Here is a 72,089-nt window from a genome sequence, read left to right as displayed (position 1 = left end):
AGTTTGCCTTCTAAAACAGGCTCCCAGTCTTAAAACATTTCAAACATCATTTCTCTTTTGTTACAGGAGCTATAAACAGGTCAAGTTTACAGGGACAGTTCTGAAATCTAAGAACCAACATCAAGTTTCATTAAAAACAAATTCACTTTGTAAGCAATTAGGATGCCTAAGACTCTAGCAAAGATTCATATGTATTTATTCACCCATGACTTCCATACAATTGGAGAAGTCATATAAACACACACACACACACACACACCCCACTATACAAGATATTACCAACAAATGAGATAGGTTCAAGGTAAACATAGTAAATTTAAGACTGAGCACACGCATGCAAAGTACATTATTATGTTGTTATGCTGGGGCTAGAACTCAGGGCTCTATGCATGTTGGGTAAATATTCTCACACTAAGCTATCCCTAAGCTGTAGGCCTCATTCCTGAACTAAAATGAAGGCAATCATGGGACAAATGGAGTTATAATGAAAGGGGAAATCTCTAGTCAGTGATCTCTTATAACTGGGACTTTTCCATAAGTGGGTACGTTTGTCATGACATGAGCCTACCTGCCTACCCTGTCGTACGTACATGGGCTCTGACACTTGGAGCGACTCCATTTCTCTGGGCCCTCACTCGCAAAGCAAGAATTCGAAACCCACTTCAGCCCGTGCTTTGGTTGCTGTGCCCTTTAGTCAGTGTTTGTTTCTCATGCTGGTGGTGGAGCCTTGGGCAAACAACTTCAACAGAGCTACACTTTCAACTCCTGTGCCACAGTCTTACGTGTATACTCTCATTTAAGGTTAGCACAGGGATATAAGGGGCCAAGATGGAGGAAATGAAAGCTTGCGGATGGAAAGACCCTCACCTGAGACCCTGCAGCTAGTGAACAGTAAGGAGTTGGGCATGGGGAACCCAGAAAACTGCTGCTTCTAGGTGGCTCTGTCTCTGGAAGGTCAGATGCCCCTTGTGGTGAGACATCCTTGAAGCTGTAGGTGGGGTTCCTGCTCCATTAGAAACTCAGCCACCAAGGCCCTTTCCCACTTTCCATGCATGCTCAACAAAGACCCTAGATCATCCTGGCCTCCTTCAGAAGACCCTAGCTTAATTCTTAATTATAGCAGTTCTTGCAAAGCAATTCTGACACCCTCTCTTAGCCCTATGGATTTGTCTAAAGCAGTTCTTCACCTGTGGGTTGTGACCTCTTTAGGGTGTGGTGTCACAGGACACTTCTATAGGGGACACATATCAGATACCTTGGATATCAGATATTTACATTGCAATTCACAACAGTAGCAAAATTACAGTTATGAAGTAGCAGCAAAATAATTTTATGGTTCTAGGCCACCACAACATGAAGAACTGTATTAAAGGGTCACAGGCTTACAAAGGGTGAGCGCCTGTGGTCCAGGGTATCATGAGAAGAAATACCCTAAAAGGGAAATCATCAGTCCACTGTGATTTTGGAGGGGCTGCCTTACCCCATAAATACCTTTGAATCTCAAGAATAGTTGTAGAAATTTCTCTAAATTCACAGTGCAGAGCTGAGTGAATGTCTGTCTGCTTGGAGTCATGACATTTTGCTCTCCTTGGAGCGTTTGTGTTACTTGGCTTTGCTAAACATACATCTGCTTAAACTGTCTGTATTTCCCCACTGTGTTCTTTCTTTCAAGACGATAAGAACTCATAGGTTCCTATAACAGCAAGGCAGCCTCACTGGCATGGCCATCTTCAAGCCAGTGAGCACGCACACTCAACCTCTAACCAGGAGTGTGAACGTTTAAATGACTGGCAGCCTTCACAGAAGCCAACAGGGAGGTGACAATGCCTGCCTCCATGCATTATCTTTCAGGGACTTCACATTCTCTCAGGAATAAAAAGTTCCCTCTCCAGTCTTATGTGTTATAATAAAAGCTGTCCATTTTGACCCAGTGAGAAATGTTTACTTTTAACTGTATTGATAATATATTTCTTCTGGTAGAATTTTTTTAGACACTAATATTGATATTGCCAATACTTATCTGATCCCAATCTGGGTGTCTAATACGACTTGACATAGGCTAGGGTCATCTGAGGAGGAGCTAAGGTGAGGAATTAGTTCTATCAGATTGGTGTTAGGCCAGTCTTTGGGGGCGTTTCCTTTACTGATAATTGATGGGGAGGGCTTAGACCATTTTGTGTGATGCCACCCCTGGGCAGTGGGCCTAAGTTCTTTAAGAATGCAATCCAGAGCAAGCCATGAGGGGTAAACTAGTGAGCAGTGTCCTCCACAGCCTCTGCTTCAGCTCCTGCCCCCAGGTTCCTGCTGTGAGTTCCTTCTGTGACTTTCCTCAGTGATGGAGTATATATAACCTGAGTATTTTAAGCTGAAATAAATCCATTCTTCACCAAATCCCTTTTGGTCATGGTGTTTTATCATAGCAACAGGAAGCACACTAAGATGACTACCCATCACCAAGTACTGACAGCATCAGACAGACTTTGAAACAAGGTTGTGTATTTGCATCTCATTTATATCCATCCATTTGTCATATGTCTAATTGTGGTTCTCTCTCCCATGGAGGTGGAATGCATTAAAAATGTCACTAAATGTTGCCTACCTGAAAAGGTCCTGGACATTTCTTCTTCTTCTCTCCTTTGAATCATTTTAGTATCACAAGTAAATGGAATTGGTTGCTTCCCCTCTCTCCTGGAGGGGAGGTGAATGTTTCTTCTTCATAACACCACTAGCTTTGTCCAGTGTGTTAATTTTATTTTTGTTGCGGAGATAAAATATCCTAGCAAGAAGCAACCCAGAGAAGAGAAGGAAAGGTTTATTTGGCTCACAGTTCCAAATGGTTGGATCAAAGGATGCAGAGCCCAGGGATATGGAGGACCAACTGTATTGGCTCCAGACAACTCCAACAACAAACAGCCCTTGGAAGGTGAGTTTGGACTTTTATATGTAGGGAGTGTGGGTGGATTTGAGCAAAGGCAGGCATTTTCCTCCTCTTTTGATTCCACTGAGAAAAGCTGCAAGCGTGGGCCTGTCTGGCTGTGTGGATACTCCCGTGGGTTTATCACCACTGTTAACATTCTGCTTTGTTTGATGAGGCGTCCATGTTTGAACGATGGTTACCCAAGATTACCCTGGTCACTCCCATGAGCTTTGTGGCGACCTCAGTGGATTGTTAAACCAGCCTCAAGGCCAGCAGCCCTCATCCAGCACCTTCTCAGTTTCTGCTCAAGTTAGAAGACTCCCCTGAGACATAACCCACAAGCCCTTGGAGGTGACTTTGGCAGTGTTCTTATATAAACAGATGACGGCAGCTGGTAACATTAGCGACTTCGCTTGTCATCTCCTTTTTCTGGGGCGGTTGCTTCCCTGAGAATTATTTGTGTTTGCCATGTTCATCCATGGCAACCATACAACACATGTATCCAGTGCCCCTCCCCACACCAGCAGTTGCTTAGTCTCTTTTTCACGGTTCTATTTTGGGAGTGATGTGGACTTTCAACCATGCTAGGTTGAGTTCTTGCCCCCACCAAGTCACCAATGGTACCTTGTAAAAGAGTCTTCTATTTGGTCTGCACTTTAAGAGAAGGAAAAAAAAAAAGTCAAATTTTCTCATTTGTCCCAAAGATGTTACTATCCACGTTTCAATTTTAAAGGATTAAAAATAGACAATGTTTTCTTCCTGGATAGAGGAAGGGGCTGGCTGGATAGTTCGGTGGGTAAACGTGCTTATTGTACAAGCCTGCCAACCCCTGGAGTCCACAGCTAAGAAAAATGGCACCTGAAATTTGTCCTTGGACCTAGCACATGCCCTTGGCATATGCAAACCACATTTACATGTATACAGGCATTAAACTCTTATGAGCACTAAAAAAAATAGAGATGAATAGTAGAGCACAGCAAGGCATGCACTGATAAGCAAAATCAACAAATACAGAACACCAGAAATGTTCAAAAGCAGCCGTCTGCCTTTCATACTCCCTCTGTCCCAGAGCTCATAGGAGGTCCTGAGAGGAGACCTCTTAGGGGCTGAAGGATGGCTCCGCTGGTAAAGTGCCTATTGTCCAAGTAGAAGAACCTTAGTTTCAGCCCTAGAATTCACCCAAAAAGCCGGGCATCATGGCACATCCCAGCACTTCCCAGCACTTCGAAGTTGGAGACAGGAGGATCCTTAGGGCCTGCAGACCAGCGATTTGTCCTTCTTGGTGAGTTCTAGTGGATGAGGGGGTGAGGGTGTAAGGGAAGTGGGAGGTGGGGGTTAGGAGTGGGGGATTTGAAAGTCCTGTGATGAGGACACTGACTCTGGGACTAGGTGTGGAGAGACAGATCAACTTCACTTGGGGTGATTCAAAGATTATATAGTTTTTGGGACAGGGGTAAAAATATCCAGAATGGGCAAATGTCATTGGCTGACGGCATAAAGTACTAAGACACCTTGTGGGCATGAAGAAGCATTTCAGGAGGCTCAGGTGTTAGCCGAACAGGTTTGGTTTTTTATTTTATTTTATTTTATTTTTATTTTATTTATTTATTTATTTATTTATTTATTTGCTTGATCAATCTGTTTATTGTCTTTATGAAAAAAATCTTCATAGAAAATTGCTTTAGCTTTCAGCAGCCCGTTCCTGAGCTCTGAGGAAGCTTGTCTTCTTTTGAGCAACCCGGTCTTTCTTCTGGGCAAGAGACATTTTGGGACGATTCCACCTCTTCTTCTTCTTCACTTCGCTCTTGGGCTTCTTCTCATAGACTGGACTCTCTCGGATAGCAGTGTGAGCTTTCTCATACATCTCCTCCATCATGTCTGGAGTGACGTTGTTCTTGATGTACTGCGAGAACTGTTTCTTATACGCATCTTCGTCTTCCTCCATTAGGTAGCCCATGTAGTTGGCCACATTCTGACCCATGATGTGCTTCCGATGTACCTCTGCATGGAACTCCTTGCTTTCAGAGTCATAACCAGGGAATCGTTTGGTACTATGAGGGATAGACAAGCCTCCGTCCACTGCTCCCTTCAGGGCCCCCAAAACTTTATTGCCAGTTGTAGTTCAGGCAAGACCTGCATCCAAATAGCAAGTGAAGGCACCAGGCTGACCATCAATGCTCTCCACGTTGTATTCATTTCCATTCACCTCCACTTGGCCTTCATAGATCTTGTCCATGCCAAACCTATTCAGAAGCCTGCGAGCCAACAGCAGGCCAGTGCAATAGGCTGCAGCATAATTTGTCGGGCCAACTTTCACACCGTATTTTGGAAGTTCATGTGCATATGTTGCACAGACGATCATATCCCCTTCTATGCGGGCATATGCAATCTGGCAGATGATATCTCTTTAGTTACACGAACTATCATCCTATATTTGGGTGTGTTGTGCTTATTCCTGTCCTGGATCACCAATCGTTTCCATGCATAGTAGTCAGTTTTACCCTCTTGTCGCCTTCTAAATCTCACTTGGTATCTTTTAAAGTAGGCCTTATTCTTGACAACTTTCACGAACCCCATCCTGCAGAACAGAGACCCACAACCTAGCCGAACAGGTTCTTATTGGGAGAAAGTAAGCCGGACCTGCAATCTTAACCAAGGCTAGGTGACATTCTGCAGGTATAGGGTATGGGGTCTGAAATCCCCCAGGATGAGAAGAGGACTCACTGACAAAGGGAGTCCACCATTTGGCACCAAGCCCAGAAGGCTATCCTGACAATGGTAGAGTTCAACCTTAACTAGCAGGGCAACATTTATCTATGTATACTATTCACTAAATGTGTGGTGATGCTTAGTAAATTTAGAGTTGAGCAAGCATCTGCACAGTCTAATTCTAGAACATTCCTATTACCTTATAAGCCCCATCCCATGGTAGTTACCCCACATCTTCACTCTTGGCCACAGGAAATCCTGGATTTATTTGAGTATCTCTTTATTTGCCTGCCTGGATATTGCATAGATACAGAAGTGACCAGCCAATTTAAGGAGCTAATTGCTGCCCTTCTGGCATTGGCCTCCCTCTCCCTCTCCAATGGAAACCTCCTCCCCACTTTCCCCATCAACTCTTGATAACTTTTGACTACCTTGCCTCTCCATCTAAACCGTCCTCTCCATCCTCTCTCACTTACCACCACCATCCACTCAATAGACTTCATTTCATATTGATCAAAGCCAACATTTTTTGTTCTGAGATTTTGTTAGTTTGTTTTGTGAATCAGTTTTGCTATGTAGCTCAGGCTGTCCTTGAACTCACTATGCAGCCCAGACTAGCATCAAACATATGATTTTCCAGTGTGTTGGGACTGTAGGCATGCTACACTATGCCTGGCTAAGGCTGATAATATTTTACCTTTTACTATGCAACTGTGCTTAAGGCTTGCATGCTTGTGGCTTGATTCTAAAAGTAGGAAGCTCTAGCAGTCCGGATGTGTTTCTGAGTATTATTGATAGCAGAGCAGGGTCAGGAGCCAAGGGCCATCTCTTTCTCTTCATGTCCAGTGAAGGTGCAGTCACATTCTAAGGGCCATATGCCCACCTCAGGGTTCAGTGGGTCCTCCTGATGTGTCTTTCATGGGATCTCTAGTCTTCCCACAGTGCAGGAGTGCCACAGGCTAGTCATTCCTTTCCAGCATCCTTTTATCCTCCTGCCTCCCCACCTGCCCTCCCCAGTTCCTAATGGCCCTTCTAATAGAAAAGAACAACATAGTTTTCCTGTGTCCTGACATTTATCCCCCCTTAAAAATGTATTTCATTTATTTATTTGGTTGGAAGACATACACCACAACACACTGGCAGATGTCAGAGGACAATGTGTGGAAGTTAGTTCCCTGTTCCATTGTCCCAGGACTTGAGCTCAAGTCATTAGACTGGACAGCAAGTGCCTTTACTACAGAGCTGTCTCACCGGGGGACCACCATTTATCTCTTAATCACATCATTTGTGTGAAGTCCCTCTTTCCCCCCAAGTCCTCAAATGTTTTAGTTTTAAGTGAGATTTTTCTGGACTAAACGTTGGAGTCATTAACCCAGCATTCTGTGTTCTGGATTCTGGGACCCATGCTACATTCTCTAATGTCCCTCTGATGGGATCAGACTTTCTTTAATGGACTATGTTATAAATGACTGGTAAGGAGGTATCTTAGTCAGGGTTTGTATTCCTGTACATCATGACCAAGAAGCAAGTTGGGGAGGACAGGATTTATTCATCTTACACTTCCACATTGCTGTTCTTCACCAAAGGAAGTCAGGACTGGATCTCAAGCAGGTCAGGAAGCAGGAGCTGATGCAGAGGTCATGGAGGGATGTTACTTACTTGCTTGTTTCTGCTGGATTGCTCAACTTGCTTTCTTATAGAACCCAGGACTACAAGCCCAGGGATGGCACCACCCACAAGGGGCCCTCCCACTCTTGATCACTAATTGAGAAAATACCTTACAGCTGGATCTCATGGAGGCATTTCCTCAAGGGAGGCTCCTTTCTCTGTGATAACTCCAGCTTGTGTCAAGTTGACAGACAAAACCAGTCAGTACAAGGGGTGTGGAGACGTAGACGCCCAATGGCACATGAATTGTTTGTTTATATAGTTTATAGTTATCTGGAGCTAGAATTGAAGTTTCAAATTAGTTTTTCATCTCCCACCAGTTGGAATGGGCACCAATAAAAGAGAAAAATAAGGTCAAATGCGGGCAGTAATTTAGGAATGATAGCCTTATCTGTTCCCATTCTAGATCCAAAATAATTGACACAAACACCTGTTAAGTCTAATAACAAGCTTTAAGCACTATGGCTGGGCAGATACACATCTGTTCTAACTCTCTAAGCTTCTATTTCCCAGCCACAGGCCCTCTGTTACTTGCAGTTTGAGTCTTGCCCTGGCTTGCTCTGCTCCATTTGTGTCCTCATGGCGAATCCCTTGGCAACTTGCTCACCATGACTCCTCCTGGACCTCCTGCCTCAGGGTCACCCCTTCTCTTCCCCACTCCTCCCCTTTGGGACTTGCCTGGGATCAGAAGTCCTGTCCTCTCTGCCCAGTCACAGGCTAATCAGCTCTTTATTAACCAGAGATAATTGGAAAACATTCTTTACACAATATTAATACAGGAAATGGTTGAATAATCAAGATAATGTTAGTGTCTGGCGTGTAACCAGATCTGTAGGCACTTAGATCAGCATCTGATTGATTACACATTCCCCCAAACCATCCCCCAACAGTCAAATGCTGGGAAGGCTATAGAGAGAAGGAGAGTCTTATACATATAAACAAGTACAGTGATTCTGGTGTACAGTAGGTTGCTCCTGAAGAAACTAAAGTCTATGCTGTGATCCAGCTACACTACTTCCAGGTGCATTGTCGAAGGAAACTAAATTGTTTTCCCCCATATCTAAGACACATCTACAACTCAAATGCTTATTACAGCACTTTTCACAATGGCCAAGCTATGTAGGCAGCTAAGGTATCTATCAGCAGACAAATGGAGAGAGAAAGCATGGTATATATTGTTGGGCTTCAGACCCCAGACAAGGGGCTGAGGTTTGTATTTTACATACCAAAGCAGACCTGGCCTCCAGATTCTCCCAGCATTCCTCAGTCCCTACTTGGCACAGCCTACCCTCAACCTTGAACTTTCCAGCCTAGGAACTGGGCTGCCCTTTCCTCAGAGGCTCTTCCATATATAATCCAGACATTTTGATCTCTCTCTCTCTCTCTCTCTCTCTCTCTCTCTCTCTCTCTCTCTCTCTCTCTGTCTCTCTCTCCCTTCCTCCCTCCCTCCCTCCTTTCCTCTCCCTCCCTCCCTCCCTCCCTCCTTTCCTCTCCCTCCCCCTCTTTTTCTCCCTCCCTCCCCCTCTCTGCATGTGCACTCTTTTTCTCTCTTCCTCTTTCTCTTCTCCCTCTCCACCCCCATCTCCCTCCCCATGGTGGTGACTTCTCTGGCCTCCTTCCTTGGGACCAGTGAATTCATCCAAGAGCTGCTTCTCAATAAACCCTTCTTTCTATGTTTTAATCTGGGTTGAATTGGCTCATTACTGGAGGAGAAATAACTTATCACATACTTCATGGAACATGTTCAGCTCTCAGAAGATGAAAGCCTGTTATTTGCTGCAAAATGAGACTGGGTGCCTTAGATGAAAATGCCAGGCATGCTAAGGCTGGTCTGTGTTCTGTTCTTGTTTTCATATTTCAAATGAAAAATATGCCTTTTCTTGTTATCTCCTGTGAGCTTTGTTTTAAATCTGAAGTGGACGTTTCTGGTTGTATCATGGGATGCAGACTCATGTGATGTTTTGCTGAGGTAAGACCTGTGGACATGATGTTTTGAGGGAGTATAAAAGGACTCAACAGACAGTGATGCTTTGTTGGTCTGGTGTCTTTGCTGATCTTCACTTAGTTGAAAGAGGCACAGCGATAAACTTCTCCTGACTTCCCAGCTGGTTCTGGTCTCTTCCACTAACTTGTGTGGATTTGGAGAGGGCTGACCGTTTCTTCTGGATCGTGCTGCCGCTGCTGATTGTGTTTGGTATCCTGACACTACTGAACTGGACTGTTGGTATCCTGACAACGGAGACCGGAATTGTCCCAAAAAACTACTTCTAAGCAGGTTCTCATCCCTTTGACCCATTTACCATCTTTTCTCCCCTACCTTTGGATGGTGGGCTAGGATGGGGGTGCAAAGCATTTGAGAACCCTTATTAAAGTAAGTTTAAAAAAAACTAAGCCTACTGAGTTTTTTCTGTCTTCTTATTTTTTCTTCTTTTTGCTTTGTTTTTACTCTTCAAAGTCATTTTCTTTGTTTACTGCCTTTGGCTGTTTTATGTTTTCACTTTCCTTCTATGTCAGCTTGCCTTATATGGATGAACAGATGGGTAAAGACAGTAGTTATTTTGAAGCATTAGTGCAATCCCCTGGCTATTGCTTATCTCATTCTAGGTCTGTCCACCTGTCCCTTAACTGTAGGTCCTGTGTGTGACAGGACCTACTCAGGGACACCCTAATCAACATGACCTGTGTGACAAGCCTGGCCTGGTTTGTAGACTACTTGTTCCTGGTCTTCAGTGAGATGGTACAGATGTTTAGAATGTTCTGATAGGTATTTATGTAACAAGTTAGCACATGCCTGAGGATCTGCAAGTGCATGTGGTTTTACACTCAGTTTTGTGTAGGAATACAGTCGGCTAGCTCTGCTGCTCAGTGGAGCCCATCTCACCATTATCAAGAAGATAGTGAGAGTTTGTAGACCAGTGTGCTATTTGCTTTATGAAGTAATACTTTCTTAAAAATCAGTTCAACAAACTGTACCTCATACCTAGTAAACAATTTGTAATTGTAATTAGATTACTACAATTTGTAATTGTAATTAGATTACTACAATTTGTAATTGTAATTAGATTAATACTCTAAACTTAAAATTTTCTGTTCACGATATGAAAATTTTGTTATTAATCAATACTAATGTTTGTTGAGGTGTTATGGTCAAAGGTAAAGTTATGTTAAAAATACTTGCAATGAAAATGACTCCTTGTTTCTGCGGGATAAAAAAACTGTTGTACTGACTTTTAAGAGATACATATAGACAATCAGTATCATGAACTTTTTTAGTAGCTTCAATAATTTAAAAAGGATCACCATGTGCCTAAGCAAAGAAGGCAAGCAGTCCACTGTCCAGTGCCCAAGGCAAAAGAAAGCACATTCTTGGGAAATAGAGTTCCTGTAGATTTTGGAGGATACTCCATAAGTTCCTGATGACAGAGCTCATGGTCATGTGGTACACCTGTTAGGACTCACCACCAAGCACCCAAACATGAAAAAGGATGGTGGATTGTGTTGATCAAAAGAAAACTACACAGAGAGAATCATTGATCTAGAATCTATTTCTTTTATCAAGAATTAGTTTAGAATTTGGAGAGGTGCTTTAGTGGTTAAGATCACTGTCGCTGTTGTAGAGTACTCAGGTTCAGTTCTGAGCACCCATGTGGTAGCTGAAAACCATCTATAATTCCAGTTCCAGGGGATCTGATGATGCTCCCTCTGGTCTTCATGGGAACAAGGCATGCATATAATGCATGGACACACACGCAGACAAAATGTGCATATCTACTAAATACATAAACATGTGAATAAATAAATGTAAAACAAGGTTTTAAAAAGATAATTCAAGTCAACTGTAATTTAAGAATAGTTTATTGGCTATTGATTCTGGCTGGCTATTAATGAAAGGTTGCTGAGATCTGTGTTCTGCCTTAAGTGACTCCATATTGTATGAAACAGTGGCTTTCAGGTTGTGCCTTGCTCCATTTTACAACAGAATTTGGCTCCATGCAGATGGAAAGTGACCCAGATGAACATGTGGTTCTCATTAAAACTGTTTCATCAAAATCAGGCCTGAGACTTAATCACACCAGACTAATGAAGGATATACAACACCTTCACCAGAGCCCCATACAGAGAACACCTAAGGCTGTAAGGGATGGCCCCACCAACCTGTCTGAGAGATTGGAACTTATATCTCCAGGGCTCAGCTCAGCTCTGTCCTCACTTTTGGTGGTCTATTAAGATTGCCATCTGTCTATATGTTTCTCCAATCAGACCTGGCCAAGCATTTCACCTGCATGGCTATGTGATCCCATACCTAATCTCTAAGTCCTGGGTCCTTTATCTTGCTTCAATCCTGAGGCCTGGCTCAAGCATGTGACCCTGCAAATCAGCTACCCTCCCTTCCATTCATTCACTCTACCTACTGCAGTGACCCTGCCTCTGCCTCCAAGTAGAGTCTCTCTCTGAACTCTGCTGCAGCCTCTTTACCCTTTTGTAGCCATTGTATAACACAACACACACACACACACACACACACACCCCAAAAACCTACCACCTCTGAAGAGAAATTGGGACTATTTGGCAAATTTCAGCCAATGAAACCAACGTAGCTTGTTAATTGGTTGTTATTTAATAGATTGTGAATAGATTGTAAGCTTTCGGACAGACGTGTACATGCCCAGCTATGTTTCTACCACAGCATGTTTGTGACAGTAGTAAAATGACGTTGGAGAGTCAGCATCCTCTACTGGGTTCTTGATGCACGTTAAACACAAGCATCCTGACCTTTCTGAAGTGTCTCCATAATCTCTCTGCATCTTCAGAATCTCTCTGTAGAGATCCGTTGTGCATTCCAAGAGCTACGAAACAAAACACAGAAAGAGCAACGTCAGTGAGCACAGCAGGGTGGAGTGTGGAGATCTAATACCAGCTTTCTTATCAATCAGTGAAGCTGAGCACAGAAGCTCACACTTGCAATCCAGCACAAGAAAATCAAAATCACAAGTTCCAGCCCCACCTGGCCTGCATAGGGAGACACCATCTTTTAAAGAAAAACAGTGTTAGGCTGGAGAGATGGCTCAGTGGTTAAGAGCACTGACCGCCCTTCCAGAAGTCCTGAGTCCAATTCTCAGCACCCACATGGTGGCTCACTACCATCTATAATGGAATCTGATGCCCTTGGAAGGCAGAGGAGAAAGGCAGATCTTTTTGAGTTCAAGACACCAGAGCCACACAGTGGGGCATGGGGTGGGGGTTGTTGAAATAATTAAAAGATGTTTAGTAAGTTTTTGTGAAATTGCTTTCAGGCAACAAGGAAACCTTTTTCGTAGCATTTTATTTTACTTTAGCTCAATCTCCCACTGTCTGGTGCACCCACAGCCTAGAAATATTAGAGTTGTAGCCCAGGGACCTAAAAGTGGACAGTGCTGACTGCACTAGGAACTCTCCAGAAGATGGGTGGTGTCAAGGTCACAGCTGCCAACCAAAACTTCTGTGTCTACCACATCTATCCTTCAAATCGAAAGGGACATTAACTAGACAATTTCTAGAGGAATAAAAGCCAGAAGAATTAGGGACACAGTTCAGTGGTAGAGTACTTCTTGTGATGTAGCAGGCTTGGGTTTGGTCCCCAGCATTGCAAAGAAAGTTAAACAAAACCAATCAAGCGTGCAAATGAACAAAAAAGAAAAGAATCCACAAAATACCGATTACAGCTAAATAGTAATTGTTTTTAGCATGTATGAAGAATATAAGACCAATACATAAAAATCAGTTGAAATTACACTATCAATGAAAATTTTCTGAAATGAAATTTAAAAAGACTATTTTATTTAAAAATATAATAAAAGAGATTAAATATTTAGAAATAAACTTAACAGAAGTAATATAAAACTTATACGGACTACAAACTACAAAACATGGCTGGAAAGAATTAAAGACCTAAAGAAACCCTAATGCCTCATGCTCACAGGTAAGAGGGGTTAATATGGTAAGGGGAATTTGCCCATCTGACAAATCTAGACTGTCCCATGACAAGTATGGATACTCTGCAAGCTGCCAATAATGCTTGAGATATCACACTTTTCAGTTCAAATTTTACTGAAAAGTTGTAGTCATCAAGACAGTGTGGTACAGTGATGATGAGAGACATCCAAACAGTGGGCCACAGTGCATAGTCACAGTCCATAGACAAGTGACTGACAGAAACACCATGTTCACTAAGTGGGGCAATGTCATCTTCCTGTCAGTTAGCTGGAGAATTGAACATCCAAAGGCAGAGAATGAGCTTGGGCACCTACCCCACATCATTTTAAAAATACCAATTCAAAATGGATAAGACCTACATACAGTTAAGAAATCCATGTACAAGATTTCTAAGAGAAATCACACACAGGTATTTATTATTTAGTTACTGTTTCTTCAATATGATCTGAAATAAGTACCATAACCAAAATTGTCAACTTGGGCTTTGTCAACATCAGACATCTTTTTGTGGAGAAGGACACTATGAAGAGAGCAGGCTCTGGGGAAAAAAGACCACAAGATGAAACAAATATGTGCAAACCAACCATCTGATGGGCATCTGTTATCCAGAACATGTGAAGATCTCTCACAGTCCACAATGCAAAAGGATTCACATAAATCCCTCTACTTGTATGACTTCTACCTGTCTTCTTCCTCCACAATGGGCAAATGATGCATTGACATTTCTCAAAAGGACATATATGAGTGGTTAAAAAGCACATAAAAAGATGGCGGTTGCTAGTCACTAGGGAAATGCAAGTAACAGCAACAACGAGGTCCTTTCCATGTGCTTAACATACACTGGAGTGACTATAATAAGTATTTTAAAAGGGGGAATAAATGTTGGCAAGGATATTGAGAAGTGGAAACATTCCCAATTTACTAATGGACCTTAAAATGATGTCTTTAGTGCAGAGAACAGCTTGTTATGTTCACGAACGAGTTCAACATAAAGTTACCACATTGCTTGGTAGTCTCATGCTTAAGAATATGACCAAGAAAACAGAATTTGTATGCTCACACAAACACTTGTATATGCATGTTCGTAGCAGTATTGTTCATAATGGCAAAAACTTGGAAGTAAATTGTCTGTAAACAAATGGGTAGTGGAACAAACTGTAGCATATCTATGTACAGGGATATCATCAATGCCATGTCCCCCCAAAAGGAACGAGTAACCAGCACATACTACATCATGCATGAAGCTTGAAAATGCTTTGCTAGCTTTACAAAAGGAGCTAAGCATAAAAGACTGCTGTGTATTACTTCCTTTTATAGGACATGTTATATGCAAAAACATGAAGATAGAGAATAAATTAGCAATTGTCAGGACGTGGGGAAATGGGACCACAGAATGATTGGTGTTAAGTATGAGAGGTTGGGTATTGAACATACCCATGAACTAGTCAGTGCTTATATGGCAGACCTTGTGAGTGATACCAGGAACCACTAAAATACAAACTTTAAATTGGCGTGTTTTGTAGTATGTGAGATATGGCACTCTCAATGATACACGTAGGCACTCTAAGTCCCAAAGCGAGCATCAGTATGTTTAGGGATGGGGCAGGCTGGTCTTGAACTCTTGGTCTTCCTGACTCAGACTCCCAAAGACTGGGATTATGAGTGAGCCACTACACCTACTTGACACACACTCATTAATGTAAAAATTGTCTTTTTAATGACCTTTGTGCACACTTTGTGTGTTTTGTAACAGTTTTCTGTGTCTCAGTGCCAATACCAGCTGAGGTGTGCTCTTGTGTTTGGGTTTGAGCTTTCTGTGGTTTCGTTCCTAATTTTTTCTAGTTGTTTTTTTTTTAAACAATATTTTTTTAAAGTAACAGTCAACAATAGACAAGGAATTTAGAAATAAAGACTGGTTGTTCAGCTCAGGAAATTCCAGAAGCACTGGAACTGGGAACCTTGGTATGGAGTGGAACTGGCCTTAACACTGTCTTGGTGATTAGATGCAACCTAGAGTGACTGGTGTTTTCATTTTTGTTTTTTGTCCCAGAGCATATTCTGTGGCCTTCATCAGGCCACTCTCAGCACTTCCATTTCTCTAAGTACTGATGAGTAGACCAGTCTCTCACCTTCATATTTTCTTAGGTGTATTCAATACCAAATCTGTTCATTTTAATTGGTTTATCTGCCTTCTATTAAGTTGCAAGAGGTTCAGTCCTCTGTTTCTCTACATACATGACTCATTGGTCTGAAACTCACCATTGTAGCTCAGGCTGGACCCAAACTCAAGTACTGCTCCTGCCTTAGTGTCCTGGGTGCTGGGATTACAAGTGTAAGTTCCCATGTCCAGCTCCATCTTTCAAGACTTGACATAAATTATATTTGGTCTTTTCTTATACAGCTTAAATGTTTCTATGTTCGTAGATGCTTCTATTTCATTACTGGGATGGTTGTAGAATAGAGGGGACTCATGAGCTTCCTTGTCTTTCTCCCTTTATTAGCATTTTAGCTGGTGAATCAGGTGCCACTGCTGACTTACAGGAATTCACCTAAGAAGTCCCCAAGGCTGGAATAGCAGCAGTCTCTATCCCTCCCATCTGGAAAACATACAATGCAACATAAAACATAATCAGTAGCCCACAATGGCCTTGAACTTGTGATTCTCTTGCCTTAGCCTTTTGGCATGTGCTATCACTCCTGGCTAAATTATATTATATTGTCTGATATGGGCCATTATCAGCAACTGCAGGAGACCTGCCAGTTGAACTAAAAGTTTTACCTTTTAAGTCCCTGTTTAAGCTCAGTCTTTGTCCTCAGACACAAGAGGCTTTCCATAAAGCCTGCAGGTCAGCCCCTCTCCCATGGACATGTTGGTTTTGGCAATTCTGGAGCTTTCTTCTCTCCTCAAAAGGAATCATAAAATACAAGGAAATGAGTGCAGGGTCCTAAGAGTGTCTGGAAACAGACGTGGTGATGTTCACATACGGTCTGAGATTTAGTAACTGATAACTGAGCCTGCGGCTGAGCAGATGGCTAGCTCCGAGAGCATCTTCCAGTTCCTGTGCAAGCATGAAGACCTGCCTTATCTGGAGGACTCTCAGGAAGGTTGGGTGTACCTACACATGCTACAGGGTGGCTGGAGCCTGCTGCTCATCATACTGTAGGTGCAGTGAGAGTCCCTGTCTTAAAGACTAAGGCAGAGAGTGGCAGGGCATGCACACTAGTGCACATAGCATATATAAGTGATAATACCATGACCAATGTTAACTTCTCATTCTTGATAGCAAGTCTATGGACCACTGCACAGGGAAGCTTGGATTCTTGACTTCACTTCAGAGAAGAATTTCAGGATGAGCTAGTGTGAAGCACAATTGTGATTTATTGAGGAGAAAAAATTTAAAACATGGATTTAAACATAGGGGTTAATAGAAAGAGGAGTGCCCAGGGAGAGGAGAAAACACTCGAAGCTTGGCTACCGTCTTAAGAAAGTGTCCTTTACACGTGCCCTCTGTAGGAATGTGGTGGTTCCAGAAGTTATGTCTTTTATAAAGGGCTGCTAAGAGATGCTTACTCCACTGAGACCACTGGGCATTTTCAGGCCACCTGGATTATGATGGAAGTTAAGATGTTTTTCTTATAAACAAAAGTGTATTGTCTTGCTTGTGAGACTCCCGGAATAAGGCTTCTCTGTATGCTCAGGCCTTGAGATGGTTCATTGTTATTTTACATTATTTTAAGAGAGAGAGAGAGAGAGAGAGAGAGAGAGAGATTGATTGAGAAAGGGGGAGAGAGATAAGAGACACACACACAGATAAACACAGAGAGACAGAGATGGAGAGAAGGGGAGAGAAGGAAAGAGACAGAGATTGTGTATGCATGTCACATGGGGGGCAGAGGACAGCCCTAGTCTGAATTCTGGGGATCAAACTCAGGTTGTCAGGCTTGGTGAAAGAGCCTTTCCTTGCTGAGCCACCTCACCAGCCAGTTCATCATATTCTAAAATCCTTCTTTCAAATACCCCCATTTCAAAGAAACGTTGTCTTCTATAGGTGGTCTTCACAGCAAATGCTGATAACTGTTGGGGAAATGTTTAGCTGGGAGACTTGAGCCAGATTCCAGAACGAGGAGTCCCTCCTACCTTCCCTTAACTTTTCCTTCCTGGCCTCAGCTTCTGGTGAGTGTGTGTGTGTGTGTGTGTGTGTAAGAATGAGTGTGTGAGTATAAATGTGTGTGTGAATGGTGTGAATGTGAGTGTGTGAGTGAATGTATGAATTTGTGTGTGTGCATGCGTGTGTGTGTGTGTGTGTGTGTGTGTATAGGATGGGCTGAAGCTAGTTCAGTCAGCATTCCTGGACATGCACCCATAGTTTGCAGCACAGCTTCTTGTGCACAAAGCTGGGCATAGGTGCTCTGGGCCAATGCTGAGCCTGCAGCCCAAGCCTCATTCTTCTGCAGAAAGCCCTGTCCTGGGGCACTCAACCCAGCTTGTCATGTGTGTGCCAACTGCAGGATTAATGACAACAAGAAACGTGCCTGGTTCCCTGCACAACAAATGATGTCTGAGTGAAAGGGCGCCAAGCGTGGATTAGAAGCAAGAATGTGAGAGCGCTCAGGACGCCATGCTGGAGTGATGAGTCAGAGCATGGTTGCAGGCTCTGCAGGGCCTGGGTCTTGTCCACAGATAAGACTGTCTCCTGATTCACTTCATGCGAAGCTGTTTTGTCTTTTAGATCAAGCAGGAAACAGGGATCTAATGTGGATCTGGATAAATATTTGTCAGTTTGGAGGAAATTAGAGACTAGATACTGACTTCTTTCAGTCGGGCTGCAAAACACCACTCATTCTCCCTTGAGGTCCTTCCCACAATGCTTCGTTCTTCTAGTCTTCTGATACTGCACATGCCTTAGGTTCTTCTTTCTGGTATCTTTGACAATGAAATAAAGTTTTTCTTGTTTCTTGTTTGTTGTTTTTGTAATGTAGCCCATGTCTACTCTAGTTAGGTATACATTTTAATTAGCATATTAGTCAGCTGTCTGTGACTGTGACAAAATGCTCTAGAAAAACAAATTAAAAGAAAAAAAGGTTTATTTTGGTCCATGGTCTTGGTAGACTTGTTGTCTTGGGCCTGTGGTTCAAGGACGAGGAGACAGGATATTGCGGGAGCATCTATCAGAATACTGCTGATCTCATGGTGGCTAAGAAGTAAAGAGAGAGAAAAAGACAGCGTTTCAATATCCCTTTAAAGGAAATGTCCTAGTGACCTAACTTCCTCCCTGCAGCCCACCTGAAGGCTCCAAATCAGGTGAGCAAGCCTTTAACACACAGGCCTTTGAACAATGTTTATCCAAACCATGACAACTGGTTAATTTATTACAAATGTATACAATATAAAGAAATGATTATTTAGAAATAATAATCTAAATAATTTGGAACTATAAAGAATTTGTCTTTTAGTTAGTAGAAATGTCCACAGAATTTTTTCTAAGTAGGAAAGTGATAGCAGGTTGGGTTCTCAATAGAATATTTTGTTGCAAAGAAGAGAATACCAAAGCATAGGAGAAAAAAAGGAAAAGCCCCGAAGAGTTGGTATTTGTGTGTGTGTGTGTGTGTGTGTGTGTGTGTGTGTGTGTGTGTCCATGTATGCAGACTCAGGCATGCCACAGCTCTTGTATGGAGACCAAAAGACAACTTTAGGGAGTTAGTTCCCTCCTACTGCATCGAGGCAGAAGCCCTCTTGATTCTATCATAGTTTGTGTTCCAGCCTGGCTGATCCCACAGCTCTGGAGGATTCTCTTGTCAGCAAACTCAAGCTGTCACACTTGCAAACTCTTACCTAGGGAGCCATCTTGCTGGGCCCCAAGCTGATTTTTTAAAAAAGATGCTTTTGAATGTGAAAGCACAACATCTTACTTTAAAAGCAAAAGCAAAATGACAACAAAGTATTTTTAAAGTAACTAAAAAAAAAAAAATCTGTCCAAAGTTCAACCCAAAAATGTAACCACGACACAAAGCTGTGACACACAGTAGCAATTCCAACAACCTCCATTCTGCACAATGCTGCCAGATGGTCTTGGACAGACACAGAACCAAAGAGATACAGTCCTCATCTCAGATCATTGATGTTCTCAGATTATCGACAATGCTGGGTCCCTGCAGACTCCCTTTTGGGCAATCTCATTTGAGCAGATGCTGGGACTGATGGCAGCAGCAGTGGCATAGCTGGGGCAGTCATCCCTCTCCTCAGTTCTCTGTTGACTAAGGCTCTTTTCCAGAGGTTTGCTCATGCTAACCCACCTCTCACAAGGGTGAGGTCATTCATTATACTATGGTGGAAATTCCTACCCTTCTCATTCCCACACCAGCCCTGAGGAGGAACAGTCTTTATGGCTTATTCACCCAAAAGTTTACATGAGAGTTTTTACTCAGAGAAATGCTTTTTTTGCATTTAATTTCTAGGAACAAAATTTTTTGAGACAGGGTCTCATGATGTAATTCTGGCTGGTTTAGAATTCACTATATAGACCAGGCTGTCCTCAAACTTACAGAGGTCTTTCTGCCTCTGTTTCCTGAGTTCTGGAACTAAGAACAGTGTTACCATGCCAGGTCTGGAAGAATTCTTGTTATCATGGTTTTTACATTTTTATTGAAAATAAATATAATTATTTACATGTAATATATTCTGATTACAGTTTTCTCTCCCCTAGTTCCTCCCAGTTCTCCTCAGCTTCTTCACTCACCCAAATCCATACCCTTTCTTTCTCTCATTAGAATAAAAGCAAACATCTAAAATAATTATTGATAATAATAAAATATGATACAAACAAACAAACAAACAAACAAAAAAGAGCCAAAGAGAAGTCACAAGAATACACGTGCATTATACACACACAGAAAACCCATTAAAAACAAAATCAGAAACTATAATATATAAGCAAAATAGCTATACAGTAAGGGGTGGGGAGCCAAGACAAAACATCATGAGAAAAAAAAATCCTTCAAAATTACCATGGAGTTCATTTTGTATAAGCCATGTACTGCTGGGTCTGGGGCCTGCCCCTAAGAGTGTTTTGAATATCTAGTGAGATTACATTGGAGAAAGCTATTTCCTTCTTTGCCAGAAGTTATTTATTGGAGATAGCTTCTGAGGTCTGTGTCTAACCTCCCTTTCAGCCCTGGGGCCCTATCTGACTTAGACCTGTGCAGGCTCTGTGCGTGCCAGTCTCTGTGAGTTCAATGTTGCCAGCCCTGTGGTGTCTAGAAGGCCTTGACTTTTTAGTGTCCTCCATCCCCTCTGGCTCTCACAATCTTTCTGCCTCCTGTACCTCGGTTTCCTTTGCCCTGAAGGGAGGGATTTGATGGAAACATCCCATTTAGGACTGAGCGTTCCAAGGTCTCTCACTCTCTGCACATTGTCCAGTTGTGGATCTCCGTGTTAGACACCATTTACTGCAGGAGGAAGCTTCTCTGATGATGGCTGAGCAAGGCCCTGATCTATGAGAGTTATTAAAATGTCATTAGGACTCACTTCATTGCTACATTCCTTTAGCAGAACAGTAGTATTTTGCTTTTTCTGTAAGTCCAGAGCCTCTCTGGTTTTAGGTTTCTGGCCACTTTGGTTGTGTCTGGCATGGATATCACTTTATGCAGTGGGCCTTAATTCCAATACGATAGTGGGTAGTTACTTTCACAACCTTTGTGTTACTACGGCACCAGTAATCTTTCAGACAGGTTACCATTGAGGAGTACAGAGTTTGTAGCTAGAAGGGTGTTTACCTTTTGTTAGCGTACAGGTGATTCTGCTAGGCTCCTCTTAGGGACCTAGCAACCACTTACGTCATCACTGGCCTCCATTACCTGCCACTGAAAAGACTGCTTGCTACCCCAGTTCTCTCTCTCTCTCTCTCTCTCTCTCTCTCTCTCTCTCTCTCTCTCCCTCTCCCTCTCCCTCTCCCTCTCCCTCGCCCGCTCCCTCTCCCTCTCTCTCTCTCTCTCTCTCTCTCTCTCTGACCTTTGACCTCTGTCCCTGCTTTCTCTGCAGTCATGGCTCTGCTCCTGTTCTTCTTCAAGCCCTCACTCCCATCCCTTTCTCCAAATTAACTCCCTTTTTTATCAGGTCGGTTGCATGGTGTGATTTTTCAGGGAGACACCTTGTCTAGGCTCGGCAGGTGCCCCCTCCGCCACTGCCACATTGTATATCATAACATTTGGTGCTGTGCTTGTGCTTCCCACGGGTCTAAGGCACACATTGGGACCCTATCTCCAGTCTGGCTGCTACATGCTCGTTTTCCAGCCACCCAGCTGCTGGATTTTCTGTATCCAATGCAGATTAATTAGTGGGTTGCCTTGGCCATGGTCTTTTCCTTTGGCGAAGCTTCACTCTTCTACCTGCTTGGCTCCTTTTTCTCGTAAATCCTAGTTCTGGGTGAACCATGTTCTCTTGGGCATCTTGCTCTGGTTCCTGTCCAGCCTCATGACAACATGGCCGGCCAGCTTGCACCAAGCAAAAGATCAGTGCTATAAAAATATGTTTAGTCTTGTTTTGGAAAATTTTATTAAGCATATATTGCTTTAGATTTTTAAGAGCTATAGATTTTTTATAACAATATACCATATAAAGGTCAGAAAAGCTCTTAGTCTCTGTATAGACTATATTCATAGATTAAAAAGTTTTATTTTGATACTAGAAGAGCTTCAATTCGCAAAAATGATCTTATAGGCTCAAACCTAACAAGTTCTAGCATCAAAAGCTACTATAATGTTTCCAGCCTCATTAAAGCTACTATAATTACTGAATACAAGTAGATAGTCAGTAACCTTATAAGCAATTATATCCTTTAACATTTTCAGAGCTATATTTAAAGTTATGCTAAGAACTGTTACAGTTAATTACAAGATTAAACTTTACTTAGCATCCTGATTTATGTTTGTAAGGTACAGTTTAGAGCAGATGACTAGAAACAGATAAAAGTCACTTAACTCAGACATCCTTAGTAGTTACTAGCCCTCGAATCCTTCAGAGATCTGCTGAATATGGCATTATATGTTTAAACTTACTATGACAGAGACTCCCAAATCCTAACAGTGACCCCCTTCAAGGTCTCCAAGAAGACATGGACTCAGACATGAAGGACTCCACCAGGATTGTGGTATGCCAACCACTGGGAGAGACTCCCCCAATGCCTTGTCTACTGCCAGGGCCTAGCCTGAACTATGGACAAACAGGACACCAGGAGAGTTAATTGTCTCACGTTGCCTAAGACAAGGGGAGGTCATCTCCCCCATGTTCCTCCTTCACAGAAAAAAAAAGCCTCTCATTTTCTGGGCCTGATGGGCAGACTGACTCTACCTGTGTTGCCATAGAGACCACAGGAACCTAGGAGAACTTTCTAGGTAGTGGACTATGGACTAACCTGCCATTTTAATTAATATTTATTAATATTAGATTATAATTTATCCTTCTATGATCTCTGATCACATTGATGGCTAAGCTAACTGTAGCTTGACAGCTAGAGAACAACAGGCAACTAGCTTTTTACTCCAAGGTAATCCACCACCATGTTAGTTCATTGGTCAGCTTGTTAACAAGTTAAATCTACCAAGTCTCTCACTAGAAAAACAAACAGGTTTGCCGTGCTCACCGGCTTCATGTTAAAGATACACAGGCTTCAGATGTAACCTTTTACTCATCCTTTATCTAAAGGAACTCAGTGCTCCCGATGACCAGCCGCTGTGTCTCACTCATGGTAAATAAGTGGATAGGAAAAAGTGAGGTTTATATAAGGTCTGAGGATCTAAAAGCTTAAGTTACGGGATCTAAGACCAGTGGTTTAGGGTCTAAGAAGGTGTTTTAGGGTTGGCAAATACAGATGAAAGCCCAAGTGGTGATAAAAAGTGATTTAAGGCAAATAAAAGGAAAGAAAAATCCTTTAAATTTCTTCCCCTCACTATGCTACTGTTATATTAGGACTTTGAAAGTGCTAACGTTGATCAGTGGAGTTCTAATAAGTTATTAGCCTAACTCTGGTAAAGCCTTTCAATGTACAATCCACTATCACAGTCACAAGTTCAAGATTTAAGTTTCTTTTGGTTATCTTTTAAGTATAGACTTAAAGGTATTTCTCGTTATGCGAAATTTATATACACGCAGTCTTCTGGATAGAGGAAGAAGCCCCTCTTTCATGGTCTGTAGTCATAAGAAAATCAAGATCAAGTGAGCTTTTGCCCCTTCTGCACCATGGAAGGTTTCTGTCTTCCCTGAGTTCATGCTTTTAACAAATTTATCACATTTTGTAAACTTAAAGAGATTTTTATAAGCTTCAGGAAATCCATGTGGATCAAAGATAAGTACCCCTGTCAACCAGCTGCCTAAGTCCTCTACCTACTGCCTGTTCCAGAGGGGTGGGATTCCTCCCTGGCTCCCTGGGTTTGGGACTTCCTTCCCTGCAAGTACCATGAGTATGTACACCCAAGAAATGTTTTTCTCCCTAACCTACTTAACTTTATTTTCTGCCTTTAATATGTATATGTGTTTCAGCATTCTGGACTTGGCAGGCGGTTTACTCAAAATCTGCACTCAGAACAAACGGCTCCAGAGAAGCTACCCACGGGTACTCTAGTCTGTCCTCACAGACACTTCTAACCGGCCTGCACTTTCCAGGCTGCAGATGGTCCCACAGATCTTGGACAGCAGTGAAGCAACCAGTTCTCCTGGGACTTGGAAAGCATCCTAATTTTCTTAGCCCTCCCTCCACCCCCCCACCCCCCCAGTCATCAGGAAGTAGTCTAAAGAACACAAGGTCTTCATTTGTGCCCCACCATCACCCCTTCCTAGTTCCTCACTTTTAGTTAAACAAGAAAGGAAGAATGTTAGCTTTCAGGCGATTCTGCCAGGCTCCTCTCAGGGACCTAGCAACTGCTTATGTCATCACCTGCTGCCATGACTTGCTGCAGCCAGGTACAGCTTATTGTATAAAAGGACAGCTTGCTACCCCAGTTTTCTCTTTTCTCTCTCTATTCCCACATATTCTTGGCTCCCTCCAACCCCCACCTCTCTCTCTCCTTTCTGTCCTTTGTCCCCCTTCTCTGTCCTCCAATCTGTCTGTCCCTACCCCTTCTCCAGGTTGTCACTTCCTCCCTTTCTTCCAAAGAAACTCCCTTTGTATCAGGTCTGTTGCATGGGCTGATCTCTCAGGGGGACTCCTTGGCATGGGCCTGCCAGTACCCTCCTGAAATATATTTCATGACACCTCCTCCACCTCTGCCCGGGCATCGGGGGCATTCAGAGTACCTTCCAATACCATGAACTCTAGTCAGCAGGGGTGAAGCCTCTATGTAGGCACCAGCTTAACTTCTTCATGTTCAGGGAGTTATGCAGGTGTTTGCTTCTGGATTAGGGCCTTGCCATCAGTTTATGGAAAGCAAGCCTTGGTCATAGCCTGGGTTGTTTGGGGATTTCCATGGGGCCCCTTTGGCTAGTGACCTTGATTAAATGTCACTCATTCTTGGCACTGGAGGCTCATTTGATGGTGAGAGATGTCTTAGTTGGGGCTTTGTCTCCCCCATCATTTGGTGGCTCCGATTAAGATTTCTTTACACATGTATATATTTTAAGAGGCTTCTACTGCACTAAGTTTCCAAACGATGCTTCAAGTGACCCTTTCGTTTTAGCTGTCCTTTTGTCTCTCCTCCATCTGATCTTCCTGATCCAGGTCTCCCTTCTCCTTCTCCTCCCTCTAATAGCACATCTATAACTATCTACTCTATTTGCCCTTTCCTCTGAAGGTGGTTCCCTCCCCCTAGTGTTACTCTCAACCTAGCCTCTGTGGTTACATGGATGGAAGCCTGCTTATTGAAGATTTAACAGCTAACATCTTCATATAAACGGATACATACCCTATTTATCTTTTTGTGTCTCTACCTCACTCAGAATGATTTTTTATTCAGCTCCATCATTTACCTGCAATTTTTAAAAATAGCTGGATAATATTCTATTGTATAAATGTATCACATCTTCTTTATCCACTCATCTGTCGACAGACACCTAGCCGGTTTCTATTATGAATAGAGCAGCAATGAATATGGTTGAGGGCCCTGGAGACTGAGGAACCTCTGGGACTGAGACCCTGCCCTTGAGCTCCCTTTCTTCCAGGACAGAAAGTGTTGCTGAAATCCAGGGATATCTACTCTGGCTTTTTCTGTGCTTCATTCAGACAATGGCGGGGAGTGGGGAGGGAGAAAGAGAACTCCCTGAACTGTTCTCAGTTGGGGAAGCAAGGACTGGAACACCCCTCACCCCTTCTCAACAATCCCAATTTGAATTTATATCAGTCGCTTTGCTCTTAAAATGATCCCGCAGTGCCACCCTGTGGCCACAAGTCAGGTGGGCAGATGTCCCAGAAGTTGGCAGGCCTCTGAACTCATGTACACATACCCTACACACACAAATATAAGCAAGATTTTTTTTTTAAATTAATCTAATTTTTAAGAAAAGAAAATACATTCCAAAGACGCATTTAATCGAACAAAACCTCATTAACCATGAGTAATTCAACTGATTTTTAAAATGATTTACCTTATTACATACATTTATTTGTGTGTGTACACATGCCACAGTGTTACACAGTGTACACATGTAGAAGAGGGCAACTTACAAGAGTGTGTTCTCTCTTTTTACTGTGTGGATCCTGGGAGCTAAACGCATGTCATCAGGCATAGTGACAAATTTTTCTAGATGAGGCATCTTTCTTAGCCCCCAGTTGATTTTTCAAAGGTGACTATGTATTCTGTTTTTTTAACCAGTTAAAACACTTATTACATAATGAACTTTAGGATGAAAGAAAACATTTATATGAAAGAAATGTCTTCAACTTAAATTTCTGAAAATATTGTGAATTTGGTGCTAGAACAGCGTCATGTTAATCTGATAAGGCATGAATAGTCTACTATCATCCATCTAATCTGTCTGTGTCTATTATTATGTACTTATTTAATCTATCAATCTATGTGCCTAAAAACTATATATATTTATATATAACATGTGATATAGGATAATAGAATATATATTATAGAATATAATATAGAATACAATATATGATATGTGATATGTGGTATGTGATATATAATATGTATAATTAATTATGCATATAATCAGTTTTCCTAAAACAGGTTCTCACCCTCTAAGCCAGTCCTCTAACTCATGGTAGTCTCCTGATTATTAGAGGCATGAACCATAATGCCCAGCTAAATAGCTACATTTTTATTAAACATTAAAGAGCCTGCAACTATATATGCTACATTTTTATTAAACATTAAAGAGCTTGCAACTATATATGTTCAAATATAAATTTGTGGGTTTAGTTCATAATTGCCTATAACCCCAGTTCCAGGGATTCCACACCCCTTTCTGGCCTCCACAGGCCTCTACACTTATTCATGTGTGCACTTCTCTGCCACACGTGTACAAAATGAAAGTAAATCTAAAAAAGTTGTAGAAAATAAATTTATTCTAAAGATGCATTTAAATGAACAAAACCTCCATTAGTAATGAAATTCTAATTGATTTTAAGAAAGATCTATTTTATTACATGTATTTATTTGTGTGAGTGTTTCTTTTACTTTTAATGAGACAAGGTCTAATGTAGCCCAGGCTACTCTGGAACTTACTACGGGATGGCCTGTACTCTAATTTTGCTTCTATTTTCCATGTGCTGGGATCTCAGAAGTGTGCAACCATGTCCAGCTTAACCATTGTTTTCTTGCTGTGTCCTTCACTGGCTTGGAATTTATATCAACCAGGCTAGCCTGCCACTTGCTATAATCCCCCAGCCTCTGCCTCTTGAGTGCAAGATTACAGGCTCAGGCCGCCACACCTGGTTCCACACTTCTTTCTTATTGGTTATTGCATAGTTCAAGAAGAATCCTAGCCTGGATGTTGCTGGTTGCACTCCATGACCATAACTGATGGGGGGAAAAAAAAAACCAAAGACCTTAAGAATAAATAGGAATAAAGGATACCAGGAATCAACTCATGTCTTGAAGCATAGAGCCTAGAGCTGAGGATTTAGCACAGCTGATAATTTTTTGTCCTGAATACACTGGTGTATTTGAGTTCAATACCTTCAGTTTGATACCCATCTTTGCAAAAATCAGCATAGTTGCCAAGCGTGGTGGAACTTACTAACACTTGGGATACTGAGACAGGAAGAGTGCTACAAGTTTGAGGCTAGCCTGTGCTACACAATAAGTTCTAGATCAACCAGGACTACATAGTAACAGCAGATTCACCTCAAGGTTCAGTGCATAAGTTGATAGGAGAGGACACTGCAGTTGTCATAGGGGCCTGAAGATCATGAGATATAGCCATGGCACTCGCTACCAGAACTAGTCCAGGTGCAGTGCAGGTGAACTTGCTTCCCCCTTTTCTCTACAGGAGTTTGCATGAGTCTTTTTTTTTTTTTTTTTTAATCTATTATTTAGAGACTATTGTTCAGCCCAGTGCAGATGATGATGTCTTATAAGGTCATCTTTCTGTTGCTATGAGAAAGTCCCTGAGACTTGATAATTCATAAAGAATGGGATCTTATCTGGTTTCGTGTTTGAAGGCTAGGATGTTCAAGAGCTCAGCAAGCCTGTTCCTGGCCTCAGATGAGAACCTGGTGCTACATCATGACTCGATGAATGAGTCTTTCATGGAAGACAACGTCTCACCAACCATCAGGACACTGAGCATACAGCCAGCCTGCATCCTCTGCCCTAGTACAACGGGTAAGCCTGCATGCAGACATGTATTTGGAGGCATCCATACCTACATTTGGCCACAGCATCCCTGCCACTGCAGTGAGCACCACTGGAGAAGCCTCTCACTAGGAACTTCTTCCACATCCACCCAAGACTTCACTGGGGTCTGTCCACAGCCTTATGACTTTCCTGTGGAGTAGAATTCAAGATCCCAGCACCTGGACAGACCTATGGCCCAAACGCATTCCATGTAACAGAAATAGCCGGCGTCTTGTCCTACTTCTTCGACTTATTCCTTGCAGGTGTCTGAACCTCCGCTCTTGCTGGAGGATCTCCGAACACTCTCATTCCACAAGGCAAGCTCAAGCCAGAAATTTGGCTGCAGCTAGCTGTCCGGGAAGAAGTGGCAGCCTGGGCAATTTAGTTCCCTCGGAATTAAAAGTTGAGGAGGTGGCTGGCAGCAGCCTTTGCTTGAATGTTTACACTCATGAGGCAGGAGAGCACAGTGTTCATACATCCTTCGCCCTTCATTGCGTGCAGAACTTAGAAGACTCCTCTTTTGTCTGATCTCACCTGTAACCAGGCAAGAACAGCATGAGGAAGAGGCTTTTCCCTCCTCAGGGCCCCATCCCCTGGGCACCCAGCCCTAAAGTCAAAACACTATTGGAAAATTCAGTAGTCAGCACAGTGGCCATGAAGCAGGGCCGTTTTGCACAGTCAGTTAACTGGGTCTGGGAGGCAGGCAATATTCAGCCAGGCGCTACCAACATACCACCACCACACAGACAATCCAATTATTTTTTTTTCCAAACTTGAGTCAAGGGTAACAGGTGGGCATCAGACATAGGGCACCTCTTGGATATACAATCTGGGAGAGGCAGGCGTGGCCTGTGGAGAGGCCACATCCTCTGCAGAGGTGGAGTCCCTAGACCCATGCAGTAGCCATCAGCAATCCAGGCTCCCAGGATGATGCTCAGCCAGCAGGGAGGCCACGTTCTCTTTGCCGGTGTGCATGGTGCGTACCTGCATCTCTGATGCAAATGACATTTTCAGTGTTTTCTCTCTTAGGTGAACATAGGGTCTCATTGGTCAAACCTGCTCTAATTTTAGATTATAAAAGTTTAAGACTCAGTTTCACCCAGGCACTGGTCATTTCTCTTCCCACTGTTAAGATTTTCTGTCTCTCTTTCTACTAGCTATTTTATTCTTATTGACTTGAAGTAATTTTTATAAGTAATAATTTATTTACTATATGTTGCAAATACTGTCTCAGAATGCTTCTTACATTTTAAGGTCGTGTGCACACGACGTCATCAGTCAGAGTGTCTCTGGCATACTGCTCCGCACACTTACTCTTCTGGTGCATTATATTATATAGTATTTTACTTCATCATATTTTATATACTTTCCTTTCTATTTGTATTTTAAATTTAAATTTTTTATCCCTCCCTTTATCCACTCTTGTTTGATAATGCAAGTTAAAGCCCTTTGCATTTTGTTTTTTCTATGATTTCTGGCTTTCTTGGTATGAAATAGCTCAGTGGGTTAAGGTGTTTGGCACCAAGCTTGAGACCCTGAGTTGGATCCCAGGAACCCACAGATGGAATGGAGAGAACCAACTGGAAAGTCGTCCTCTGATCTCCCCATGGGTATTGTGGCACACACGTGTACCTCTTAAATGAATGAATGAATGAGGAAAAATTAGAAAAGCAATGAATAATTTCATCTATTCAAAGCTCACATTCAGAGAATATGAATATTTTCTACTATTTAGTACAATTATTTTAAAGGATATAAAGGCATTGTGTGCAGGGTGTCATACTGAATTAAAAGATAATATATTGTTTTCCACGTGATATAAAATAGCCCATGTAAGACCCGAGACTCTGGCTTTTAAATAATTAGTCACATGCTAGAGAGTTCCTTACAGAATGCACACAACTTTGTAATCTGAGAAAAAAAATGACCTGTGCCCAGATTTCTCAACACACTCTCATTTAAAAGGCCATTCATCATAAACTGTCCGAAGTATTTAAACTTAATCCTCACTAAAATCGGAAGGAGTGAGTGGAGGCTTCAGAGTGATTCCTTTGGTGTTACTGTACACATAGCTTTCATACGACTGTTGAAGGGTTTCTGAATGCTGGCTTTAAATCTTGGTTCAAGTTGGATCTTTATACCAGACTAGACTCAAGACAACCTTGTGAGATTCTCCGCCTTCCCACCCTGATGTATCAAACACACATTCTCTTCACAGGGCACCTTCGACTGCTTTTGAACAAGATTGCTTTCCTGAGTGTTAGGCTCGAAGCTGCCCCCAAACTGCAGTGCTGGTGGCAATGTACTAAATAGAAGGACTTTGGCCAGGCAACAGAAGGATTGTTATTGGGTAACCAAGGCCTGAAGACTAATTTCTGTTTACCCGGAGCTTCCCTCAAACCACCAGGAACCTCCCTTGATCCACCCCAAAGGTCGTCATCTGTTCTGGGTCAACCTAAATACCCCTCACCCAGCTGACTGTCCTATAAAATCCACTCGCTTTTCCGCCATTTTTATCTTCTCTTTGTCCCTCACCTCAAGACAGCCTTGGCAGTTTGATCCCCAGTAAACCTTTCTACACATCCAGTTTGATAGTTTCACTGTGCTCTGACACTGTTAAACATAGGCAGGTTCTGATGGCAACAGAGCTTGGTGCTCTGCTTCTAAATTCTCATTGCCTGGAAGGGGAGCCACCAAGAAATTGCTGCTTCGTGAATGAAGAAACAGAATTACAGGGTTTAAGGTGGGTCTGGAGTGCAACTCCATGGCAGAACTCTTGTATGTCGTGGATTCCATCCCCAGCAAAAAACGCACGCTTGCGCATGTGCATGTGCAGGTGCATGCGCATGCACACCCCGTCCAGGGTGCCCCAGCTGGTCAGGCATCCTGGGGCTGACCATCTTGGTCTACACTATTTCTTGCTCTTTCACAGCTCCTCAGGACCTGTCTTGCTAGTATTTTGCAGTGTTACAAGTCCCATAGTTGAGACTAGTTCTAAATTTAGAATCGAAACGACAAGAGTGGTTTCCAAAATTGGAAATGAGTTTTCCATCCAGGCTTCTAGCTAACATTCTTGAATTGTCTTTCAAGTATCTGGTCCCTCTGCTCCGAGAACGCCCTGCATTGACTTTCCAGGGCCCCAGATGGCTTGAAGAAAAGACCTTGGGATAAGTAATGACCCTGACATTCAGAATAAAATCAAGTTGTGGCAACAACAGGTCAAAGAAGAATTCACTTCACCTCATGAGCACCAAGCACAACCTGGCCAGTCACTGCGAGGATCTACAAGCAGGATCCAGCAAGCTCACACAACACAGGGCAAAGGATGTCAATCAGTCTCATTCTATACCCAAGGGGAGGAAGAGACACAGCTACAGGCTGAGCTGGGAGCGATACAAACTTTGGATGACCTTTGAACGTTGGTATTTTTATCACGTTTCACCACAAGAAAAATGATAGCTGAAAGATATAAAGCCAGTGGGCCTCAGGCATAAAGGATCGGTGCTGGAGACAGTCATATCTGTCTCCAAATCCCATACTCCCTTTATGCCACACCAACTGATTTTTGGTGATGGATACTCCACTAACATTTGAGGAATGTACCTTTCAGATCTGCTCTAATTGTCTATGATTTGAGCATAATGGTGGCTATTAATAATGAAAGAGCTGTGCAGCAAGGCACCCGAGAAAGGGGGTGTCGAAACTGTGCAGCTGAAGGGCCTGGGCTCTTCTCGTGGTTGGACTATGGACATGTTCTTTCTCCTGGGTGTTCTCTAACATTCTCACCATAAAATGGAGTTACACAAGGTACAATGGTGAATTCAGAGTAAAATGTCCTAATGAAGCCTGTGACTTTGTATGCTAACTGAAAACATTGATAAAAATAGCACAAGGGGCCACCAAGATGGTTCAGTGGGCAAAGGAGCTTGCTGCTCAGGCCTGAGTTTGATCTCGAGGAAAGATGGCAGGAGAGAACCGACTCCACAAAGTTGTTCTATGACCTCCACAGGTACACTGTGACACAGCCTCACCCCCAACATATCATATACAAACACATCAATAATAAAATAAAATTTAAAGATAGCACAGAAGTAATGCATTTTATGACATCTGTTAACCTGGACTCATTTACCATCTGCTGCCATCCTGTTCATAGGAAAAGTTCACCAAAACTAAAATTATAGTTTTAAAAACAGTTATAGAAAGGAATATAGCTCAGTAGTAAAAATGTTTGCTTAGCGTGCACAGGGCCATGGGTTCAATCCCTCTCTCTTTGCACAAAAAGAAAAATTCAGGATAGGGGCTATAAAACATCTCACTCTCCGGAAGAGATACTTGATTATAAACTCAATAAAATCAAGTTACACGTCTTTAAAAAAGAAAAAAAGAAAGGAACCCCTAATGTGAGTTTATAAACTTTCTAATGCTTTTCATTTTAGATTATACATTTCCCAAAAGTTATGAAAAGCATAAGGAAATGTACAAAGTTTGAGGTAAGATAATCATCTTAAACTTGTCCCGTGATTTATGATGTAAGCTCACAATCATTGAATTAAACGGTTGTAATAATGCAACAAAATGGGGTGAATTTTTGCCTCGTGGAGGTGAAAGTGTCAAATGACACACTATATCTACCATGCCTGAGACACTGCAAAAAGGAAGATGCCCACAAGAGTTCCCATTGCTAATACCTAGAATACCTAATGACCCGGCAGAATGATGCTGATTCCGTATCGGCTATTGTCTGTGACACTGTATCTAGGCAATTACAGAATTCTGCCAGAGCCCTACCTACTTAGTAGCTTAAAAGGGACTTGAGTAAGTTCAGTATTAATAGCTAATCTTTGCCCACCCTCAGGGCTCAGCCCTGAGAAGATGGCCTCCACCTTATTCCTGGGCTTTGACTTGGCCTAGCCCCTTAACAAATTTGTTTGCTCACTCAGGGATATCTGCAGCTGCCAGTTGTCACACTACTTGGCTGTGCTTGTGTCTGATAATCTGATCAGTTAAAGAGCACAAACTGTGCAGGCTGTACTGAGAGGGAGGTGAAGACTTCTCACACCAGGACTCCAGTGGCTTGCATTTTTTTTTTTTTGGTAGTTGGTCCAGGAGGCCCCTGGGGGACACTGGAGTCAACTGTACACCTTTGTTTTCAGTCCTGCTGTGGTGGCTAATCTCTATTAATCTTTATTATTATCTTGATGAGAAATGAGTTGTGCTGCAAACTCCCACCACCATGACAGAGCCACCCCAGCCTCTCGCTTCCTACCGTATTGGACTCTATTCTTTGAAATCACAAGCAAAGATTAACCACTTCTCCCTTAAGTTGCCTCTGTCAAGTATTTTATCAGTCAGGGGAGAAGCCAATACACTGTCAGTGGCTGTTGCACAGACTTGTTTGAGGAGTATGGATAAGAGGGAAGGAACAGTGTATAACTCTGTGTAATGTTCCCTGTGGGTACAATCATTATGTTTGTGTTCACCATGTTTCTGTCCATGGTCACCATGTACATGTTTATTGTGGACATATTCATAATAGACTGACACCCCACCCCACCCCCATATATATTTCTGGTCCATTCTGAAGTTGATTGACTTCACAGATGTGGAACCCACAGATATGGAGGGTCAGTGACAGTTATAATGTTTAAAGGTATAATATTAAAAAAACAAAAAACCTGGCACACTCACATAAACCTCATGGTGCAGTTAAAAACATGGTACCCGGTAATTGGCACCAGTTTGTTCAAGTTTTACTCAAATGATACACATTTAAGATGATTTATGACTTGCATCATATACACAAGGAGGTTTTATTAACTTTTGCTTACAAGAATAGCTTCATTTTTACCTTTATGAGGCAGAACTGCTTGTCGTTTAACTGTAAATGCTTTCTCAGTAGAGAGCTGACCCTCAGTAGAGTCCTGCTATTCATTTCTAGAATAATAAGATTTATAAATTGGATTACAAAGTAAAGGAAAAATTAGATTTTAAATCACGTAGCAAATGAAGTGAATACTAATTTTGAAAACGGAAATAATATTTGAGGAATAATCTTGTGTGTGAAAACCACTCCTGGGGATATTTAAAGGTCTTCCATTGTCACCTGCTTGTCTACACCTCGTCCCTAGCACTTGGTACATATGTGCAGTTGTGTAGAGGCCACAGCTATTGTATAAGTGCATGAGGTCCCCTTTCTCATGAGGCTGGCCTTCCCTGGAGCAGGAGCCAGTCTTACTTCTCTTGGCACTAAGGGGCTCAGGACACTTGCTACAGGAGTCCATCGTAGAGTTGAAGAGGGAAGGTCTGTCCTCTGATGGACTGGGGCAGGTGCGCAAGAGAGGCCGAGGCTACACGTTCAGGCTTCTGCAGCTGCTGATCCTAGTTCTGGGTCTGTGTAATCCTAAGTGTGGCTTCTCCACATTCCAGACGACCATTCACCATGAGGTCATTCCAGCATCTGCGCCATTTGTAGAGGGATTCACTGAAGTCTGTCACTGCATGGCCTGATACAGCTGTCCTGGGCCACCAGAAGCTACCGTCTCAGAGAAACAAAAAGTGCCTCCTTCATGGTTTCAGAGGGAGTGCCCTGTACACCTCCTGCCTTGATAACTTATTATTCTAAGTGGAATAATTTGTAAAGGACAGAGATTTATTTGGATCATGGGTCAATGTGGGGGGTACTTGAGAGAAGGCTGCAGTGTCCTTGCTAGTTAAGGGACTCTCAGCAGGGTTCCATAGTGATACAAGATATCACACAGAGAGACATAGCATGTAAGTTCAGCCCTTTCTCCCTCTTACCAGAAAGACATGGTCCCACTGGGTTAGAGCCCCAACTTTATGGACTTAACTAACCTTATTTTCTGCTAAAGGCACCAAACAGGACAGTTGGAGTAATCTCCCACTTTCTTACAGCAGAAGTTAACTTTCCAATAAAGGTTTGCTGAAGACATTTAAACTACAGCAGGAAGTAAATCAGGTGTGTGAATCTGTGGGCATAAATAACTTATTTCTTATTCGGCATGCTTATGTTTTAATTTTGAGAAAACTTTATTAGTTTCTGTAATCAAACTCTGGATTGAAAACAATGACTACATACTTAGTCCTATGTGTTACCTTTGTACAAGTGGGAAAAATAAGTTTAAAGTTTCAAGACCAATATGGCTATAAATTTCTATGCAATGATAACTCAACATGGTAAATTGCAACATGTTTTGCAAAGCTAACATATATATAATGTATATATATATATATATATATATATAATTTGAAATATATATAATTGAAATATATAATTTGAAATACACACACAAATATATATATATATATATATATATATATATATATGTATATATATACATATATATATGTATATATATATATATATATCAGTAGTGTGTTATACTCCAGTAGCAGTAGCCTTTTCCAGACTCTGGAAAAATTTGAAAAAAGTTGTAAAGACATCCAGTGTACTCCATTTTAACTAAAAAGGAAAAACCATATCCCAGGAAACAGCACAGTTGTTACTGTAATCCGACATCATTTTTTATTAGCTTCTCAGTCATCATCTGCAAAGAACATACTCCACACATATTCTATTCTCCATATACATACTCCACACAGACTCCACACACAAACTGCAGGTGCAAGGTGTAATCTAATTTACATTTGTGGGGTGGGGCTGTAGTACAGAGCTGTCTTCCATCTGCAACACCAGAAGGCACACCAGAAACAGAATCACGTGAGACTAGGTTGTACTTTTCCAGTGGAGAGCACAGAGGCCGGGCTCTGTAGAGAAATGCTCCCTCATAGCTGTGACTTCCTTTCTCAGGAAGCCTTAAATCAGAATTTGTTTTTGTAGAAGAGCTGGCTATGGAAACACATCCAACGTCAGGGCCTTGAGTAGATGTGGCTCTTTCATCTCTGCCTTGGGTGGAACTGTAGAGATGGGCCCCATGCTGTGGTCAGGTAATAACACAGTTGTTAAAGAAGTGAGGGATGAATGGAGAAGGTAAGGAGTGAAGAGAAGGCTGTGGTGGGAGCTGGCTGGGAAGGTGGAGCTGACTGAGCTATTCCTCTTTTCACCACACGGTGCATGGTTCCTCTTCCTCAGGAGTGCCTTTGCTTCCAGAGTCAGTGCCACCCTCCTTGTTGAACTCTGTGCGTGGGTCTGGCGCCCGAACCAATCTGAGCCAATTCAAGGGTTCCATGGGCTTCCTCCTCCATGGGCTTCTGTCACAGGAGTACAATAACAGAGGTGGCGGAAAAGACAGAAAGACAGGGAAGAAGGGGGTGGGGAGAAGGAGAGGGGGAGGGGGAGGGGGGAGGGGGAGGGGGAGGGGGAGGGGGAGGGGGGAGGGGGAGAGGGAGAGGGAGAGAGAGAGAGAGAGAGAGAGAGAGAGAGAGAGAGAGAGAGAGATATTTACTAATCTCCGAGGTCATTTGTCTTCTCTCTTATACTAGTTTGAGATAACCACTTTCAAGCACAGAGCCCTTGCAAGTTGACAGAGCTGGTGCTGGTGTCCACAGCTTACTTACATACTGGATGCATCTATGTTCTAGCAACTTTTCTAAACGCTTGATAGTTGTTAGCTAACTTTAATGCTTGTAGGAAGGTAAATGGTTTTTCGTGTTTTTTTTTCTTCTTGATGAACAACCAGGACCTACTGAGTGAAAGTCATCTGTCAAGTTCACACAGGCAGAGTTTAAGAGATGCACTCAAACCCATGCAGCCGACGCTAGCACAAGTATCTAACTGAAGTCTGTACAGTCTGCATTCCGTGCCCCAACACTTCACAATCATGATAAGCTTGGTGATCTCTTCCCTCCAGAGGGACATTAGGCAGGAGGGAATCTGATTACAAAGGCAATCTGCAGCTCTGTTTCTAAGCAGTTTGGATACTTGGATGTCAGTAATTTGACATCCTGTAGCACAACAGCCAGTGACAGACATCCTTTGCAAATGACACAGTCAATCGTCAGTGCTTCTCGTTACAAATGGCACTTTCAGTGGCCAGGAACACCTTTACAAATTTAGACTGCTATGCCTCCCACGTCAGGCAAGACTGGAGAACTGTTCTGAAGTAAGAGGAGTGTTGTGACCAGACACAGGAAATGGAGTGAGTTAATGGAAGAGATGTTATTTTGGCCCACGGTTGGAGGTGATACAGTCTGTGATGGAGAGGAAGGTGTGACCACTGAAGCGGATTTTAGGTGTTGCAGAAGGAGTATGAGGTTGCTTGCCTCACATCCAGACAAATCAGGGAGCAGACAGACAGATAGACATGTGTGGATGTCCCCCTGGCTTTCTCTTTCTGTTGTTTTTATTAGTCAAAGACCCCAGGCAATGAGATGCTGCCATCCATGTCTGGGGTAATCCTTCCCCTAATTCATTATTCTCTAAAAAAAAGCCCCAAAGGTTTGCTTCACTTAATCCAATCAAGTTGACAATCAAAATTAACTATCCCAGACCCCTCCCACATTAATCCTAGAGCTGAGGAAGGAAAGGGAATAAGACACACTGGGCAAGACAAGAAACGAGAGCAGCAAGTGTACCCTTAGTGGGCTCTGTGCTTCTGTCCCCTAAGTCCTTCCTACACAGTGATCACAGGTGTCCACCACAGAGCCTTTACTTTCTGACCTCTGACTTAGAAAGCTTCTATAACTTCCCCCTCTTCCTCGTCTTCAGATCTCCCTTCTCTCAGCAGTGCCAAATTCCAAGCTCAATCAGTTTTCCATTTCTCTTCCTAATTTCAGTCAAACACCCTTAAATTATTATTCTTTTAATCAATAAGACCAAGAACCTGCTGAAGTGGACAGTGTATCCTATAGTGACACTTCCATCATATTGGGAGCAGGGAAAACCTTGTGGTTCTTCAGTGCAGGGCAGGGGGACACCTTCGTTATGACCAGTCACTAAGACTGAAAGGTGGCATGTCATGACCAAGGTGGCTGCATGAGATGCTGGAGGGCTTCCTGAGTTGGGACAATGACTTTTGGTTAGTGCAGTGTGTGATAGGTTAGGACAGACCTGGGGAGAAGGGCAGAGGCAGAGATGGGGACAGGTGAAGGGCCCTGAGCCTAAGTCCAGGGTGGGCCTGGTTTCTGACATTTTATATGGATTTACAGCTGACCAATGTCTTCTATTTCACTTCATGATCATCACTGCTATTGTCATAGATAATTTTAATATGCACATTAAATATTCAATATTCATGTGCAAATTGTCTTATTCTAGTTGAGCATTAAATTTTACTCTGATACAGTTAGTTAAAAACATTTGAAGAACTCCATCTGTACTGAACATGCACTCAACTTTTCTCATTAAGAATGTCCCCTAAACAGAGGCTCCAGGGAGTCTATGACGGTGATTCTAGCTGAGATTCCTAGCAGTGGGGAATTTGAAGCCTGAAGTGACTACCTCCTGTCACCAGGCAGGACTCCCATTGGAGGGATAAAGACACCAACCCACCCATAAAATCTTCAACCCAAAATTTGTCCTGTCTATAAGAAGTGCAGGAACAAAGATGGAGCAGAGACTGAGGGAATGGCCAACCAATGACTCTTCCAACTTGAGACCCATTCCACAGGCAGGAGCCAGTTCCTGACACTACTAAATGATACTCTGTTTTGCTTACAGACAGGAGCTTAGCATAACTGTCCTCTGAGAGGTTCCACCCAACAGCTGACTGAAACAGATGCAGAGATCCACAGTCAAACATTAGACTGAGCCTGGGAAGTTTTGTGGAAGAGTTGGCAAAAGGATTGAAGGACCCAGAGGTGATAGAGACTTCACAGAAAAACCAACAGACTCAACTAACCTGGAGCAGAAGCTATTCCCGACTCTGTCGCCTGCCTGTGTATCCTGTTTCCCTAACTGAGTTGCCTTGTCTGGTATCAGTGGGAGAGGTTGTACCTAGTCCTGCAGTGACTCGATGTGTCAAGTGGGTTGGTACCCAAGGGAGACCTCCCCTTTCTCAGAAGAGAAGGGAGGATGAGGAGATGACTGTGTGAGGGGGGACTGGGAGAAGAGGAAGGCTGCAATGGGATGTGAAGTGAATAAATAAATGAATTAATGGAGAAAAAAGAAAGTCTCCCAAACAAAACAATGAACAACTCTTTGTTGCAAGTAATTGTATTTGGTATTACGACCATCTGGAGATGAATTGCAGTTGATAGGAGGATGAAATGAGATTATATATAAATACAAACACATGATACATATATATATATATACATATATATACATATATATGTATAGTTTTCCTATGAGTACTCAAGAATTTCACATAAGTTCTATGTAATCTGCACCTACATTTATTTATTTATTTATATCCCCACTGTGTATGTAAATATGTATATTACATATCCATATCCTTTGGAAGGAGTATCTTCCAAAGCCAGTGGAAGACCTCTGTCTTATAGTAGTGAGACAGGGTCTCTCACTGATGACTGATGTGGGAGAGAGTTCAGGAGACAGGAGGCTCTATCTGTCTTAACGTTCTTGAGCTAAGGGCTGACAAGCACACAGCCCCACAGCACTTTTTGGAGGTACTAGGCGTTTGAACTCAGATACTCCCATTTGTGCAAAAAGTGTCCTTGTGCACTGTGTCATTCCAAACACAGCCCTCCACTGTCTCCTTTAAGATAAGGACCTTGAGCATCTTTGGATTTTGGCAGCTTCAAGAAAGCAATTTCCATGGATACAGAGGGATGCCTAATAGGAGTCTATGGTGTGGAAGAAATGCTATTAGATTTGGTATCCTCAGTGGTCCCCTGGGAAGGGCTAGCTACAGCAAAGCAGACAACTGCAAAGCAGATTGTCCTTTCTGAAGTCAGTGCCTCTCCCCAGAGACATCATTTGAGCCTGGACAGTCTAGAGCTGGCTGAGCTGAATTAGGTAATTTCCCCAAGGGCACAGCAGACAGCAGCCTCCAGTCTTCTGAAGCTCTAGCTGGTGTACACTCCTCATTCATAGGGTGCAGGAGGCTGCTCTACCTGAGACAATAACTAGAGCACAGTGCACCCAAGGGCAGAGGAGCGGAGCTGCACACAAAGCCTGGTGCTATAGGGATTCTATGCCCTGGTTTGTGGGAAGCAGGCATTTATTACCTCAGTGTCCCCACTAGTAAACTGACAGGAGAAATTAACACTGGCGCCAGTCTGCAGCTGTAGAACATTTTACAACACGCAGCACATTTGAGTGAATGCTTTTTTAAAATTTTTGATATTTATTTGGAATCTCATGTCCACATCCAACAATAAACAAAGGCACCATGTGTCACAGAACACACTGTTTTATCTGGGCATGTGCTGCTGGTACTATCATATTGCTATCATCTGTCTGTCACCCATCCATCCATCCATCCATCCATCCATCCATCCATCCATTTTGGGACTGGCTATCCTTGAAATCACTATGTATAGGAGGCTGATCTTAAGTTCTTGATCTTCCTGTCTTCAGACTGGGCAGTGTCTATTCAGAACTCTTTATGGGGCTGCAGAGGCCCACACCAAGCCCCTCCCTCCAGCCTTCTATAGAGAATGACTTTGTTTTAAGCCATATGCCTTCCATAAAATTAATCTTTGGAAAACAACAACAACAACAAAAAAAAAAAAAAAACAAAAACAAAAAAAAAAAAAAAAAACCCAAAAAAACATAAAACCTTCCATCATGACCTTTTTTACCTCAATGACCCACAACACTGGGTCTGTGGCATTATGGCATTCTCTGAAGCTGATATGCTTCTATCTCTTTAATAAAAAAAAAAAAAAAAAAAAAACCACTAGGTAGGGGGAGCTGTGCCTGCAGCACTCTCCTGGTCCTGCGCTGAATGCAGTGGCAGTCACGCTGGGACTTGCTATTGGTACAAAAGGCACACAAAGGCCGGGAGACCAAGCTGATGATGGCCACCGTGAGACTCTGAGGGTCCTTCGGACTGCGTCTAGTCTAGGAACAGCTGCATCGGGCATTGTTCCCTGCTGGAGCGGGGCGGCGCGGTTGCCACTGCAGCTGCTGCTGGTTGGGGCCGGACGGTGGACCAGTGGACCACGGTCCTCTGCATCTACGCTCTGCTCTCTCTCGGGGAGGATAGAGCAGCTCTGGCACGTAGTGCCCAGCAGCGCGCCGGTGAGGAGTTGCTACAGTGGCATCCTTGGGTTGGGTGGGTCCCGCTCTACCTCCTCTTAGTTTCAGAGGGGCTCTGACTGCAGGCTCTGTCTTTTTAATTTCCACTCCAAGTTGCAGAGAGTGGTCACAATGGGCCCGCTGCTGGAATGCAGAGTGGGGTCCAAACTATTGGTATTTATACAGTGGCATTCTCAGAAGAGTTTATTACTTAATCTGTAGTCGCCTTAATTAATTTTAATCTCATGTTCTTAACCATTCAGTTCCTCAGTTACCTTATATAATGATACTTGAAAGCCTTGTGGTGAAAAACATTCTCCTTATTTCATTTCATTCCAGGAAATAATTAAATTCTTAGAAAGAGTTTCTGTAATTTTAGAAAGTTCTTTCCCACTCTGCTGTCCTTTTTGCTTGCCTGAGGTTTTTTTAAAACAAGGTCAGTGAAGAGCGTTGCCTTCGAGCCTGATATGCTGACAATTTTACCTTTAATCTTACTCGCTGTGTCTCCGAAACCGGGAAAGTCTCTTCCATTTGAGCCAAAGACATGATGGGGGTTGGTTCCAGGTGTTTTCCAAGCATAAGCTGTTCACAAACCCACATCGATCTCGATTTCTGCACTGACCAGTATGCAAGTAATTCACGATCAGATCCTTTTTTTTTTTTTTTTTTTTTTTTTGGTCTTATGACGAGTTTTGAAAGCACCCACTGGCAGCCAGAGAAGAACTAGGACAGTGTGAGGTTCTCATGTCTCCTGAGTGTTGTGGATGACAAACCAGCTCTTTTTCCTTTGCTTTGACAGTTAGCCCCATTCTGTGTGGTTCCTTGTCTTCTTTATCCTTGGCTCTTGGCTTTTGGCTGCCCTATCCTCTCCCCTCCCCCCACCCCACCCATGATTCTGAAGACACTGTCTATGTCCCTTTTACACCATCTTCCTGCTTCCCTGTTGTTGAGCTCATCTTATGAGAAAGGCTGTAAGAACTGTTGAACTCATTTTTTCCCACTAGAAGAAAACTGCAGTCACAGTTTTTGAAAAACCAAGAAAGCTTACAGGAGTCCCTTGCTTTCTGCTGGACTGGCCCTCGGCAGCCCTGTGCTCAAATGTCAGCTCAACTGGACCTTCATGCACCCTAGAAGTCGCTAACACTCTGTGCCTCAGGTTCTCTTCTGTCCAAGACACTGATGGCCATTGCTCACATGATGGTGGTATCACTGAGACACCAAATGTTTGTGAAGATATCTAGCTTGGACTAGGCAGTGTGTCGCTAGAATATCTGATTCATTTCTGTCCATCTATCATCCATGCATCCATGCATCCATCCATCCAATGTATGTATGTATGTATGTATGTATGTATGTATACAATCTATGAAACACTCCAAATAGCTTCATTTATTAGTTCCCTCCCCCCCAAAACTGAATTTATAATGTGCTTTTGGCTGAGTGCATCTTAAACAGCTCTTGCTTTGAGCTCAATGCTCTTCACTGTTCTACCAAGCTGTTCTTACACCTTTGACCTATGAAAACAGCACTAAAACTTCCTCGCTGCCATAGGGCTGTTCTCTGAGGGAAAGGAGGCTGATTCCTCTCGCATATTTTTCCCTGAACACATCATGGTGGCAGTGACAATGACTATACTGGCCATGTCCACCAGGAGTCCAAGTCAGGAGAGTTAAATGTGCTCAAATGAGCCAAGTTGGACATCGGAACAAGTCCCGTTACTATTCTGGTCTTGGACAGCCCAGGTGGCCACTCATTCTTTATAGATATTGCCAACCCTATGACTATTTTTAATCTCTACGTTGTCTTTCTCCTTTCTCTTTGCTATTTTTCCTTAAACTCTACACTTAACAGATGTGCTGGATTTTAGTGTCTAGGAGGAAGACATTGTACCGGACTGGGAACCAGAAAGTGTGACTTTAGCTCTATTGGCTTGTCTTTTCGCATAACAGAAAACCATTTACTCTCACAGCTAAGATAAGAAGTTTGGGGAGAGACTCTAATTTCCTTAGATCAGCATATGATCCGATAGCTCTCTGTGGACTCTGCTCACTGAGTCAGAAATAATCAACTTAAATACTTTTCACTTGTGTGGTCAAAATTAGAAACGACTCAGTAGCTCTGTTCTGTAGGCTACAAGATGCAAGAGTAAGGGAGTCGAAGCTCAGTGTATTCTTATACGGAGAAGGAGGGGTCTACTCAGTGTAGCTTTTCTTGCTGAATATTGCCAAGTTCTCAGACCCCACAGCCCAAGTTCTGGTTCTTGCTGTCGTGCTCTTTGGATTGACGGAGATGGGAAGTCTGAGTGCTCACACCGATGGCCAGTTTTGTACAGAGCCACCTTTAGTTCCTTTATAGCAGTGTAGCATCGGACAGATGTGTGTTTTTAAAATCCTGCTTTTGTTGTCTCTTACAGAACACAAAGGCTCTGCCATCCATAGCCTTTCAGTTCTCCAAGAAAGATGAAAGCTTGAAGTCAGTCAGGCACCTCGTGAGTGGCAGTTTAAATTTCATGTACATCGTTATTTCATCAAACTGCTGAACACTGGAAAGGAGAGCTCGTGTGAATATTATAGATCTCTGGGATTTATGGGCATTTCCACACAATAGTAGGTTTAGCGTTTCCCATTGTTTAACACAACGATACATTTAACTGTTAGAATTCTCCAGTAAAACAAAGGGAATATTGGATAACACACATACACACATACTAAACTATTATTCACTGTCTGCAATTGAAACTTAACTAGATATACATACATACATACATATATACATACACATACATACATACATGAATACATACATACATATATATATATAAAGTTTTATTTTCTAACTCTTACAATCCTACAAAATCAAACATTTAACTGTTGAATTAAACAACAGCTGCTTTGCACATAAGGATATTAAATTGTTATATTTTGAAGCTTGGTGTGTAAATTTTATTTGGTCTATGTTGGCTTCCCACCAACACCCCCCTCCTCTTATTTTTATTTATCAGTGTTTTTGTTAAGTGCTTGTGCTGGGTGACTGCTTTAGAAAAATTCTAGTCCTAGGGGACATACTTGTTCAAGTCATTAAATTCCTCAGAGATGCATCTAAGAATGAGAAAAGAACAGCCCAAGACTCTGAGTAGGTTTTTTCTGAGACAGACTTGGGCTGGAAAGTGGCTTCTCATCATACTGATTCTGACGTTTAATCCCTTGGAGCTTCAGGCTTCTTGCTTTTGAAATGAGACTGAGAACAGACCAGCAACCTCACCGCAGTGATCAGGTAACAGGCACGTAAGCCCCTGGCATGGTGATGCAGGGTAGGTTTCTCCAGCAAGGTAACTTTTTAAAACAATGAGTGAATCCTTGTGACTTCTAAAAGCTACATGATATGTATCAACTCTTGCCAAATTTGGGAGATTTTAGCCGTATTTATTTTAATGTTATTTTTAGCAGTTTTATGATATTATCCATATGCCATACTGTTCACTCGTGTGTTATGTTTATAAATTTTTATCTGTGAACATAGACAGGGTTTTTTTGTTTTTTTTTTCCCCCCTTTGGTTTGTTTTGGTTTTTTGCCAGTGTAAGACCCTGCCTATCACAGTCATCTCTACATATCATAGAATCAACTTGAACCTGAATCAAGGTAAAAACCTAGGTGTTTTTTCTCATGATCTGGGAATGGGAGTTTATGCACATTGGTGTAATTTGTACGCCAAGTAGCTAAATTGTTCACACTGTTGAATGCCTCCTGTATCCATGATCAAGAGCCTGAAACAGAGCCAAAGAGGAGTCAGACAGTTTTGAGGATTTGGCAGCAAAAGAAACAAGAGAGGCCTGGGTCACACAAAGGGCTTCAGAACATCAGGGCAAACACTTAGGTGTTTTTCTCAGTTAACCCGAAGTAGGTATTCTCATGACAGTTCCGTGGAAATCTCTTGGTGCCTGTGTACACACTAAGTATGTTTCACCTTTAGCTTCTCATTGTGGTGTTGGTATAAACACATTTTATTTCTGTGTTTGATTGCCCAGGTATATGAGGCCAAATCTGGCCATGGTGACCATGACCTGCCCTCCAGCATGTGGCCCACAGTACTGACCCTGGTGACACAGGAAGGGCCTCCTGTGCTAGCTCTTGCTCTGTTAATTCATAGAGTGAATTCATTGGATTTTTCCATTTTGCAAAGATTCGGTTTCGATCTGCTCATCTTTGCTGACTCATGCTTTGCTCTGATCTGAGAAGATAGGGCAGTCTTTCTTGGTAGATCAGTGAAGGCTGAGGGCTAGAAGTCTGTCTGCCTTTGGCTTCTTGCTGCTATGTTGAAGACATTCAAAGGTAAGTTCTTGCCATGCTCAGCAGGGTTTATTGCTTACAAATTTATTTGACACTATGGATATTTAGCTTTATCCACAAATAAATGTGGACCCTGCTCTCAGGAGAGGGCTAGATGCAGTGCTACGCCTATATTTGCTATAAATGGGTTAACTGACTGTTTCTGGGGACATGGAGGATATTTTGACAGGTTAAGCTGCAGAAAGCTGTGGCTGCCCAGCACGGCAGCATTGTGAAGGGCCTCAGGAGACGCTACCCCTGCATCCCACCCACGTCCTCTCCATACAACCTTGGCTTCACTGGGTCCCAAGTGTTTCAAGCCTATTCAAGAGGCTCTGCAATGTAACAGAAACCCTCTATAGGATAGAACACAAAGGTGGCTCTAGTTATGTTTCTGTGCCAATCCCATAGGAAGGCCTGTCTTCTTGTTTCCTTGGTAACAGCCAGGTGTCTGTGTTCTAGCTCCTAGGAGGTCAGCTTTGACCTTGTTGCTTTTATTCACTTTGTTGCAGCCTAGACCCCGTTTGTCGTCCACCCTCTGCACACTGCATGCCTCTACTGAAGCACAGCCTTGGATCCAGGGATCTGGGCCCACTGTTTACTGATGGTGCCTGACACTAGGACTCCTGGCTCTTTGTTTCAAACGGTGTAATTCACAGATACTTTTGCATCAGTTAGTGAGTGAAACTGGCATGTCTTTCTTCCTGCTCCCCAAATGAAGCCACACAGTGCCAAGCCTTGCTGTAAAGCTCAGGTTGCCAAAATAGGATATTTCTGCTGAGAAGGCACAAAGGGCATGGCATAGACATGATGCTAATGTCAACAGTGGACAGAAGCTCCAGACTTCAGAGCCAAATGAATGACCGATTCGGCAGCTGGCCAGGAGGAGTGTCCACCCTCATTTCCTCACAAACACTGTAGGGCACCCCATTTGTTTATGCCCGAAGGAAGTGTGTAAATTGGTGGACAGAAACCATCCCATGCCATTTCATAGGCACATGTGATACAGTGTACACAAGCACAGACAGTGGCATCTAGAAGTTAAACAGACGACTAGGTGCCTTTAGACACAGTTCAATAGTTTTTTATGGAGACATTGTTTGTGGACGGCACATGGCCGTGTTTTACAGATGTAGAAACTTAGGCACAAAGAGATTGCAGAATTGGCAAGTGGTGAGAAGGCTCCAGATGGTTGTGTGATGCTTTGTTCTTTCCCAAATGATGGGGCCCAGCAGCTTCCCTCTCTTTTGAGCATTAGAGGCCATATGACATGTTCCCGGGGAACCGGAAGGCTCTTCTGTGATGGATCTCTGGTGCACAGGCCCAGTTTTCTTTCTCAGCGTTGGTTCTAACTTCTCATTTCCTATGATCAGTTTCCACGGAGTTTGCCAACTTCAGTAGCATCTTTCTAGAACCAACTCTGTCCCTCTCTCATTATTTTCCCATCTTCACTCATATTTTTGTTGAGATTAATCCTATAACCTTATTTCTCAGCTCTGGAAATTAAAACTTAACCCAGTCTTCAACCATTCTTCCCTCTGGATGAAATCATCGAAGACTGTGTTTTCCTTATAAATGTCCTGCTCCCAGTTCTAATAAAGAACCCACAGGCGAGGAACGTCTTTAGAGGACATGTGTGTTCAGTCTGGATCTGTGTGCTTTCGTTTTAGCTTTAGGTGGTCTCTGTTTGTGGCACCTGGGACTGCGTTTACCTATATAGAGATGGACTGTTTCCATTCACAATACATGTGTTGGTGCCGAGAGTGCTTTATACTTTCTGTTGCTACTAAAACACCACAGCCTGGGTAAATTATAAAGAAAAGAGGTTTATCGAGCCTCACAGATCTGGCTGAAGGTCAAGTAGCACTTTGATGTGTCCTTGTTGCTTCTTGCTGGCAGAGTCCCCAGGCCGAGCAGGCCATCAAGTGGCAGGAACAGGAGTGTGTGTGTCTTCTCTGCTCTTGGTGTCTTCTTCTTCTTCTTTTTTTTTTTTAATAAAAAAAAATTGTATTTACTTAGAAGCATTCAGAATGTCAACAAAACAGCCGCAGGGTTTTTTTTTTTTTCAATTACAGAGTGGTATTCAATTAACAGAACAACAATTATCTTCGTATAAGCTGCTTCAGAGACAACTGAAGATGGGAAAAAAAATAAAACCAAAAGAAAAGAAAAATGAAAACCAAACTACTGTTCCCATATATAACTAATTTGTGCTGTGCACCAACAAAAACCTGCTTTAAATTTCCATGCCAACTTACAACCCCCAGACTGTACCAGGCAAGGTTAGTGGCTATTGAAAATACCACCAGGACAGGGCTATCTAAAGACACATTCCGTAGTGTGTTTACTATACAAAAAAAAGACACTGTACAGTTTTAAAACAAATCTTACACAGCCTTACATTTCAATTTTTCTTTAAAAGGAGTGAGTTGTGTACAGAGGGGTTAAATGCTTTATAGACAAGAAAAAAAACTGCGCTAAAACCAACTTATTCATCCTCATCATCTTCTTTGTCTTCCTCTTCTTCCTCCTTTTCCTCATTCTCTTCATCCTCCTCATCATCTTCCTCTTTCTTCTTTTTCTTGCTCTTTTCAGCCTTGACTACCCCCTTTTTCGCTGCATCAGGTTTTCCTTTAGCTCTGTAGGCAGCAATATCCTTTTCATACTTCTCCTTCAGCTCGGCAGCCTTCTTCTCGTAGGGCTGCTTGTCATCCGCGGCAGTGTTGTTCCACATCTCTCCTAGTTTCTTTGCAACATCACCAGTGGATAAGCCAGGATGCTCGCCTTTGATTTTTGGGCGGTACTAAGAACAGAACGGGAAGAAGGCCGAAGGAGGCCTCTTGGGTGCATTGGGGTCCTTGAACTTCTTTTTGGTCTCCCCTTTGGGAGGGATGTAGGTTTTCATTTCTCTTTCATAGCAAGCCTTGTCAGCCTTTGCCATATCTTCAAATTTCCCCTTTTCTTTAGTAGACATAGTCTTCCACCTCTCTGAGCACTTGGAGAACTCTGAGAAGTTGACAGAAGCATCTGGGTGCTTCTTCTTGTGCTCCTCCCAGCAGGTTTGCACAAAGAATGCATATGAGGACATTTTGCCTCTCGGCTTCTTAGGATCTCCTTTGCCCATGTTTAGTTTATTTTCCTCCGTGAGGCACAGAATCGCCCAGTGCCCAACCGGCTCTCGCTTGTCCCCGTCCGGCTCTCGCTTGCCCCCATTGCCCCGGCGCTGTCTCTATGGAGCTCAATGTACTGCAATGGCTGTGAGAGCGGGAGCCTCTCGGTGTCTTCTGATGAAAGCTCTAGCAGTCAATCATGGGTACATCAGTCTTGCTCCCAAGGGCCCCTCTGAACTCACAGCTGGGCTAAGTCTGTCCCTTTCACAGGCTTTGCAGTGGGGGTGAAACCTCAGTATATGTTATAAACCTGCATCTGCTCTATTTTGTGGTTGCATTTAAAATAAACATTTAAGGAACAAAACCTCTTTTTTTTTTTTTCTTTTCGAGACAGGGTTTCTCTGTGTAGACCTGGCCGTCCTGGAACTCACTCTGTAGACCAGGCTGGCCTCGAACTCCGAAATCTGCCTGTCTCTGCCTTCCAAGTGCTGGGATTAAAGGCATGTGCCACCACTGCCCTGCCAAAACCATTTTTATTTAAGAAAAATAAAACTCCACTGTTTCTCTGCTAGCTTTAGAAAAATGCTCTCATTGGCTTTGATGAATGCCAATCAAAATATCCTGTGAAAAATTAAACTACATCAAATCACTGAGAAATTGTCTTCATGGATGGGTCTGCTGTAGCATTTGGTGATTAATCTGCTCTAGTCTTCCCAGTAGTGGTGGTGTAAGTTCCTCACCACCCACCCCAATGCTCCTGATTCCTGAATGAAACACACACACACACACACACACACACACACACACACACACACACACAGCCATATATTTAATATGCCTTAATGAGCTCAATGGCTGGGCCACTCCCAAACTTCCATGTTGCTAATGCCTCCCCTCTAGTACCCCTTAATTATTACTTACTAAAATCTGTATTCCGTCTTTGCTACCCTAGACACAGTTTGGGGCCCTGGGGCCACTCTTCCCTTCTTACATGACTGGTACACCCTTCTTCCTGCAGCTCTCAAGCCTGGATCTGATTTCTCCCTGGCGTGGAGACTCTCCTTTTATTCTCTCTTCTATGTTCCTAGCCTGGGAACCTAAAAGTCTCACCTTGTCCCTCTGCCTAACCATTGACTGCTGGCAACTTTATTTACCAATCAAAACCAACTCGGGGCAGGGACCCTCGGCGTCTTACATGCAGACGTGTGGGTTCGCGTGTAGTTTTGGGAGCCAAATTAACACGAGTAGCATTCGAACCAATCCACAACAGTCTGCTCTGAGTTTTGAGTTCCCTTTCTAGATTTTATCGATCATGCAGAGACGATGACTCGGAAGAGCTCAAGTGAATACTCCTGCAGACATGTCGTCCGTCCTGTGGAAGTGTGGGCAGGTTGGGATGTCGCCGAGAGGTAGAGTGCCTGCGAGCACTCATGAGGCCCTGGGTTTCAGCATCAGCGTCATTGTGATGAGTAACACGTGAGGACACCGGACACACAGACGGAAGGCCCAGGAGCTGATTCTCTACACCGCCAGCCCTTCACCTTCCTCCCGGAATGTGTTTAAACAAAGTCACTTATTTTCCAAGTTTCCTTAAACACATTACCAATCCCACTCCCTTCAAACAGCTCTCACATGTAATCATGTCTCAGAAAACTTTGAAATTATAAACTAGTTTGTAACCATTATATTACAAATGTATAAATAGAAACTTCAGACTCCTGACTTATCATCCATCATTGCAAAAGCTTGTCACTTCCATGTTTTATTTAAAAGGCAAGGCTGTTTCAAAGACTAGTGGTTTTTAAAATCTTCCAACAGGCACACTTTCTGTCTCTACGATAAGTGGTGTGTGTGTGTGTGTGTGTGTGTGTGTGTGTGTACATGCATGCACATAGTATGTACCTGTGCGTATACTATCCGCAGCCTCCCACAAGTCTCTTTTCAAGGGTTCTGGGTATCCAATCTCCGGTCTTCATACTTGGACAACAGGCACTTGACTCACTGAGAGGTCTCCTGACCTTAATATTTGTCTTTCAAACATGAGATTTTGTCTGTGTTAAGTTGAGGTGTGGGTTTTAAGAATGTTTTCTGGGCCCGGCCTTGCTGCAGAAGGGGAAGTGTGACACAGCTTCTGCCCCTGGAGCATCGCCAGGCTGTTGATCCCCATGACCCCATGTGTGCTGATGCTTGCTGTTGCCCTGAAGCTGGTCTGCTGTCTTTACTTCTCTGCTTTTAATCTTTCTTTCTGGGGAATATGCTCCCCCTCCCCATTACTCAGAATTAATCATGCCATAATAAATGAACCATGAGGATCTTAGAATAAGGAATGGAGGTGGACATGAGGCTGAGGAGAACAAGGAACAGGCCCTCCTCATGGCCTTCAGAGCCATGGGAAAGGATCTAGACAACATAACCACACAGGCCATAAAAGCCTATGTGGTCCTTTCTAGAAAAAGTTCATTGCCAGATTTGGCCTTGAATTTGGAATCATGAGGAGACACAAGCACTCTCTGGTTCAATGGCTGCTGCCTTAACTGCCAGGGTGACCTTGGGGACATCAAGGAGAGGGTTAAAGTCTCAAGAAGAAGAGGCATGGATAGAAAAAAATGAGAATCTGTAAAATACAAATGAATGATAGGTGGGTTTACTTTATAGGAGTCAGGCTTGCATATATTCTAGAAATAAACAGGATTAGAAGAGTATATGGGGCCATGGAATTGCTAAGATGAGGAAACAAAGATTAGAGAATTAAAAGATGACATAGAAGCATACAAAAAATTAGTCCTTTGTTCTCCTGGCTACTTGAAGGATTGGAGATGGCAATGCCTGGAAAGATAGTAGGGAGAGCTAACCATTTCACGTCCATAAATTTTAAAACTTTGTAAGGAATAATTTTAATTTTAGTAGTCTGTAATTTTCTGTTTTTACGTGACAATAGTTACACAAGACCACTGTCTGCTATACTAGAAAACCACAAGAGCTGTCCCCAGCCACCTGTGAAGAGCGGGCTGTGTAAAACCTATGAAGAAATGTGCTTTTGCTGTGTGTTTAGTTTCTGCTCTAAGGAAGCAGGGGTTGGGACAACTGATCTGGGACTCACAGAATTTATGTAAATTTAAGGATTAAAAAAATTATTAACAATGATCAAAGCCTTGATGATGCAATTTTTTAAAAAAGAAAACAAACAGAAGACTGGGTTCAGGCTCTCTGGTCAGAAAGGAGAAGGAAGAATGATGAGAATCCTCAGGGGACAGAGAACTCCTGAACTTGCATTCACAGTGACCCCAAGCCATTATTGAATCCGCTCTGCCCCCGTTCCTGCCTTTCTCAGGACCCTCCTTGTGCTGAGGCTGGACCTCGAAAATGTTGTTCCTCCAAGGAGGTATACTGTGTGGGAAGTAGAATTTACAGTAGGAAGAAGTCAGGGAAAGCGAGCTCATGAGGTAGGTCGATAGATACGGTTATTATTTCAGAGGCCTCCGTATCCAGTAACACAAGTGTGTTTGTTGATGTGTGTTGTGTTGGGAGCCTGGGGACAGAGGAGAATGTCATGCCTGCTGGCAGAGGCGCAGCACGATGATACTTTATATTTAATAGGTCACTCAAGCTAAGGGCCTGGCTGTCTTCTGTGCAGATTTCGTTCTCGGATCACACATTATTCCTTTCTTTACCTTGTTTTTTCTTTCAGGGTCCTTGAGGTAAAGCCAAGATGCCAGTAGCTCCAGACCTGGGGGAAGTGCTCTCAACAGTAAGCATCTTATATCTCCTGAGATGAGGGTGGGCAGTGCCCTCCCCAAGCAGCTCTGCAGCATCTTCCCTCTGCCGAATACAGGAGAGCCAGAGAGGAGGAGACGTTAAGGTTGCCTCTGGGAAAAGCCAAAAACTCCAGCCAGCTGATACTGGTTTGCTTTAAAAAGGCAACCTTATCAGATCAGAGTAGCATACAGAACACAGGAACAAAGGAGAATGTTTTCTGATGTCAGATGACGACAGATGCTGGGGAAGACTGGCTTTTCACCAGCTAGGAAGAGCTTCTCTCAGAGCGTACATCAACAAGAAGCACAGGGAACAGAAAGGAGCCTTAAGCAGAAGGAAGCGGGAACCGTCTATGGTTCTCCAGGACAGCTGTTCCAGCGACCATGGAGACCGAGGTGACTAGGTGAATAGTTACCATTTTAAATGGAATTTATTCATTTGTTTATATGTATGTGCACTTAAATGTATATATTGTTTATATGGATGTGGAGGTCGAGGAAATAGTTTCAGATGTCAGTTGTCTTTCTTTCTCCCATGTGTCATCCAGGAAGCAAATTCAGGCTATCAGCTTGGTAGAGGGTAAAGGGCACCTTTGTTCTCGGAGCCACCTTGCTGTCCCCACGGTTGCTATTTTATAAGGTATATGCCTGATCTTACAAGCTTAGGACTTATTCAAAAATTATGTTTATTTATTGCTATTGAAATTTATCTGGGCCCTTCTTCTTTTTGAATGTTTTAAATTGAAGTAGAATTACATTGCTTTTTCCCTCCTTTCCCTCCCTCCAGACCCTTCCAGCTACCCTCCCTTGAACCCCTTCCATGTCCTCCTCCTCATGTTGATAGCTTCTTTTTTTGATGATTAGTGTGTGTGTGTGTGTGTGTGTGTGTGTGTGTGTGTGTGTGTGTGCAAATACATATAAACATGCTTTTATTCTAGTTATATAACAGAGTGGTATTCTTTTGGTGTGTGTGTGTGTGTGTGTGTGTGTGTGTGTGTGACAGATTTCTCTGTGTAGTCCTGGCTGTCCTGGTACATGCCCTGTAGAGCAGGCTGGACCCAAACTCAGAGATCCTCCTGCTCTGCCTCCAGAGTGCTGGGATTAAAGGCACGTGACACCACAACTGGATCAGTGCGATACTTGTATTTGAATGGTGTAGTAAAGTAACATGTGCAAAAATTGAAATTTCAGTGCCATGAGGACAAGGAAGACTTGACATCTTAGCCTAACGATATCAGCAGACTAAAAACCTTTTAAAATTTTATTTTCCACACTTGAAATACTAAATTAATTTAAAAAAAAAAAACAAACAGCAAACAACGTAGTTTTTCTATACCAGTTGTGGAGAAGTACACGTTCCATGGGAGCACCGTTTCTTTTCCGGGAGTAGGGCTCCCTAGCGTTGTCAGGACTATGGATGGGACTGATTCTTCCTTTGCACTCCAGGCTGACCTTGGGCTTGTCCCCTCCCGCAGGGCTGGGATTGTATCTTGAGCCGTTACATTTATGTGTTCTTACAGTGTATGAATGCACATGGGTGCCATCAAACAGCTGGAATATTCAATTGTCTTCTGTATTGGCTACAACTATGAGAAGTCACCTGAAATTAAGTCCTTTACTGTTACTGAGGCGTGTGCATAACTTTCATCACTTATAGCTCTTTGCAGCATCCTATAGATTTAAAAAAAAAAAAACAAACCTTCTCAAGTACTTCCATAGTGGTACCCACTCCCTTAATTTTGGAGTAGATACTCTTACAAATAAAAAGTGAACTGATGTTGTTTAACTTAACAGTTGGCCCATTTGTTTTAAGAAATTTCATTTGCAGCAATTATACAGAACCAGTAGCTGGTCCTGACTAACTAGGAATCATCACGATGAGGCCTAGCAACGTAGTTTCTTTTGCCATCACTATCATGGTTGGTAAATTCTATTCATATCTAAAAGGAAATATGAGTTAAAATTGAGTGTCCTTTTTCTGAGGATGGCATTATATGGGCTGTAGGTACTTTTGAATTCTTACTTCAGTAAAACTAAAATGTCACTAACCAGCAACACACACATGCATGTGAGCATATACATGTGTCTGCACATGCAATAGCACATCCACTGACAGCTTCATTCAGTCTGCTCCCTGTAGGTCCCTCATGTCTCTGCTGGTGTTCAGGCTCGAGGTGAATACTAACAGAGGCAGTAGGAAAAATTGCTAAGAAGACATAGGCAAAAGGAAGGAGGATTTTTGCTAAACTGGATCTGACAGAATGATCACATGGTTTGGGTGACAAGGGTAGATTCTAAGCTGACTCAGTGGGATGCTTGCTGCAGCTGGGCCAGACAGGCTGGAGACAGGACCAGGTTAAATAGAGGAAGAGATGGACTGGAAATTAGTTAAGGAGAATCTTGTCATCCCTCCCCTTATTAAAAGAAATCTGAGACAGTCTTCTCCTCGTCTATTCCTCATCCCATCCTCATGTTCATTGCAGACCAGTGAAAGCATCTGTCCAGACTTCATGGTTCAAGGCATTTAGTGAAGGAGTTTCTAGAACATCAAAAGAAAGACAAAGATCTTTGGGACAAATTACAAAACTAATTTTTGAGTCTGGAGGGTAGTGGGTAAAATTTCTAGATGTGTTAGAAGCTTCTTCAGGTGATGGAGTCAGGGCACCACGGAGCCCGTGGAGTTCCTATTCATATGTCTCTGGAGATGGAGTAGACACCGGTGTCTGTCGTGCTCACTGCCTGGAGCAGAGGGCAGGGATGCAGGAGGAGGCTGAGGGACTGAGTGTGGAGTTTTTCAGGAATAATTGGAGCACATGAGCAAGTATGAGTTAGTGGCAGGAGACTTGAGCTGCTGTGGTTAAAGAGCAGAGATCCTGTAGCAAGAGGATAATACTATTTCTGTAGATCCTAAGATCTGCAAATAAGAACCAGAACTGAGATGAATAGCACGATGCCAGCATGTGTTGTGGAAAAGAAGTTTTCCAGGTGTATGGTAGAACTTCTGCAGTAGTTGTGAAATCAGTATTACCTCCCCGTATGAACATAGCCTAGAGAAAGATAGGAGCTTTTCACAAGATTTAGTACTGTGTTGTACTCTATTCAACGTGCTAAGTAAACCTTTACTAGCCTTATAATAATGACTTTATTAGTCACTAAAATAATAACTTTATTAGTCTTGTAATAATGAACACTTGTTTCATTAGGCAGAGAACAAATCTGGAGGATTGCTTTGCCTCCTGGGAAATCTCAAGGTCAATCTGAGATCTAGATTCATTTAGAATCTAATTTGGAGAAGGAAAAAACCAAAATCTCAAAAGCGTAAAAAGCTTTGAGCACTTGACCAAACGGAATCTTCGTTTACGGTGATGAAACTCTTACCTGTCTACTGAACCAAAGTAACGAAGATTCAAAAGGAGGAAACAGTTATATGCAACAAACAAACAAACAAACAAATAAACTCCAGAGGCTGGAGAGAAGGGCCCTATACTTAAAAGCACACACTTCTCTTTCAGAGGACTTAAGCTCAGTTCCCAGCCTCCACATAGTGGTTCACAATCATTTCTAACTCCAGTCTCACAGGCAGTTGTAAGCTGTCCAACAGGGCTGCTGGGAACTGAACTCAGGTTGTCTGAAACAGCAGTGCATTCTCTTAACTGCTGATCCGTCACTTCAGCCTCAAATTATAACAACTGATAATCCTTTCATTGTGTGCATGCACACGCTTGTATGTTTTTGTGTGTGTGCATGCGTGCATTCGTGCATGAGCACAGGCATGTGGAGGCTAGAAGTGAACTTCAGTCATTACTCTTGAGGAGTCATCCACCTTGTTTCTTTTGAGACATAGTCTCTCTTTGGTCCAGGGTGTGCTGAGTAGGCAATGCTGGCTTCCCATCATGCACTAGGGATTCAGATCTGGGATTATAGATGGGCACTGCTATATCTAACTTTTTACATGGGTTCTGAAGATCAAACTCAGGCCCTTATGTTTGCATGGCAAGCACCTTGTGGAGCGAGCTGTTCACTGCTCCCTGACAATCCTTTACTATTATTTTTAACAACATAGGATGTACACAGTGTGAATTGCCTGCTATTAGCCAGCACAGTAGAGAAATTTTTCCAATTTTCTTCTGACACTATCTCACAGTTTTTCCAGGCATCCTGATTCATGGTACAAGGTTTCATATTTCTCAATAGACTAAGATAAAGCTGGCATCTCTATGCAATATAAAAATGAGCTAATACCACATAAACCCGTATGTAGTAATTGGTTTGCCAGCAGTGTCTTTTATTTAGAGATTACATAGCACAACTCGAAGGTTGCGAGTTGCAAAGAAATTTTGGAGACTTTTCAGCAGGCATCTTATAACACTAAAAAGCCTAGCTACCATCTCAAGTAACTACCCTGTTAACTGTATACAGCATATGTATGTCAGACAAATATTAAGAAAGAGAAGGGGGAAAGAAAACATGAAACCTGAAAATGACAAATACATCATCTCTGGTTTCTTTGCTGTCTTGATGTCTGTGTAGTTAGCGTGTATTCAGCAATTCATCTTTTACTTATACATCTGTTCTAGGTTAACTCATAATTTAATTTTAAAGGTTTATTTTATTTCTTAATTCTGTGTATGCACATGTGAGTACAGGTACCCACAGAAGCCAGAAGAGGATGCTGGGTTCCCTGAATGACTGCTGGTTATGAGTCATAGCATGTGAATGGTAGGAACTGAACTCAGGTCCTCTGAAAGGTTGAGATGGCTCTTAACCACTGGGCTGTCTCTTCAGCCCTTAAAAGTAACTTCAGACACTTTGCTATAGTATTGCTGACTGATAAATTCAAGCACAATTCTTGTGTTAAACTTAATACAGACCATTGAAAATATACTCTTTATTTTATTAAAGCAGTAATTTCAAACAGGCCTTGATTATTAAAGATTTACTTAAATCATTTGAACGGAAAAACTTTGGAATTCTGTTCTTCTGTTTTAGGAAGTTGGGAATTTCACTCACAAAGTGTTTCACTGTTGCCAGGCCAGTTGTAATAGCACCTCGTTAAGGAGATTCCTAAGTTAATTTGGTGATGCCTTGGTGAAGTAGAAAATCATATGTACTAACAACACATATAAACACACAACAGCTGGCAAGCAGAGCAGTTGACAGTCACTAGATTTTGTGAGACAGTTGGCTCTCCTCATCTTTATCTTACCATTTATTTATTTATTTATTTATTTATTTATTTATTTATTTTGCTGTTACATATGGAGGGTGTTTCCAGATGCTGTTTGTCCTGATACCCAGCTTTGGGGGTCTCTGAGTCCTTTTGAGAACCCTGATGGCAGTAGTCTCAAATTCAAATGGCTACGGGGAATAGAGAGGCTGGCATAGGAGGGAAGGTGTCTGTTGGGTGGGCTGAGGAAGTTGGAGGCATAAGCGAAGAGGATTGGAAGGAACTAAGAGAATGCTATTGGGCAGATGGGAGAAGAATGGAGATACAGCTGATATTAAGGACTTGTTATGCACCAAGGCCATGGATTAGACACAGGAATACAACTGATACAGACACCAGCTTTTATGAACCTTACATATTAGCAGCATGTGCTGGTTGGTTTTTTTGGGTTTTGTCAGTTTATCACAAACTAGAGACACTTGGGAAGAGGAAACCTTGTTTGAGGAATTGTCTCCACCAGACTGACTTGGAGGCTTATCTGTGGGGTCTTTTCTTGATTGATTGATTGATTAATTGATGATTGATTGCTGTGGGAGAACCCAGTTGACTATGGTTGCTGACACAACTGGGCAAGTGTCCCTAGGTTGAAGAAAGAAAGTAGGCTAGACAAGCCATGGGAGCAAGAACACTAGGCAGCATTTCCCATAGTTCCTACCTTCGCTCCTGCTTGAGTTCCTGCCCTGACTTCCTTCAGTGATGGACTGTGATGAGGACACGTAAGTCATATAAATCCTCACCTTCCTAAGTTGCTTTTGGTCGTGGTATTCACTACATTGATAGAAAGCAAAGAAGGACATTGGGCAAAACAGCAGAAGAAAAGGTAATACATTATGCAGTGTATGGTATGATGGGACAAAAGCAAAGCAGGGAAACAGGGACACCTGCGGCGGCTCAGTGGAACCAAGAGCCACAGTTTTAAATAGCATGGTCAGGGCAAGGACACACTGGTGATCAGAGGAGGTGACAGCTGAGCAGGCATTGAAAGCAAGGAGAGATTTAGTCATAAGCTGTGTGGAGAAGAATGTTCCAGTGACCAAGCCCTGGGTCCTGTAATAGAGAAGGAAACCATTCTCAAAGTGTCCCTGTAGCTGATCTGTTGAGGGGCAGAGTTGTTAGATGTTGGAGAGCCAATCACAAGATGTAACACTCCAGACAAGGAGTTATGGTAGATCTGGCCAGCAGGTTGAATGTTGGAGATGCTGGCCCAGTGGCTGTGGGCTGGCCCACTTGTCAGTCTCTTCAAAGAGATCAGAATACTGACTACATCTAAAAAGAATACCAGTACTGGGTTATTATAAAAGTTGTAGTGGTTTCCCCAGAAACAACAGTAATTTTCATATCCATTGGGTGGCCCACACTTCAGTTTTAGACACTAGCTACCCAGACTTAGCCTAAACCCTGAACATTAAAGCCTTAGTCCAAATGAGACTGTACTGACCTGAGATGTCAGCTATCAATGGATAGGACACCCAGATAACCTACACTTCTGCCTAACCAACTGCAATTCAGAGAATGCCTAAGAAGGTCCCTAAATCTGGTTTTCAGAAGCAACTTACCCCTGAGGAAAGCATTCTTCCTAGGATTTTGCCTTATTATAAGGATCTTATATGTTCTATATACTCCAGGAACACTAAACTGAAAGAAACACAGAGGATATAGTGTTGTGAGGGTGGTGGCCTGAGTCTTTCCTGCCCCCCCCCAAGCACCACCCCCTTCCAGCACCTTGATGCACTCACAGTTACAAGCTTCCTCAGCTCCATCGCCTTGGAGTTTGTATTAAACTTTCATTACGTTGAAATAACATAGTCATTGGTCATTGGTGTGTGAATTCAATCTCCGTCTCTCTCTCTCTCTCTCTCTCTCTCTCTCTCTCTCTCTCTGTGTGTGTGTGTGTCTGTCTGTCTGTCTGTCTGTCTTGCCTTGAGATTTCTTATGGATGGGGAGGAAAGGGGTGCTTAAAAGCATGATCTGTTCCACTGGCCACTCTTCCCCATCTTGAGGTCGCTGAGAGTCACCTCTGCACTCTCAGTGCACAGGTCCAAAGGAGCCCTGTGAATAACTAAATACGCTCTCCTATTACTCAGCAAGATTCAAGGGTTTTAGGTGCTCTGTGCCAGGAACCAGATACTAAAACCAAATACATGAGTATATGCTCCCAAAAATGGAAATAACAAATCTGCAGACGGAGGAGCAGAGTCCTTGGGATAGCAGGCAGATCCGCAGTCCAAGTAGCTGGAAAACAGGTACAGATAGGGAGGAGCAGGTGGGCGGGCAAGAGCCAAGACAACCTGCCAACCCAGCATGCCCGGTGAGGGACAGGCATAGAGGTCATTCAGGCTTCAAGCCATGTTCAAGTAGCAGTGCCCGGTGCTGGCTGGAGGCAAGGCTGGGCCAGTGACTTAGAGATTATTCCATGTGTCCTAGGTCTCAGAAGTTCATGAGTAAAAGTAGGGGTAATTGGTGTGCACCCCATGTTTTTCTGGCTCTAAACCTTCTCTTGTGTGACAGGACCCCCAACTCTCTTCCTCCGTCATCTGCTTTAATTTTTCTCTCAGCTATTTCTGGGTATGCTTGGGGCAGGGATAACTCACGAGGGCTCAGGGATAAGTTTGTTCATGTTCTTTCCACTTGAGTCCCTTGGCCCTAGAGTCTGTGCCATGCCTCTGCAGCTGGTGTCCTGGGCAAGATGTCATTCCTAAGCCCCAGTGGAGCCCTTGAGCCCAAAGCTACTTGTAGCGTGTGGATGGGGGCAACAGCAGGGGCCCTTGTAGTAGCATTGTGTGAAGTCAGTCTTGCCCTCTATTTTTTTATCAAATAATTTTATTACTATAGATTTATTATAGATAATTATGTTTCATCATGGCATTTTCCATGAAAGCTTACCATAGCCACTTGTGCCGTATCTTTTCTTGTCCCCCTCCCTCTCTGATCCCTTTCTGCTTCCATGTATATAATTCTTAACTCTACATCCTTCATGTGAGTGAACACATGTGACATTTGTCTTTCTGGGTCTCTGTTCCTTATTGCCTGGGCACTGTGGCTTCACCTTGTATTGTTCCAGGCTCAGAGCCATTGCCCTGAATGTGGCCAGGAAAGAGGAATGTGGGACCTGCCCTGTCCCCATGTCTCCTCTTTGCCTTAGAAACAGCCACATCTAAACAGTGCGACACAAACTCCCTGTAAGTACCTTCTACCTCTGTAAGGGGAAACAGAGCATCATGGAACTGTGTAAGCCAAGCTGGCCCTGCTTGCTTTGAATCTCAGTGTTGCCCTTTGTCGTGCTGCAGACATCAATCAGGGATTTTCCTCATTGTGAGAAAAATCATCCTGATGATTATGTTGAGTTGAACCCGTGATTCCACACAGTCGAGTGTCTGTCCACCAGCCTCGTGGCAACTTGTCAGAACAGTGAGTTGCAGTTTAAATGCTCAGTACTCACCATTGCCTCTCGTGTTTGGATACCTGGCCTCAGCTGGTGGGGCTGTTTGGGGAAGTTATGGGACCTCTAGGATGGGTGGCCCAGCAAGAAGTGGGGTGCTACACTTAGGCCCTGAAATCTTTATCTGTTGCTGGTTCCCACCAGAGTTTCCTGCTTCTTGGTCTGGTGCCACGGGAGCTCCCACATACTCCAGCCTTGCCTGTCTGAATCCATGAACCACAATAGACCCTCCCTTCAGTAGCTTCTGTCAAGTATGTTGTCATCATGACCAGAAAAGTTTCACCTTCTTCCTTGGATATTGAGTGAATAGTTAGTTCTTCCTTGCTTATATGCTTGGGGCCAGCTTTCTTGGTGCCTATCAACTCTCCAGAATGCTACAGCCAGTGAGGGGCAAGGTTTTTTGTTTTTATTTTGTTTGTTTGTTTGATTAGGCTACTTAGAGATCCTGTTCTTTCTAAACTCAGAGAGACAACAACTGACCTTTCTTTAGCCTATTGACCAGGAGGGTCACTAGAAGAAGATACAAACACTCAGAGAATCATCTAGTTAAACTTTGCTTTGATAGTTTCACACATGTATACAATGTATATAATATATACAATGTATCTTGGTCATAGCCATTCCCAGCTCCCCTTCTCATTCCCCGCGGACATTCCTAACCCAGAGTGTTCTCTCCTCACCTTCCTGTCCTTCTTCAATTTTCTTTTTAAAACACAACAAGTCCAGTAAGTACTTCTTTTTTTCTTTCTTTTACTTTCCTTTGTTTTTGTTTTATTTTGTTTTAACACAGCATCTCACTGTGTAGTCTTGGCTGGGTTGGAACTCAAGTAGATCATGGTGGCTAGAAACAGAGTTCTGACTGTCCCTACCTCCTGAGTTCTGGGATAAAAGGCATGGGCTACCACCTCTGGCTCAGTCACTGCTTCCTTCTGGAATGCGACTTTGTTGGCCTGACCTTGTGTAGGTAGGCACAGTGAATTCCTGAGTGAAGCCTTGATGTTTTGGCCACTGCACTCCTCCCATTCACCTCTTCCCCTCCTCCAGCTTTTACATCCTTCCCTCCTCTCTTCCCTGGCTCAGAAAAGGAAGCTCTTACTAGGCATTTTTTAAAGCAAATCCCAGGTGTTTCCTGACAATCCCTTAAGGAAGCCTGAAGTATGTGAAACTACAGAGACTACAGCTCCTTAGCCCATTGTGATTATGAGGTAGATTCTCCAGTGATAGACGAGACACTCTGGGCCAGTCAACTGGTTGATTCAACTATGCCTAGTTGCTAGTTGTTTCTTCTTAGTTTTAAATATTGAAAATGAAGGGACTAACATTCATGTTTTAAAAAAATCTTTCTAAAGAGTTGTGTCATTGCAGCTGTTGCTTATGTAGACATGAAAACATTAGCCATATAGTTGGTCATTAAGGTCAAGTTGAACTCAATGCTCACAAACAGCGTTTTCTGGACACTGCTATCCCCAGACGGGCTGCAGGGACCCCACTCACAAGCTGTACCACTGAACCAAATTATCAGCCTACCCAGCCAGTCACAGATAAGGGGCTTAACACCAGCCATGTGCAAAAAGCAGAAAGAAATATTTAGGGCATCTCTGAGGAGTCCTATGAATTAACCAAAGAAACAAAATCTGAGCTACATTCTCTTTCTCTGAATAATTTTTTTGTTGATGGGTTCTTTGTGTAAATTAGTCAATAGTTAATTTATAATAATTAAGAAAATAGTGGACAACGATAGATTTCTTTTTGAGTGAGTTTTGAATAAAATATACTTTTAATCACTAGTGAGACAATAGATAACTAACTCATAATCGTCTTATAACTATATAATGTAAGCATTTAGAGCCTGCAGAGAAATGGCTCTGGAAGTGAGTGAATGGTGGGCGCTTCTGTTTGAGCCAATGACAGTGAAAGACCCAGCCATCCTGGGTTTTATGGGTTCATCCCCAGTTTTTCCTCAAAAAAACAAAAACAAAAACAAAAAAAAACCCTCTTTGACCTATTTCTGCCTGGCTTCTTCTCTAGTGGATGCCACCAATGTCTGTAAGTGCTCTGAAGCAGCACATGATACTCTGTCTAGACCCTCAGCTGTGTGTTCCCCTCTTCCCCAGATCTGCTATTCCTCGGGTCTGTATTTCTGGGTGTGTGGTTTCCACAATTTCCTGTTCCAAGTTACAGTGACAATAGGATAGGAAGACACAGGACAGGATGTGACAATAGGATAGGAAGACACAGAACCCTTGATCTGCTTCTTGACAACCCCAGATGTTTAGAAATTGTATAAATCACACATTGGTATATTATTTGGAAAACTCTGTAGCTGGGATGAGGGTGTAGCTTAGCAGCAGGGATTTGTTTACCGTAAGGCCCTTGGCTTGATCCCCAGGCATAAAAAGAAGCCTCCCCCACACCAACAGTAAAAATCTCATAAGCAAGAAATTTAAAAAGATGACAAAAACTAGTCCCCTTCATTCATCTCTATTTTGTAAATTCTATTTTGTATTTATCCTCTATATTTAAAATAAGTTGATGATATCAAATCACAAAGGTATAAAATCTTAAATAAAATGCTCAAAATTCCTTTCTTTTCAAGATCTTGAATGGAACATTACAGATCATAGTCAGAGGAAGGTGTGCTAAAAATCATGTGTAAAGTTACCTTTTATGCTAATGTGTATCAGATGTATCCAAATCACAAATTTCCTATCTAAACTCAGGTCTCACCCCAAAGTAACTCATTATATGTGCACAAATATTACAAAATTGGAAAAAACCCAGATCCCAAACAGTTCTAGTTCTGAGTATTTCTTTTAAGACATAAACTTTTAATCTCAATCCAGGGCTTCCATCTCACCTTTAATCATTCAGTTCGTGGATAAAATACACACATGGCCTTTATATTTATAATAAGCCTTTATTAGCACTAACACTGGGCAGATATCTACCTTTTATTTTCTTTTTGTTTTTTTTTCTTTTTATTGTATATTTTTTATTTACATTTCAAATGTTATCTCCTTTCTGGTTTTCCTCCCAGAAATTCCCTATCACCTCCCCCTCCCCCTGCTTCTAAGAGGGTGTTCCCCTACTCACTCCTGCTTCCCTGCCCTCGAATTCCCCTACACTGGGGCATCTAGCCTTCACAGGACCAAGGGCCTCTTCTCCCATTGATGCCCAACAAGGCCATCCTCTGCTATATATGTGGCTGGAGCCATGGGTCCCTCCATGTGTAGTCCTTTGTTGGTGGTTTAGTCCCTGGGAGCTCTGGGGAGTCTGATTGGTTGATATTGTTGTTGTTCCTATGGGGTTGCAAAACCCTTCAGTTCCTTCAGTCCTTTCTCTAACTCCTCCATTGGGGACCCTGTGTTCAGTCCAGTGGTTGGTTGCAAGCATCCACCTCTGTATTTGTCAGGCTCCGGCAGAACCTCTCAGGAGAGAGCTATATCAGGCTCCCATCAGCATGCACTTCTTGGCATCCACACAATAGTGTCTGGGTTTGGTGATTGTATATGGGATGGATCCCCAGGTGAGGCAGTCTCTGGATGGCCTTTCCTTCAGTCTCTGCTCCACACTTTGTCTCCATATTTGCTCCCGTGAGTATTTTGTTCCCCTTTCAAAGAATGACCAAAGCACCCATAGTCTTCCTTCTTCTTGAGCTTCATGTGGTCTGTGAATTGTATCATGGGTATTCCAAGCTTTTGGGCTAATCCACGTATCAGTGAGTACATACTATGTGTGTTCTTTTGTGATTAGGTTACCTCACTCAGGATGATATTTTATGGTTCCATCCATTTGCCTAAGAATTTCATGGATTCATTGTTTTTAATAGCTGAGTAACACTCCATTGCGTAAATGTACCACATTTTCTGTATCCATTCCTCTGTTGAAGGACATCTGGGTTCTTTCCAGCTTCTGGCTATTATAAATAAGGCTGCTATGAACATAGTGGAGTATGTGTCCTTGTTATATGTTAGAGAATCTTTTGGGTGATATCTAACTTCTATGGTATTAAAATTTATTTCCTATCGATAACCCCAAGTTATTACTTACCATGTTTCATCTGGGCTGCTCTTGACTCCAACTGGCCAGCCCTCAGGGATGTGTGAAGTGGTGGTTTTTAAATCCTCTCTGCACTCCCAACACTTAGCATTACAGGACATAGCATCAGGCCAAGCCTCAGCATAAACTGCAGACCTGTTTTCTAATGCATGTGTAAGGGCTTCATGCTGTCTACATCCAGGCAGGCTCTAAAAGTGCTGTGTTGTTGGAAATTTAAATTGTCCTTATATCCCTTAGGTGAGAACTTTAGATACTGCTGTCCCTGGAGAACACTGTCCCTAGAGAACACTATCTCCAGAGAACACTGACTATGGCTTCCATCAACCTAAGCAGAGTGTCACTTCAAAGAAGAAACGCAATGTAACAAGAGACACTGACCAACTCCAGGCTCCAGGCTTCTTCACACTCACCCTTCCTGGATGCCAAGCCTTAGCTATGACCATGGATGATAGCGCCTCCTCACAGGGCTTTCTGGTTATTAAATATGACGATGCAGCTGTGGAGGGTTTGAAATGTACTGGGTGATCGTAATTAAAAATGAGAATGGTTCTGATTGTTGCCACACTTTTCTTTATACCAAACCTGAAATGTGTGACTTTCTCTCTTGTTGGCTGTAAATGTGAATACACGGTTAGGCCGTGAGTTGCTTGGGCCTTGAGTTGCTTGATAAGTTGTTCCTAGAGAGAGAGTTTTGAGATTGAATAGAAGGGTATGGTATGCACGGAGTGCTCAAATTGACAGTGGGTACTGTTCGATCTCACTGGGTCTTCTTTTCCGTCTCTTCCTTTAACTGTTACTTAAAAATAACCCCTCTACAGTGTGGTTTCAGAGACAACTGGGCAGAAAACCTTCCAAAATATGAGCCCCATGTTCCACACAGTAGCAGAATTAAAATCCCCTGTTAATGTGCAAACATTTTTGGGAGAGGTGACTGTTGTCTTCCCATGTTCAGTGATTGAAGAGTACTGCCCCAGCCACTGCCCTGACCACAGAATCACCAGTGTTGCTGACAGGCACCCCATCTAGCACGATAGTTCAGAGAAGTGGGGAAAAATCAATTCCAATTGTAAATGCACACATGGGCCTGCACACACACACACACACACACACACACACACACACACACACACCTAGAAGGGAATGCCAGAGCCATTCTGAAGGATACTTTGCTCCTGAGCAGGAAGGAATGGAATAAGTGGAGCCTGGTTTGATGGGGACACTGCAGAACCAATAACACAATGTGACACACGGATGTTGCTCTGAAGTGTACTTGGGAATAAACATAAGGAAGGAAGAAGAGAAAAGATAGCACTTGAGATACAAGCCGACCCCTAGGACAGTTGCTGTTGGCTCAGGGCAGCCGAGTCAGTGGAAGACACACTGAGCAGCTGCTGCTGATTACATCGGTTCCCATGACATCAGCACTTGCTTTGTGGAGCAATTCTGTTTGTCATATTTGTCTGTTTCCCATGCACTAGCAGAGACAGATCACCACCATCTTAGATTTCCCAGCACCCAGCAGAGGGCCAGCATGTGCAATGCACACAGGTTCCATTTACTGAGCTCACCAGAACCAGGGAGGAAGTTGGGGGAAGAGGCAAGGCATACTGGGAAAGATGCCAACCTGAGATGATGATGCATGTAAGGCTCTCAAGACCCTCTTGCCTTCTTTTATTAACTGCTCGATGATCAAGCCAGAGAGCAGGGAGGGAAGAGGCCTAGGGGGAGAACAAGGATCCTGCCACCTACTTACTTGGTCATGTTCCTTAGGGAGCAGTGTGATCACGCAGTGTGGCAGCAGAGAAGGGGTTGCAGAAGGACAGCTGTGGGCTTCTTAGCCCATCCTGTTCTTTTCTCCATTGTGCTGTCTCATCAGTTTTATGATGGAAAGACTCTTCTGTGACTGTGTGTTGGTCTGAGACTCTCTTATCATACACTGTTCGTTTGAACACATTCCTGCTACTGGCAGCTCACACTCTATTCCTGGGTAGCCAGCTCACCACAGTCCTGCATTTCCTATAAAAATTGCAAAAGAGGATGTTCAATCAGCATGTGTCATAAATTCAAAAACCACACGTGGGCTTATTGTTCTCATCCAGGATAAAATGTGTCACCTCACAAAATCTGGGGGCTTGAGTCATGGCTTTCCTTTCTAATGCAAAGTACCCTGTATCACTTAATTGCTGTCCATATGTACATACGGCTGGTTAGTATTACTTTGGCAGAGCTGCCTTTCAGGATTTTTGGCATCCAAACACCTAGCTCTCATTAAAATTAATGGTATAGTCAGAGGCCTCATGTGAAGTCTGTACTATCCTATTTTGAAGTGACTTTACAGCACTCCAGGGAATTCATAATGCCCCTCTTTGGAAGTAAAAAGGCAGGAATGCTAACTCAGAAACATGACCTCATTTCTCAAGGCATGCTTAATGACACTAAAAATAAACCTTAACTGACTCTGCTACATGAGTGCAAGGGCAAGGGAAGTTCGGCCCTTGTCTGTCTTCCTGGGGAGTGAGTGTGGCCTCTTCCCAGGTCCTCTGGGCCTGCCGAGTTGGCAGTGCATGTGTCTGAAGAGAGGGCAAGACACGCTGGGCAATGCCTCCTGCAGCATTAGGCATCCTCAGCAAGGACACTTGCATTGAAGTGGAAGGAGTGAGAGAGAGGGGAAGGGGTGTGTGCAAAGGTAATGTAGGAAAACTAGACAACTAGATGTCCTGGGCCCAGCACAGAACAAGGAGAGGAAGCCATGGGGAAGCAGGATACAGGAACGAAAGGACCCCGTGTGCAGATGGAAGCGTTTGCTGGAGCTTGCTTTGTGTGCATGAGAGAGAAGAGACATTTGTGTCTGACTATTCTGCTTGTGGACTGAGATAGACAGCTAAAACAAGCAAGCAAACAAACAAACACCACACCAAAACACTAAACAACAACAACAACCACTGAGTCCCTGGAAAAGCCAGAGCAACTAACTAAGAACGTTAAAACAGGATTTAATGTTTGTGTCTCCTTAAATTCACGTGTTTCACACCCAAACCTTCCAGGTAATGTGTTACTGGAGGGTGAATGAGTGGGTGGGTTTATTAATAGGGTTATTTGGTTGTCTGGAGTATAATTTCTTGAGTTCTTTGTATATATTGAATATTAGTCCTCTATCGGATGTAGGATTGATAAAGATCTTTTCCCAATCTGTTGGTTGCCGTTTTGTCCTATTGACAGTGTCCTTTGCCTTACAGAAGCTTTGCAATTTTATGAGGTCCTATTTGTCAATTCGTGATCTTTGAGCATAAGCCATTGTTGTTCTGTTCAGGAACTTTTCCCCTGTGCCTAGGTATTTGAGGGTCTTTCCTAGGCTTTCTATCTCCAGGGTAGTCTCCCTGGAGACTTGGAGACTTCTTTATTGTTTCTACTTCCACTTTTAGATCCTGGATGGTTTTGTTTAATTCCTTCAACTGTTTGGTTGTGTTTTCTTGCAGTTCTTTTAAGGATTTTTGTGTTTCCTCTTTAAGGGCTTCTACCTGCTTACCTGTGTTCTTCTGTAATTCTTTAAGGGAGTTATTTATGTCCACCTTAAGGTCCTCTATCATCATCATGAGAAGTGATTTTAATTCTGGGTCCTGATTTGCCTGTGTGATAGGGTGTTCAGGGCTTGCTATGGTGGGAGAACTGGGTTTTGATGATGCCAAGTAACCTTGGTTTCTGTTGCTTATGTTCTTGCACTTGCCTTTCACCATCTGGTTAACTCTAGTGCTACCTTCACTCACGGTCTCTGACTAGAGCCTGTCTTTCTAGTTATCTTGCTTATATCAGAACTCCTCAGAGTCCAGATGTCTCTGTGACCCTGTGATCCTGAGCTCCTGGGTGGAAGAACTCCTGGGACTCAGGCTGCCTCTGGGATCCTGAAATCCTGCTGCTCTGAGTGCAGTGGTTCCTCTAGGATGGCTCAGGATATGGTGTCTTCACGGGAGCAGACCAGCTAGGTGTCTGCCCCAGCCAAAAGGGCCAAGTGAGGGGTGGAAGGGGAGTGGTCGTGGCCTTTCTTAAATACACTTTAATCTTGAACTCCCAGTCGTCAGTATTACAAGGAGTGCGTAGTTCAGTCTATTCTGTCTGTGGTGTTTTGTGGGTGGCAACCCCAAGCAGACTGAGGCTCTGTGGCACATCAGGCCTTGCCACCTGCCCCCTCTCCCTCCAGTGCTTGGCAAGGGAGCACTTGGATGTGAACATATTAGCCTTGCTCTGGGGAGCACAGAGCAGCCTTGTGGATGAGGTAGACAAAAAAGATGAACACACACCTGAGGGTAGCTATGTGAGAGAGGGTAAGGCAATTCAAGGAAACATTGGAAAAAAGTGGGATGGCACTGAGTTGCTGTTTTTATAGGGTGGTAGAGGCAGCTTTCAGTCTGTCGGTCAAAGAATGGTGCCTAAGTGTAGACAGAAGTTGGTGAGGAAGTGGAAAAGGCCAAAAGGGGAGGAGCCCATGTGAAGACCCTGGGTGAGGGAATGTGCTTTGGTATTCAAGACTTCAGGTGCCAAATGTGGTGACTGTGGTAGATCGAGATCAGAAAGCTGGGAGCATGCTCAGTCAGGGAAGAGGAAGCTGGTGTGAATCAGTGATTGACCAAGACCATAGGATCAGTCAGGTTGCTGACGGTGGTTCTGTGTGATAGTCCACACTGGCTTTTCTCCGAAGCCACATCTTCCTAAAGACCCAAACTGCCACCACTTGCAGTTCTTAGTCATGCATTTGTGTGGACTGTAGATTGCTAGGTGGTTTTTCATGGAGTCATATGAACTCAAACTTGTTTGTCTGGGTGGGCATTTATATCTGAGTGTTCATCCAGAAAGTGTTGTGGACAGAAAAAGAGATGCTGACACTGCTGCATGGCACAGATGAGGAATGGTAGGCCTGTGGAAGGCAGAGGGGAGGTGTGGGCATGCCACAGGCCAGTGCAGAGAAAGACCCGGCAGGGGCCCAGCCTGCCTGAGAGAAGAGAGCCCTTCTTGGTTCTTTTGAGGAGCAGGAGACTGATGGAAAGCTGTAATGGAGAGTGGTCAAACAACGAAGGTAGACTGGGGAGGAAGGAAAGAAGGCCGAGAAGTCAGATGCATAGCTTCGCACTGGTCAAGGTGAAGTGCCACTAGGGGGACTGGGCAGAACTGGGCCCAGCCTTGCTGTCGTGTGCCTTGATGCTGCCTGAAGTCTATGCCTGGGACCAATGGGGACACCCACATGGCCTCTTCTCATCCACACATATTGACTGCATCTGGTACTGATGGTTTAAAGTCTGGCTGTTGATTCTGCATTTGGCTTCTATCAGTTTTAAAAGTTCACGATGGACTAGAGTCCAAAAGACTTACAGTGTGTTAAAAAGAAAAGGCAACAATTACCATATACCACATACCAAAGCACACACACTTGTATACATACAACCTCGTGCACTCAAGTTTCTTGTAGGAAACAAATACACATGAAACTGTTGCTCCTAAAGAGACACTGCTTGGTGGTGGTTTGTCTTCATTGTCAACTTGAATGGGCGTGGAGTTGCTGGGATATAGGTATCTGGGTATATCTGCGAAGGTGTTTCTAGAGATGTTTACCTGAGGAATGGAGACCTACCATGAGTGTGGATGGCACCTTCCTGTGGGCTGGAGTCCTGGACTGATTAAAAAGATGGGAAGGGGGAAGCCAGCTAAATGCTAACATTCATTTGTCTCTGCTTCCTGGTTGTGGATGCAGTGTGACTGGTTACCACCGTGCCTTCCTATCTGTGACAGACTGTAACCTCATACTGTGACCAAGAACAAGTCCTCCCCTCTTTAAGTTGTCTTTGTCTGGCGTTTTGTCAGGTAATGCATACTTAAAAACAAAAACTAATATTAAACAGGAATATACACCAGTTTGAAGAATTCCTCAATTAAGTAGGTAGCTTGGCTGTGGAGAGATTTTTCCACACAGACTTGTAATGGATATGAGATTTAATATTTCATAAAGAAACTTGAAGCATACAGAAAATTTGATATTTTGTGTGTATTAGTAAGGATCTCCAGAGTCACAGAACTTATGGACTGTCTCTATATATTAAGTGAATTTATTGGAATGACTTACAGTCTGCAGTCCGACTAACCAAACAGTGGGCGGCTGTGAATGGGAAGTCCAAGAATCTAGTAGTTGCTGGTCCCATGAGACTGGGTGTTTCAGCTGGTCTTCTGCATAAGCAGAACCCTGAAGAAGTAGGTTCCAACAGATGGGCTAGGAAGCAAGTGCAAGCAGAAGAAGAAGCCTTCCTATTTCCATTGTCCTTATGTAGGCTTCCAGCAGAAGGCCTTGGGGAAGCCATGGTTCCAAAGTCACTGATAACATCTTAGTGCTTTTTTTTTTCAATAGGTTTCCTCATGGCCTTTGGCTCTCTTCACAAAGGATGTGCATATCAGGGCGACCTAATCAATGCAGACATTCTTTGTTACTTTGCTCATATTTCAGTGGTATATATATCTGGGCTAGGCAGGGGCAGCCTTACCCTTCCTTTCCCAGCTCTCCAGCTCTGGCTGGTGAGACAGCGGCCTCCCAGGTAAAATGGCCAGTGTGAGGAGAGGTGATCTTTGAAGGAGATGAGGGGTGGGTGTTGGACTGTATGGCTTCAGCTAGGTTTGTTCTAGTCCTAAATTTGAAATAATGTTTTAAAGGTGGTCTCAAGACTGTCATTCCAGGAAAAGGGTTAGAAAAACACGATCTGCCAAAGTCCTGCCCCAAGGTGAGCTAAAGTCACCTGCATGAAGTGTCCTTTCCCCCACCCCCCATGCCTTTGAAAATGGGTTTTATGTTACTAGACAGCTTTGATGGTTTTCTGGTGACTGCTGTCTGCCATTCTTGCAGACACATTAAAAGTGTTTTCCCCGTGGTTTTTCATCCACAGCAGCACTGAAGGTCGAATCAGATGATTTAGCTATCATTCCTCGTCACCTCTTGTTAAAACTGTGTGCTACAAAGGCTTGGAAAGCTAT

At 43.1% G+C, this 72,089-nt stretch overlaps 1 long non-coding RNA gene and 2 pseudogenes across 1 annotated transcript; 1 reads left to right on the top strand and 2 right to left on the bottom strand.

Annotated features, from left to right (window-relative positions):
* Nucleotides 1–4,507: 4,507 nt before the first annotated feature.
* LOC117705744 (large ribosomal subunit protein uL18 pseudogene) lies at nucleotides 4,508–5,502 on the bottom strand (annotated as a pseudogene).
* Nucleotides 5,503–40,849: 35,347 nt separating this feature from the next.
* Nucleotides 40,850–65,645, top strand: LOC117705276 (uncharacterized). The gene is made up of 3 exons (XR_004606421.2): nucleotides 40,850–41,171; nucleotides 52,293–52,763; nucleotides 65,322–65,645. It is a non-coding gene; the product is annotated as an uncharacterized LOC117705276 (long non-coding RNA).
* Nucleotides 47,983–48,632, bottom strand: LOC117705275 (high mobility group protein B1 pseudogene; annotated as a pseudogene).
* Nucleotides 65,646–72,089: the final 6,444 nt, after the last annotated feature.

The sequence above is a fragment of the Arvicanthis niloticus genome, chromosome 3, assembly GCF_011762505.2.
Source record: "Arvicanthis niloticus isolate mArvNil1 chromosome 3, mArvNil1.pat.X, whole genome shotgun sequence".
NCBI classification, from domain to species: domain Eukaryota; kingdom Metazoa; phylum Chordata; class Mammalia; order Rodentia; family Muridae; genus Arvicanthis; species Arvicanthis niloticus.
The sequence above is the reverse complement of the archived record's forward strand: the minus strand, read 5'-3'. Positions and strand labels throughout refer to the sequence as shown.